The 72,089-nt window shown below is 36.1% G+C and overlaps 2 protein-coding genes across 3 annotated transcripts; one reads left to right on the plus strand and one right to left on the minus strand.

Moving 5' to 3' along the window:
• Window positions 1-11,592: 11,592 nt before the first annotated feature.
• LOC115993817 (legumin B-like) lies at window positions 11,593-41,381 on the minus strand. Its single transcript, XM_031117796.1, has 8 exons — window positions 41,063-41,381; window positions 40,628-40,881; window positions 39,815-40,273; window positions 38,987-39,499; window positions 38,229-38,233; window positions 32,834-32,835; window positions 27,945-27,949; window positions 11,593-11,604 (listed from the first exon to the last, which is right to left on the minus strand). The coding sequence occupies exons 1-4, from the start codon at window positions 41,379-41,381 to the stop codon at window positions 39,107-39,109; spliced, it is 1,425 nt and encodes a 474-aa protein (XP_030973656.1). The 3' UTR covers window positions 11,593-11,604; window positions 27,945-27,949; window positions 32,834-32,835; window positions 38,229-38,233; window positions 38,987-39,106.
• Window positions 41,382-54,305: 12,924 nt separating this feature from the next.
• Window positions 54,306-61,196, plus strand: LOC115949585 (protein tas). 2 transcript variants are annotated; one of them, XM_031066867.1, is made up of 8 exons: window positions 54,306-54,657; window positions 54,770-54,865; window positions 55,006-55,089; window positions 56,233-56,393; window positions 58,211-58,328; window positions 58,746-58,881; window positions 59,715-59,893; window positions 60,650-61,196. In XM_031066867.1, exons 1-8 carry the CDS (start codon window positions 54,439-54,441, stop codon window positions 60,887-60,889), a joined length of 1,233 nt encoding a protein of 410 aa, XP_030922727.1. In that variant the 5' UTR covers window positions 54,306-54,438; the 3' UTR covers window positions 60,890-61,196. The 2 variants fall into 2 exon arrangements, with proteins under 2 accessions (XP_030922727.1, XP_030922726.1); XM_031066866.1 differs by lacking the exon at window positions 60,650-61,196 and adding an exon at window positions 60,461-60,550 and having other exon boundaries at window positions 54,307-54,657.
• The last annotated feature ends 10,893 nt before the right edge of the window (window positions 61,197-72,089 follow it).

The raw sequence follows: 72,089 nt of genomic DNA on the forward strand, positions 1-72,089 counted from the left end.
GTTGAATCCTACTTCTTGGGGTCCAAATCTCAATTGCAGCATTAATATTCATTCTTGATACATGCCTTAATCCCATTGGTTAAACTCAGCCCCAGAAATCCTGGCATTTAATGCAAAACACTACAAAATCCCATCATGTGTCATATATTACCCAAAGAAGCAAGGCAGCCCCTAAAGTAAATCTCCTACTTCTAGCCAAATCTTAGGAAGATTAACCTTGATTCCCTACCTCTGATCAGTCCTGTGTTTTTTGGATTCTTGTTAATTAATGCTTCTCTAAAACTCCATTATAAAAACATAAGTACCTCAGCCCATAAACACACAACTACTCCCTCTGAAACTCTTGATTTGTTTGCCATTTTTGCTTGTGGTTTAGCTCTCCTTAAGCTCACCACTCATTCCCCTTAGACCACACTCACCTAACCTTAGATATTCTTTTCCCCCCTTTACACAATCATTGCACACAATCGCAGCTCATAAATGTCTCCCAATTAGTCATAAACAGCCCACTACTCACTAAAACCTTACCTTCAGTATTAATCCTATCCCATTCACTCAAGATAGCCCATATTACCTCATTCATGCCTTATGAACACACACTCACCAAAATCTTAGTTTAATACTTGCTGCACTGAGCCGGGATCCCTCTCTCCCTTTACACGATGCCAATTAATCCTTTTCTTCTTCCTATGGAACCTTTAATTTTACTTTTTGTTTTACTGTTGAAATGTAAAGTTGTGATTTACAACTATGTTTTATGTTGGCTTTATTCCATGACAAAAAGTATTGTAATTGTTCTAATTTTGTTCCTTGTATTTTGTGGGATTTTATTGTATTGGGTTTAGTATTAGGTTGGTCAAGACTCAAGCTGAAATGAAGAATCAGTGAATTTCGCAAGAAGCTCGCGAGAAGTTAAGCCGCGAAAGGGCATGTGAGGAGCACATGACTAGATGCTGAAGAGTCGTGCCAGGCTGTCGTTTTCGCGAGTGTCTCGCGGGTAAGGCCTTCCTGCGAGACAGTCGCGAAACATTCTGCCTGGAGGATTTTTATGTGTGAATTCCTTACCCTTCACCCATACTATATATACCCTCATTACCCACAAATGTAAGAGAGGCCATTCAGAGAGAAAAACCCTAGATAGGTTTTCTACAACACACACACCCATCTTTTTGAGAGAGAGCTACTCATCCTTGTGAGAATTAATTGTAGCCTCTTCTCCTTCCCTCTCCCATTATCATACCTTGAGAGGAGATTTGTACCCAAACACAATCCACACCTTTTTAGAGTGTAGTGAGTGTTTTTGGTGTTACTGGAAAGCATTGGAAGATGCCAAGGTTGGCGGATGCAACATGGAGCTTGTTACAGGATCCGGAGAGCTAGACAAGACACGGTTCCGAGAAGCCTTGTTGGAGTAGGAGCTTGGAGGGCTTAGGTACATCGGGTAGATTAGGCTTGGAGGGTCTCTTGCTAACCCATGTATCCCAACTGATTGTCTAGTGGATCGATTACCGCTTGGAGGGCGGCGGATAGGTTTTTCGCCGAGTTCTTCGATTTCCTCTTCGATAACACATCGGCGTGTTATCTGTGTTTGCATCTCTCTTCCCTACTCTTGTTCATTTTATTTTACTGCTGTGTTGCTTTAAATATGGATTAGAGTAGCTCTCTTGCTTGTATGCTTGTGTTTACACTATTCCGCACTTAGTATTAAGTTAGTGTAAAATCCACCAAGTCGTAACTTTAAAATTGAGGGTCTAAACAAGCTCTTGTGTTTTCAACACATTTTCGAGCTTTCATGAAGGATATAATGTATTTGTAACAATCAAACTCTTCCCTCACATTGATGTAATGATGGCCGAAAGTACAATAAATTCCCCTGACCGAGACATACAAGGACCCCCAAGAGTTAACACTTTCCTAAATTTATTTAATCATTGACTGCTGGACTATGTAATTTCACCCTTACTGTTGGAGAATTCATTTCCCTTATACTATCAGAACAGGACCACTAACGTATTAATTAAGTATTGTAAAGTATTTTCATTGGGATTTTGTTGCTGTTTTGTCAAGTGCAGCCTTTGTTTCTTGCTTGGATAGGCTTGTCATCACACCGAAAGCCTTTGGGTACCATCTCAAGAGCCCATAGTCGAGTTTCAGCTTGGGTTCCCAGCATTTTATTCAGAGGCATCAATTTCTCCCTTAACATTTTTTTGGCCCCCTGAGTCACATGTGATCAGATTCTTACTATATTTTTTGAAAAGAAAAATATTTGGATCACACGTGCGAGTGCTTTTGTTATTATTGTTATTATTGCTATTATTATTATTGTTGTTGTTGTTGTTGTCATCTTTGCTATATACATATATGTTTGTTTATTTATTTTTATATATATATTTTTGTGTATACATATGTATATATATGTATGTATATATATATATTTCGAAAACTTGTCATTGTTATGTTTCATATATACATATACGAGTATACATTGTTGTTGTTATTATTTGGTCATTTTGTTATTTGTTATTATTATTTTTTTAATCTTTTATTTAATCTTTTTTATTTATATATATATATATATATATACATATATTTTTGAAAAATAATGATCGTTTGTGGTGTTATGTGTGAACCCTTGTAAAACCTCATCTCAAATACCAAGGTGGTTACTGTTACCTGCAATAACTATAGCCCCCTAGCATGTCTTTTCAAGATTGGGTTTCACGTTTCTCAATGCAACCCAAGGAGTTAATTCTGCCCTTTCCCCATTATTTTTTGTTAATGTTGAGAAATAGAGAAATGGAGAAAAGAAAAAATAAAAGAGAGAGAGAGAGAGGGGTTTCACCTTCTTCTTCCTTGTTTCGGCACCACCAAAAGAAAGAAGGAACAAAGAGGAGAGGGAAAAACTCCTCCACATATATATATATATATATTTGGCCATTGTGAGAAAAGAAAGAAGGAACCATTCTGTTCCTCCTCTGTTGTTCCTTTTCTTCTCCCTTTTATTTGTGTTTGAGACGTTTCCATCATCAAGTTGTGTTCATGGCTGAAGAAGAGGAAGCACCCATTGTCGTTGATGTCAAAATCGCAAGAAAATCGCTCCTACTGTTGCAAGACCCGTGATATTACTCTTCTCCCTTGTTTCCTATGGTTCCGATTGACATCGGTGCATCTGATGCTCCTTCTTAATGGAATATTAGGGGTGAAGCCCCCAATCTCGAAACTGCACGTGTACCTGCAGCATCTGGGGTTATGGATTTGCACCTCCAGTGGAAGGAGCTTCTGCCTTCACCAGTGCAATTTTGGTGTCCTAGCGAATTGATCAATGGTTGGTTTGATTGGCTTGATAAGGAAATTGAGAATGATGGATTTTATCAGGCTCTTCACGATGCCAACATTTTTGAAGTGGTACCGATGTCTCGAGGGTAGCATGTATTTAGGGACATTATCGCACTGTGGTATTTGATTTGCCGTTGGAGCCCGGAAACCCACACTTTCTTTTTCTCTTGGAGCAAAACCACTGTCACCTTTGAAGATGTAGAGAGATTATTCTTACTACCAAGCATGGGGAGGTTGAATCCAATGGATTTGGAGTTGGATAGAGAAGAGGCTAAAATTGAAGAGAGACTAAGGCATTTGGGGGTCATGTGGCATTTCCCACTAGTCAAAGGGCCAGGTTTTCTTCGTGGATTCTTGCATTTAAGAAGCCTGTTAGTCGTGCGATTGGGAGGGCTGCACTTTTAGCAATGTGATTGAGTAAATGCATCTTTAGCTGCGATCCTGCTCAGTATATCAAACCCTTCACTTTTCACCTTGCCATAAAGCTTTCCTAAGGTATGTCTGATAGGCCAAGAATGTATTGACCCTTTGTGATGAATTAATTGATTAATTAGCCAAGTTATTTAATTAATCAAATTAACAGGCAATGTACTTGGCAATACAAACAAATCACCAAATAACTAAGTATGCAGCAGAAATTAAATTTACATGGTGATTTGTTTACGTATGGGGAAAACCTACACGGCAAAAACCCTACCGGGTGATTTTAAGGTCATCACTCCCGAGAATCCACTATTATCAAAACAAGCGGTTACAAGTAAAGGAATCCCAGTACCTTATACCAACCTACAGTTGAACCCTTACCCTAATACCCAATTTGACTTGTTCTATAGTGACAATCTCTCATTTTCAATGCACGGCTTCCATTACGTGACTAACCAATTGTACGAATCCCAGTACGCAACTTGATTACTAACTTGAGAAGAATGTTGGATGCAAAGTTCTTCTGTTCATCACATGATGAAGATCATGAAGTTGTTTGGTTACAAAACCCTACGGTGTACAAACACAGTAGCTTCTTCAAGAGAAAGAAGAACTAGGGCAAACTAGGTTTTCGGTCACACCTTTCTTCACACTTGTGGAATTGTGCTCTAGTGCAACTTTTTGTAACCTTTTACGGCCCTCAAAATAATCCTTATATATGTTTAGGGTTGTGAGAAAAGAAAGCCTAAACGTATATTCATGGATTGGATGAAAATCAGCTTGAAAAACTGAACTTCATAAACCTCAATAGATAGCCATCTATCGAGCTAGCTGTCGAGCCACGGGCTTCAGTAGCTTTTAAACCTCTATAAATGCTAGCTGTCGAGTTTTAAAATCCTGCACTTTCTCACTTGATTCTTGGATAGAATTGCATGACTTTAACACTTGAACTTGAAAACTTGTTTCTTGAAGCATTAAACACATCCTAGATCTACCTAATTACAAGTAAAGTGCGTAAATGTTGACATATGTTCCTAACATTAAATCACATATGTACTAACAATCTCCCCCTTTGGCAATCCATAACAAAACCACAACAAACAAATGAACTTATGAGAGAAGTCATAAATCACTCAACTCATACTCACTTGTTGAATACAATAAAATCTATCCTAACACAAACTCTTGAAAAACTTTGCAAGAAGAGAGTTTATGGCAAGTAGACTTTGACAACCTGTATTTCTGAAACACTTTAAACAAAACTCATCACGGCATCTTAGTGTGAAATAGAAATAATAGATTGCATACAATATATAAGAAACATGTGTATTAAGAAAGAAAAGAAACAACACATGTAAAGATAGGTGAAAGAACTGTAATAACAACCTTAAATGCATATATATCAACAAGTACAAGGTTTGCTATCACAACATGATCACAAGATCTAAGGTACATGAACAATGTATCTAAAATAGAAAGAAAAGAAAAAAATACAGAAAGTCCTCACTACATCCCTCAAAATATGAACACTCCCCCTAACAAAAATCTCCTATACTAACCCTCCTCCTAAAACTATGACTATTCTTATATCAAAACTACTCCCCCTTTTTGTCATGAGTGAAAAAGGGTAAGAGTATCAAGTACACATCTTATCAGCACTGGAAGAGCTAGCATCATCATCCTCATCAACATCAGAAGCATCAGCATCACCATCATCACCATCATTGTCCTCATCCTCAGATGCTTGATTCTCAAATGTTTAACTTAAGGGATGGTAGCAAGGTTTTGAATTTTCTGCTTATTACTTCCCCATTGTTGATCCCTTGCCTTAATAGTTCAGGTTTTAGCCTCGTGAAATACAATCCTCATAGAGTGTCACGCCAATTTGGGCTCGACCAAGATGTGCCTATAATTCATAATGTGGAGTATGATATTCGAGAGGCAATGAGGCCTTTACTTCATGGTTTAGCCATGGAATATTGGTGTGAGAGGGAGGTGGATGTGTTAATCCCATGCAGGCGAAGGGAAGGTCGTGTTACCCGGAATATGTGTACCTATTGGTGGAAAGTAATGAACACCTTTGTTGACTTTGTTGCTAGCCGAGAGCACCAAAGGGTGACAATTGGCCCTCCAAGGTATGATATTTATCCTAACCGGTGCTTGGTTTTAAATACTCGGGCTGTTTGTTCATGGGCAGTTAGGCAGAAAATAAGTTTCATTGAATGGAATACTGACCTTGATGGTTGGGTTGTCTATGGCAAAGACGTTCTAGAAGAATGGAGCAAGTAGAATAAGATAGTGGAAGCCCCTGCACCCGAAATAGAGGAGAATAAGACACCAAGTAAAAGGGCTCAAAATGAAACTCTTCCGGCTGGAAGTGTTTCTAGGAGGACAAGGTCTAAGATAGAGCATGATGTTGGCAGCAGTAAGAAAGATAAATCAAAGTCTCCGATGATTATGCTGCATGATTCTCCGGCTAAGGATATAAGTCTTGCCCTCACAACTCTAGTGGTAGAGGCTGTCGGGCCTCTATTAACACCGACTACCGAGATTATTCCTTTCTTGAGCCCAGATTTTGAGGCAAGGATATATAGGAGAAAAACCCTACTCATAGGGTGAAAGTTGTTAGACCTGATGTTGAGAGCTCCTCCGAAGAGGTAAATTCTTAATCTTTAAACTCCTCTTCTTCTCTTCCCCATTTTTTTTTTAATTACTATTACTATTATATATTTTTTTATTCTTATACTGACATATTTTTTTTGTTGTCAGCTACCACATCAGTCTAGTGACAGTGAGAGAACCCAATCTAAAAATCGTGGAGGTGACTTCATGGACACTATCATGGGTTCCGGTAACCTTTTGCTACTCGCCTCCTTATCATCCTATGTTTCTGCTGCTGCTGATGGCATTTCTATCACAAGTAATGTTGCTGATTCCTTAATGGTACACATGGAAATTGTGGAAATTGGTGAGATTAGGGTTGTTGTTGACCCTTTGCCAGAGCCTAGCGGTGTTGTTGATGCTAGTGTATTTGAAAGAAAGACCGATGTACCTCCATTGGTCCTTGAGGAAGTTACTAAAGGTGGCGTAACTGGAGGGGGTGTTACTGATCCCTTGCTGCCACTTGAAGGAGTTGCTTGTGCTGGTGCGACTAGAGAAAGCATTATAAGTGAACCTACCATGCCCACATTTGACCTTGATCCTCCCAAGAGCTGAAAAACCATAGGTACGGCTTCTGCTGCCCATGCTTCAATAATATCTAAAGATTTATGTTTGGCTTGCCTTATAAAGAAAAACTTTCTTTTTGTTTCTTTGACAAATAGATTAACTCCGCCAATCTTGTTTGACAGTTGTAGAAGGAGAGCCATCAAGTGCTATGTTTCAGGGGGTTAATGTTTAAGATTTCATAGAGATTTTCAATCAAGAAAGGGAGAATGACAAATCTGTCGAGGACTTTTATACACTTTCGGGAACCACAGTCAAATTTTAGCAGTTTGATGTTCCCGTTAAGGATTTGCCATTGCTGGAGAAAATATTGTAAAAGTATCCAAATTTTATGTCTAGGTGCACATATGGTAATGTAGTGAGGAAGGTGATGTTCCAATCCTTTGTTGCAGTTTTGCTTGACATAGAATGCACACCCCTCAAGAGTTTCAACTTGCATAAAGTACTTGAGTGGAAGGATGTACTTAGTGAGTTATAATCCATGAAGTTTGATGTTGGGTTCATTCTTAATTGGCTTAAAACTACTGTTGCCTCATGCATCATTCGTGATGGTGAGATGAAGTTGGCTGAGCTTACGATGAAGATTGCAGATTTAGAGAAAGAAATTGCAACAAAGTCAGCAAAACTATCCCTTTTGACAAGTCAAAAGAATTCTATCATGCTGTCCTTACCCACCAGCGGTGGCTCCTCCTTCGTGGAAACCCTTGGTAGCTTATTGGATTAGGCTACTCATGCTTTAGTTTATTTTTCTAGTGGGCAACTTTGTTGGGATGTAATATGTATCTAACGTGTTACTACATGTTTTGAGGCTCTCTAGTTATAAAGACTTCTTTCCTCTTTTTTTATTTTTTTATTTTTTTTCCATGTAATAGGAGGAAAAAGCTCTTCTAGCAGTAGGTGCTATTACTATTCATGTATGCAAAATTATTCAGCTATAGAAAAACTTATTTAGTTGTGATTTGTTCAATTATAAGTATTGTTGTTATTTGTGCAAAAATTTATTCAATTGTAGGTACCAATATCACATGTGAAAGAAGGACTAGTTAACTATGGACATTGTTTTGTAAAAGGTTCATGCCTAAAAGAAATTTTCTACATAAAAGGGGTTGTCTATTGTCACTTTTTTATGTGTGCACATGTTTTTCCTATCTGTTCAAGTGAAGATATTGCACCGTTCATAGCAGAGGACACCTCCAACCGTAGCTGCTGTGCCCTTTTTTTTTTTTTTTTTTTTTTCTTGCAAGAATGATTTTTTAAGCCAAAAGGGAAGAAAAAAAAATGTTTTGTGATAAAATAGTGTTTATTCATCTACTTATATGTATACACATGTATACTAACATACGTATACGCATCATTACCCTTTTCTTTTAGCCATTCATGTGTAAATATTGTACTTTTCATGGCAAAGGACACCTCCAACCGTAACTACTGTGTTCCTTTTTTTTTTTTTTTTTTTTTTTTTTTTTTTGCAAAAACCACTTTTGAGCCAAAGGCAAAAAAATTTTTTTTTTTGGGATTTTGAAAGAAAAAAATAGTGCCCATTCTTCTATGCATGTATATAAACATACATATGTGCATTGTTATCTTTTTCTTCTTGACTGTCCATGTGTAAATATTGTACTATTCATGGCAAAGGACACCTCCAGCTGTAGCTATTGTGTTCTTTTTTTTTTTTGAGAAAAAAAACATTTGTTTCTTTTTTGAAGGAAAGAAAATAGAGTGTTCAGTTACATATACATACGTATATATATGTTTGTGTACTTATATACATATATATATATATATATATGTATGTGTATTCATATGTGTGTATATATATATATATATATATATTTTTTTTTTTTTTCAAGAGAACAACTATGTTTTTTTTTTTTTTTTAAAGGAAAAATTCAGTACTTTTCAAAAATATGCATGATTATGGCAAAAGCAATGCTTACTTCTTTATTTAGTAGTAGTTGTGATCTTCCAAAGGAGTGGCAAAAGACCACACAGTACAAGCATGGTAGATTAAACATAGTACAACTTAAGCCATTTGCCATTAATAGGTTTCGCGAAGACTTCACCATCCGCTGTAGCTAGACGATAGTAACCACTATCATTGGCTTCCCTTACAAGGTATGGACCCTCCCAACTTGGGGCAAATTTAGAGGGGGCAGAGAGGCTCTTTCTCACATGATCTACTGCCTTCAAAACCATTTGCCCATTAACAAAAGTTCTAGCCTTTATGACCTTGTTATAGGCATTGGCCATTTGCTGTTGGTACCGCTAGATACGGCTAGGGGCCAAATTCCTTACTTCCTCTAAGGTTTCAAGGTTGGGGACCTTACATTTTGCACAGGTGGTTGCACTCATTTCAATTTCTTGACCATGAATCACCCTAGGTGTAGGAACAAATAGCTTCATCGGTGATATAGCCTCCGTGCCATACACAAGAGAAAATGGTGAAAAACTAGTAGCAGTCTTTGTTGAACTTCGGTAGGCCCATAGGGTTTCCAACAAATGTTCACTCCATCCTCCCTCATATTCATGGACCATATTGCTGAGAATTCTCAACAATACTCAATTAGTTGCCTCTGCTTGGCCATTGCCTTGGGGATAGTAAGGAGTAGATCTTCTATGCTTGATGCGGTGATGGTCAAGCAGTTTGTGGACATATTTGTTGACAAAGAGAGTACCATTATCGCTGACGATCTTATGAGTAATGCCAAATCTACAAATTATATGCTCACGGATGAAATTTGCAATCGCTGGACCGGTAGCTTTCTTCAATGGGATTGCCTCAACCCATTTTGTGAAGTACTCCATAGCTACTAATATCCAAATATAGCCATAGGATGGTGGATTGATTGGCCCTATCAAGTCTAGCCCCCAAGTGTGAAATGGCCATGGCGTTGTCATGTTTTGGAGACTAGTGGGGTGAGTATGGATCAAGCTCCCATGGACTTGACAAGCGTCATAAGTCTTCACATGCTTGGCTGTGTCTTGCTTCATGGTTGGCCAAAACTATCCAAGGTTAAGCAGCTGCTGGAGAAGTTGCTTCTTGCCTTGATGATCCCCACATTCACCCACATGAACTTCTTGCATGACAGATTATGCTTCGGGGGTCTCCAAGCATCTTAAAGGCTCCCCATTGAACCCTTTTTAGAAAAGGATACCTCCTTCCACAAAGTAGTAAGTCGCCATCCTTTTTAAGTGATATGCCTCATCCCGATTGTCGAGAAAAATACCTTCTATGAGATATTCAAGAAATGGGATTCGCCAATTGTTAGAGGTGAACATAGCATATGATTCTTCTTGGTTGGGGATGTGCTGACATTTTTCACACTGACTTTGGATGTTGGCAGCCTGTTTGTCCATGTCTGGCCAATAATACCCTGACCGCTGGAGATGCCTGTAGAGACTCACTGTACTGTTGGAGTTGCAGGATTTCTCATGGACTTCTCTTAGTTGCTTACTAGACTCTCTCAGACTTAAGCACCTTGCCAAGACTCCTCCCGGGAACTTTCTGTATAACTCCCCCACCACCACAAAGTGTAATCCTTGAAACATTTCAATTGCTCTTTGCTAATGGAGATAATAGCGCTTTCTTGATGGGTGACTGCTAATCTGCTTGGTCTAATGGTTGACCGAAAAACTCCTCTTTCAACACCTGTATGACTAGAATGGGTTTCTTTATGATTGTAACTTTAGTGGTTGTACCTTCAAAACTAACCCTAGCCCCCAAAGTGGCTAAAGCATCAACAACACGGTTGTCGAACCTTTGAGAGTGTTGGATATCAAAGTCTTCAAATGAATTTTCCAACATTTGGGCTATCACTTTATATGGTTCCAATGATGGTTCTTTGAGTGCAAACTCTCCCTTAGCTTGACAAACAACTAGGTCCGAATCTCCAATCACCCTAAGGCATTTGATTCCCATTTCACGTGCTACCACCAAACTTGTGAGGTATGCTTCATACTTAGCCCTGTTGTTGGTACAAGGAAAGTCAAGTTTGAAAGACATGGCTACTGCTTCCCCTGTTTCTTTGATTAGAACTATTCCAGCTCCTCCTTCAGCAGCAGGGGAGGACCCATCAAATCTAAGAATCCACCTCACTCCAGTAAATGTCTAGGGACTTCATCAGTAACATCCCAACTTTCTTCTCTTGGGAACCACGCTAGTAAGTCAGCTATAGCTTGCCCTTTTACAGCTGTAGGGGCGATAGGGATGATTTCAAATTCAGACAACTGCAAGAGCCATTGTGCTAGCCTTCCGGAAAGAACAGGACGCTGCAAGGGTGAGCGTATAGGATGAGATTTCGTCATGAGGTAAACTGTATGAGCTAAAAAATAATGTCGTAGTCATTGTGCATCATATATGAGAGAGAGACAAGCCTTTTCAGCTTTTAAATATCGAGTCTCAGCATCCTTCAACATCCGGCTGACATAGTAAATTGGCTGATCAGCCCCCTTTTGATCTTCTTGGGCTATTAATGCTCCTATTGGCTCACTGTTGATGGGCAAATAGAGCTTATGGGACTTTCCTAATGTGGGTGCACATACGGTTGGTTACTTGGTCATGAATTGCTGCAATTGAGAGAAAGCTTGCTGGCATCTCTGATTCTAGCAGTAAGGCCTTCCCTTCTTCAGCAAGGGGTGAAGGTAGTAGTGAGAGCGGCGAGACCAGGAATGAACCTCCAGATGTATGAAAGCTTACCAAGGAAGCTTTTAAGCTCCTTGACTATAATAAGGGGCTTTATGGTAGCTATATCTTGTGCCTTACTAGGATCAACATCTATCCCTCGTTGGTGAACAAGGAAACCCAAAAACTTTCTAGCAGAAAAACCAAAAGCACATTTAAGGGGATTCATACGAAGCTTGTAAAGGCAGCAGCTTTCAAAGACTCTCCTTAAGACATAAAAATGATTTTCCCTTGCTTTTGACTTCACCATAATGTCATCCACATAGTCTTCAATTTCTGTGCATCATATCATGAAAGATTGCGGTTATGGCCCTTAGGTAAGTGGAACTGGCGTTCTTGAGGCCAAAGGGCATAACGGTATAGTAGAAATTCCCAATGGGGGTTCGGAAGGCAATCTTGGCCGCATCCTTAGGTGACACCCTAATTTGGTTGTAGTCGCTAAAGCCATCCATAAATGAGAACATAGTATGTCCTGCAGCCGAGTCAATTAGCATGTCCATGTTTGGAAGTGGAAATTCATCTTTTGGGCATGCTTTATTGAGATTTCAAAAATCAACACAACATCTTATTTGCCCATTCTTTTTCTTGATAGGCACTATGTTTGATAGCCATTTCGGGTGCTCAATGGGCCTAATGAAACCAGCTGCAAGGAGTTTCTGCACTTCCTTGATGATTTGAGCTTCAATATCCGGATGGAAGGTTCGCATGGGTTGTATTACCGGCTTCACACTTGGTTCAACATTAAGAGCATGTGCCACTAAATTGGGATCTAGGCCAAGCATTTCATTGTATTCCCAAGCGAAGACATTAGCATATTCCTTTAAAAGTGCGATAAGTTGGGTTTCATCCAGCTGTGATAGATTTGCATTAATTGAGGTTGTTCGTGGAACATTAGGGTCATTACTAAGATCGACAACTTCCAACTCCATATCAGCTGGTAAGGACAGATTGGGTGTCGGTAATAACTTTTCACACAATTCAGCAATGTTGTCAAAAGAATGCTCCGCTGGAGTTTCTGTTTCAGCAATGTTGTTAAGAGAATGCTCCACTGGAGCTGTTGTTTCTCGAGTGCACCAGCAAGTTGGTGTTGTATTGGCTTCATTTAGTCCTGTACCTTTTTGTTTGAGACAGCTAGGCCTTGCGTATCGTCATAATCAATAACCAAGACGCCTAGCCGGTAGTTGGACTTGCACATACGTTAGATGTGACCCACTGCTAGATGCTTCCTTACGCTCTCTCTTCTTTTTCTTTTGATCAAGGATCCCCCTCAGATCCATCTCAGGTTCTTCCTCAATAACCTCCCAATCAGGCAGTGGGGTCCCAATAGGCTTTGATGTGGCATCTTCCCTACACTGAGTGAATTCATCATAAAAATTTGCTTCAAAATAATGGGCTTTAGACAAGTCAAACGGAGTATGGTTGGCTGGGATGCGTATGGGCTTGTCGTTGAACCTCCCTTTAACACATTGGTGATATGTGGATGGGACTAACTTGTGTTTATGGAGCCAAGGCCGCCCAAGCAAGGCATGGTATGATACGGTTGAATCGATCACATGAAACCTTGTAAGTGTCACAATAGGTCCTACTCTAAGGACAAATTGTATGCTCCCAATGGTATACTCCTGCATCCTAACAAAACCATCCACTTCTATGGGAGTGCCAGTGACTCGATTAAGAGAGATTTCAGCTGCTTTAAGTGTACTAGTTGGGATGAGATTCAAGGATGCACTAGTATCAACTAATGCCCTCCGTATGTGGACATCGTTGATTTAAGCTGCGACATATAAGGGTCTGCTATGATCAGGGTGTTGCACTTCCATGTCTTCATCAGTAAAGGTGATGGCATTAGTAGTTTCTAAGAAAACTTTGCTGGCATGAGCTTCAGCGGTAAGGCAGTATGTACCGGAGTCAGTGGCAATGAATACTAGTGCTTTGGTTGCTGCCTTCCTTACTTCTTCATTGAATCCAAGTTGATTGAACAAGGCACAAAAGGCTGGGCTCCTTTGAAATGTTGAGACGGTTGCGGGTAGTAGTTCCTTGCTGTTACTCATATCATCCTCAATATTCCCTGCATGAATCACCACTACTACTGTAGCCTTCCCTCTGTAATGTTGTCGCAGCGAGTTTCGCTAGACCTCCTGCTCTTAGGTTAAATCAAGGGTCCCGTCTGCGATTTTTTTATGAAACATCCTCTGAAGAGCCCTACAATCTCTGGTCTTATGATGCACATACTAATGATAGTTACAATAATAAGGGCTTTGCTTATCTTCCTTAGTAGGCTCTCAGCTTGGCTTGATGACACTAAGGACTCTATTTGCTACCCACTTCTCAACTATCACCTTGATTTCTTTGTCAGTACATGGAATGGGAGGCAGCTCTTGTTGTTTTGCACCATCATCCCTCTTGTGTTTCACCCCTGCCGCCGATTCTCCACTAGAGATAGCAAGATCTTGAGGAGGGCTTCTTTTTTCTGCTCTAGGCTTATCAGTGACAGATGGCTTAACTAATAGGGCTATCTTGTGAGCTTTTTGGAGTAGTTGGGCAAATTGATGAATGTCAAGGTTCTCCAAGTTAACTAACAATGATAAGTTTTCCAAATATATACATATATATATATATGTATACACAAATATATATATATATATATAAATATAAATATAAATAAACAAACGTATATGTATATAGCAATGATGACAACAACAACAACAACAATAATAATAGCAATAATAACAATAATAACAAAAGCACTCGCACGTGCAAATATTTTTCTTTTCAAAAAATATTGTAAGAATCTGATCACACGTGACTCAGGGGGCTGAAAAAAATGTTGAGGGAGAAATAGATGCCTCTAAATAAAATGTTGGGAAGCCAAGCCAAAACTCGACTATGGGCTCTTGAGATGGTACCCAAAGGCTTTCGGTGTGATGACAAGCCTATCCAAGCAAGAAACAAAGGCTGCACTTGATAAAACAGCAACAAAGCCCAATGAAAATACTTTACAATACTTAACTAATATGTTAGTGGTCCTGTTCTGATAGTACAAGGGAAATGAATTCTCCAACGATAAGGGTGAAATTACACTTAAGTCCAGAAAGATAAATTCTCCAACAGTAAGGGTGAAATTACATAGTCCAGAAGTCAATGATTAAATAAATTTAGGAAAGTTTTAACTCCTGGGGGTCCTTGTATGTCTCAGTCAGGGGAATTTATTGTACTTTCGGCCATCATTACATCAATGTGAGGGAAGAGTTCAATTGTTACAAATACATTATATCCTTCAATAGTAAAACAAAAAGTAAAATTAAAGGTTCCATGGGAAGAAGAAAAGGATTAATTGGCATGGTGTGAAGGGAGAGAGGGATCTCGGCTCAATACAGTAAGTATTAAACTAAGATTTTGGTGAGTGTGTGTTCATAAGGCATGAATGAGGTAATGTGGGCTATTTTGAATGAGTGGGATAGGATTAATACTGAGGTTAAGGCTTTAGTGAGTAATGGGCTGTTTGTGACTAATTGGGAGACATTTATGAGCTGTGATTGTGTAAAAGGGGGAAAAGAATATTTGAGGTTAGGTGAGTGTGGTCTAAGGGGAATGAGTGGTGAGCTTAAGGAGAGCTAAACCACAAGCAAAAATGGCAAACAAATCAAGTTTCAGAGGGAGTAGCTGTTTGTTTGTGGGCTGAGGTGCTTATGTTTTTATAATGGAGTTTTAGAGAAGCATTAATTAACAAGAATCCAAAAAACGTAGGACTAATCAGAGGCAGGGAATCAAGGCTAATCTTCCTAGGATTTGGCTAGAAGTAGGAGATTTATTTTAGGGGCTGCCTTGCTTCTTTGGGTAATATATGACACATGATGGGATTTTGGAGTGTTTTGCATTAAATGCTAGGATTTTTGGGACTGAGTTTAACCAATGGGATTAAGGCATGTATCAAGAATGAATCCTGTTGTTGCAACTGAGATTTGGACTCCAAGAAGTAGGATTCAACACCCCAAGCTAGGTGCCAAATTCTAAATCCACTTTAGGGGGTTTCGCTGGAGATCCCTTTATGCCCTCAAAACCACATGTTCCCAATTTTTTCCCTTTTGGATTCATGGGCTTGACACATGAATCATGTCTTGAACATTTTTGACATTTATAGCATCAATTTGTTAAGGTTTGGATAACTTGGTTTCAGCTCCCTTTCTGCTAGAGGTAAAATCTTGAGGAAGATGATGGAGTTCCATCACCCTTTAGACTTTAGCTGATATCACAACCCTCGAGCACTGTTCACGTTAAGTAGAAGGTGACAGAAAGCTGATGGGATAGCCCCTAGTTCATCCTCAAAGACTTAGTCTCTTGTAGGGGCCTTCAGCTGTACTTTGGTCAGGGATAAACAAGGGCTGGTTATCCACTTTCAATCCTTTACCTCTTGCTGTGGTCTTTTGGATTGAGCTTGCTCACATGGGCTAGTTCCTTTGGGCTGGGTTGTGTGCATCCTACAAAATGGACATCAACAACACATGCTGCCACGGGTTTTCATTCCTCATGGTCTTTTATTAGTAAATATATTTGGGTTTTTCATAGATACTTGCAATGGGCCTTTGGACAATTATTTGTGATGTTTGAAACAGTAGGACAAGTTTCAAAATACCTTTGTAAATAATATTTACTATGATGAATTTCATATCGTAAATGTGATGCTCCAATTTGATTGATTGTTTGATGTGTGTGGGTGTGTGATGAGTCCCACATCGGGTATTTACTGGGTTGAACTGGGCTTTATTAACAACTGCAAGGAGCCTCAATTGTGACTAGTCCTTTTGAGGTATAGCGCAGATGTGGCTAGCGCTTTTCCTTGGGTCGTTACAGTAAATAATGTTCATGGTTTCTAAGAATCCATCATAATTTAAATGATAAGCTTGTGGGATTGAATATTTACGTTGAAGGTATATATTATGGATGTTGTGATGCAAATGATGACCATGTATTTCATGGGTTTATAATATGAGAACATAATCTTCAAGACAACTCCCTATGAGCTTTTATAAGACGATTGCCATGGTTTTTGCCATAGTAATATTTAAGCAATAATTATACCATGATATTTTTTCTTTGCCAAGCGTTAATAATCTTGGGCTTTTTGATAAAATAGTGCCAACGTAAATTAGGCTTTCGATATTTCCAGCGAGAACTAGGCTTTTGATATTGTCAATGAAAATTGGGCTTTTGATATTGCCAATGGGAATTGGGCTTTTTGACGAATAATTTGCCATGGGTTTGAATCATGGGCTTTTATCATGGAGTTGAATCCCATTGGAAAAATAGTATTGCCATGAATTTGAATTGTGGGTTTTTTTCGAATATTTTCTAAGTATAAAATTTTGGGCTTTAGAAAGGATTAGATTTTATCTCGCTCAATAAATAATTCGGGCTTTATGAGGTCCCATAGTGTTTTGCATTTGTAGCCCAATTTTGTGATAGAAAGGAGAAAAGTTGTGGGCTAGCATAGTGATAGTAAAAAAAAAAATATTTAGGCATGCCCAATAATTTGTTTGTGACATTTGAAAAGAAATAAATAGGTGTTATTTAAATAATATTAGGTGTAAAGAAATGTACCTCAACACCTACTTCAGGGAGTTCTACTGGAGATCTTTTTATGCCCTCCAAACCACATTTCCCTATATTTCCCCTTTAGGAATTCATGGGCTTAGTTCATGAATTAGTTTTAGACATTTTTAGTACTAAAGAAACTAGTTTGTTGAAGTTTGGATTATTTGGTCATGGTTTCCTCTAGCAGTAACTGAAACTTAGGAAGGAAGAATGACATTTATTGCATTTCAGCATTTTGGTGTCAGCCTAACCCCTTAGTACTGTTCACATCAGAATTGGCAGTGGCAGAGAGGTTGATGGGACAGGTGGCTAGCTCCTAATTTGGTTTGGGAGCTTAATTGCTTCTTGAGGTGATCTCCAGCAGAAGGCAGAACTGAATGGAGTTCTCCAGCTAGGTCAGTTTGCACACATGGGCTGTTTTGGCTGAGACTTTATGTTAGGCTTGACCATGAGAGCTGAGTACTTTGGTGAGCCTCTAACTAGGTGGTTCTTTCCACTTGGGCCTATCCTTTTGCTTTCTGATTGTGAGCCTTACAAAATGGACAAAGCTACAATATATTGCCATGGATTTTTATTCCATATGGGCTTTAGTCATTAGTAAAAATGAAATGTATTCATGAGCTTTAATAAATATTTATGATAGGTTTTTGGGTATTAATTTTCATGGGATTTAAATAACAATTTGTATAGTTTCTCATAATTTTTGCCATGGATTATTTTGTAAATGGCATTTTCTTTGGGGCTTTTAAATAGTAACCTCCAATGTTTCTTATGAATAATATTTACCATTGGTTTTAATAAATGCAATATTCATGGGTTTCAAATAAAATATGGTAACAACCACTATTATGGAATAATGTGATATACTCATGGGTTTTCTATAGATAATCATAATGGGCTTGTAGGATAAATAATTACCATGAGTTTCGGAAATAAATATTATGAATGTTGTGATATAAGATAAATAGTGACCATGGGTTCTTATTATATAAATTCCATGGTTTTATAATATGGTCTGAAATAAATAAATGTCATGGTTTTAAGATAAATAATCATAACTTTCCATGGGCTTTTATAAGATAATTGCCATGGGTTTTGAGAATAGATGATTGCCATAGATTCCGGGCTTATAATATATAGTAATGTTTAAGAACTTAAAAACATTTTTCATCATTGGGCTTTTAAGCGAAATACTTATGATATAGTATTTTGCCAAGTATTAATAACCTTGGGCTTTTGATAAAATAGTGCCAAGTAATTAGCTTGGGTTTTTAATAGTGCTAACGTAAATTGGACTTTTGATGTTGTCAATGAGAATTGGGTTTTTGATATTGCCAATGTGAATTGAACTATTTAATATTGCCAATGAGAATTGGACTTTTGATATTGCCAATGAGAATTGAGTTTTAAATATTGCCAATGAGAATTGGACTTTAAATATTGCCAGTGAGAACTAGACTTTTTTGATATTGCTAGTAAGAACTGAGCTTTTGATAAATAAATTGCCATGGGTTTAAATCATGGGCTTTGATCATGGATTTGAATTCCATTGATAAAATTGCCGTGGGTTTAAACCATAGGCTTTGATTATGGATTTGAATTCCATTGATAAAATTGTTTTGCCATGAACTTGAATCATGGGCTTTTTAAATATTGCCAAGCATAAGTATTCTTGGACTTTAAATAGAATGGGATGTGTGCATTAGGCTCGTAGGGTTGGTTTTGGGTTTAGCTAAATAATGATAATAAAATTGGATAAAATATATGTTTTTTGGGCTTTTTTGTGATAGTTTATATCATGACCCAATTTAAAAAATAAGATATGAAATATTTGTGGTCAACATAATAATAGGGCAAAAAGTATTTGTGAAAGCCCAATAACTTATTAGTGGTGTTTGAAAATAAATAGGTGGTACTTAAATAAAATTAGGTGTAAAAAAAAAATGTACCCTAATAGTCACCAAAAAAATTAAATTATACAAAATCTAATGAAGAAATAACTTGGATGTATGTCACAAAAAAAAAAAAAAAAAAAAAAAGCGCAAATACATGAAGTATTATTGTTTTTAAAAGAGGTTAAGGATTATATTTGGGGGGCCAAAATTATTTATGAAGTAATGCTCTGTTCATAACATTTTCATAAAAATCTTATGCGATCAGTTGTTATATATTGATGGATAAAAAAGTGATGTTAGTATTAGGCTCAAATTAAAATTAATAACAACTTACCACAATATTATTTCTCAAGTTAGAAGTTGCAATTTGTAGTGAAATTATTGTGAAAATATTGTGAATGCAACATTACTTTTATTTTTGTTGAACATAAATTCTTGTAATTCTCAAGTCAAAGTGTTCAATATTATTACTAGGTTGGTCAAAATATGTTATTTTAGTATATAATATATATAAAAAATTTTGGCAAGTGTGGGTGGTGGGTGGTCAGGTGACCACCCTAAAATATATGTGGAGCCGCCACTAGGGATTGGTCAATTTCAATTTCAAAAATTTCTAATCAATCGAGATGCACTTATGATTACAAAATTTATTGTAATGAGAAATTTGAAGATGGTTTCCTATTAATTTTTTAGGCCTTGGCATTTCATGAACTTCATATATATATATATATATATATATATATATATATATATTTTTTTTTTGTGGGAGGACGAGAATCCGAGGACAGGGTTAAAAGAGAGAGGTCCAATATTAGAAAAATAGATCTTGGAAGATACTGACAGCGTCCCCTCAGGAAAAATATAAATAACACATCGTAAGCCTAGGGAAACTATAATACCCGAGGACCCCAAGGATACTCTTATGTCTTCGGAAGATCCAAGGACCAGTTCTGAAGACCATCGGGCATAAATTGAGGAAGAATGCAGATAAGGCACCCAACACCTTCACATTCAATGCTCTGAACTCACTTAGATGGCCGTATTAATAAGGAAATGACCCTTGAACAATGTCATCACAGCACACAACCTGGTGTAGAAGCCTTCCACTGAAGTCCTGATGGAACAAGTATTAAGGGAAACAAACCTAAACCCTCAAAGTGGAAGGTTGAGATACAACCTAGGAGGCTATATAAGGCGGAAAGACCTTTGTAAAAAGGGGATGAAAGATTAGGGAAGAAAGAAGAACATAAGAGTGTAATTGTAAGCCAAGAACAAGTGTAATCAACACCTTGGATCAAACCCGAAGAACATAATATAAGTCTCCCGAGGCTATTTTGACCAACTTTTATCTTATACTCTTATGCTTAGTGTTGACCCTTTCAGTTTTAGTTAATCAAACATATTTAAATAAAGGTATCAAAGGTTGATTAGCATCCCACCTCTATAAATTAACTGTGTGAGGAAAAAAGCAAGTTTGACTTATTTTTGCTCTCCAAAATTGGCGCCGTTTGTAGGAATCTCACCTAGATACCCTTAGGTAAAAGCCATCTTGTTATGGCCAACTCTAGAAGAAGTGGTTCCTTGGAGTCTGTTGGGTCCCAGTGAAGGGACCAATTTGTGAATCTTGAACGAAGAAAGGACCGTGATATGGCCCACACCCGCAATGAAAGAGCTCCATCTGTGCATTCCGAGTATACCAAACAGCACCATGCCAATCATAACTCGCATGATGAGGAGGTATATAACCTTAAGAGGAAAGTGAATTGGTTACGCCGATGCCTCTATCGTAAGACACGGATAAAGGAGGAGAGGACTCCCACCCCAAGCTAGAGTTTTAGCTCTGAGGAGGATATAAGTTACCGATGAAGAAGCATAACTCCATTTAGTGAATCTTTCACATCATCATCCCGATACACTTCTGGTGAGAAGCACTATCATAAGAGGTCTAGGACCCCAACGCGAAGAAGCATGGTAAATGATACCATGGGAAAGGCTTTCCTTCAAATATCACGCTCACCCTTCACTAGACGCATTGAGCAGGCTGAGCTCCCTCGCTGCTTCAGTCAGCCCACTTTTACAATATATAATGGCAAGACGGATCCTATTAAGCATGTGAGCCACTTTAATCAGAGGATGGCCATCCATTCTAAGAACAAGGCATTGATGTATAAAGTCTTTCCCTCGAGTCTCGGCCCTGTTACCATGAGGTGGTTTGATGGTTTAGAGGAGGGATCCATAGGCTCTTTTAAGGAGCTAATAAGGGCATTTGGAGCAAGGTTTGTGACATGTAGTTGAGTCCCGAGACCTTTAGACTCTTTGCTCTCAATGTCTATGAGAGAGGGAGAGACCCTCAAGAACTATTCCGATAGATACTGGGAGTTTTACAATGAAACTGATGGGAATTTTGAAGATGTAGCTATCAGAACCTTTAAGGTGGGTCTCCCTACACACTCAGACCTTTGGAAGCCCCTTACCATGAAATCTCCTCGGAGCATGCACCAGTTAATGGACCGAATTGAAGAGCACAAAAAGGTTGAGGAAAATCAAAATTAAAGTAAGGCGAAGGCTAAAGTTTTTACACCAGATCGAAGAGATAACCAGGCTAACCGGTACACTCCATCCCATTCGAGGAGAGAGTTTTTTGTTCAAGCAAACCGCAACCCCACTGGACCTTAAATGGTGAATTCGGTGTTTAAGGAGTTGATCTACCAAGTGCTGGAAAAGATTAATAATGAGCCATATTTTAAATGGCCCAACAGAATGGGAGGAGACTCCACCAAAAGGAATCAAAATATATATTGTCAGTACCATCAGGACCGAGGTCATACTACGGAGGATTGCAGGACATTACAGCTCTTCCTTGATCAGTTGGTCAAAGTTGGGAAGCTGAAGCAATTTTTGCACTAGCCTGCCACTCAAGGAGAACAGCCCACGACAGGGTCCTAGAGGAGCAACGTTCCTCAATCTTCCCTTGGAACAATCAATGTCATTTTTGTGGCACCAAGAAAAGATCCCAGCTTTGTTAGCGGGGTGATGATGATATCTCCATAGTCAAAGGTGAATGAGAAAGGTGGGCTACTTAAAAAATTCAAGTTGCAGGACTAGCCAATCCTAGGGTTCTCCGAGGCTGATAAGGAGGGAACGATTCAGCCCTATGACGATGCACTCATAGTAACCTTGCGAATCGTGGGATTCGATGTCAAATAGGGTAATGATTGATCAGGAAAGTGGGGCCGAGATCATGTATCCGGACTTGTACAAAGGCTTAGGACTCAAGCCCGAAGACCTTAGTAAATATGACACCACCTTGGTTGGATTTGATGGAAAGACCATTGTTCCTAGGGGCATGATTAAGTTACCTGTTCAAACAGGAAAGTAGGTGGTGAACATGGACTTCATTGTGGTGGAGGCTTATTCATCCTATACGGCTATCCTAGCAAGGCCATGGCTCCATGCCATGGGGGCTGTATATTCAACTCTACATGTAAAGTTAAAGTATCCTACCAAGGAAGGTGTTGGTGAGTTGTTAGGAAGCCGGCAGTAGCCAGGTAGTGTATGGTGGCAGAAATCAGGCACCAAGCATCTGAAATTGGTTCCTCGAAGTTAACTCCTACCTGATAGCAATCAGTGCCCGCCCTACCAGCCCCTCGGATTCCTCAGTATCATGTGAAGGATTGGATAAGATTTTCATCCGAGAAGACGAGGAGAGGTACTTCCAATTTGGGATCGAGCTCCCACTAGACGTGAAAGAGGAATTAGTGAACTTTTTGAGGAGAAACCTAGATGTTTTCACTTGGAATGCATACGAAGCCCCTAGAGTTGATCTAGAACTCATATGCCATAATCTGAATGTAAACCCAAGAGTAATCCCAAGGAAACAACAACCTCGGCGGTCTTTCAAGGAACACGCCGATGCGGTTAAGAAGGAGGTCCGCAAGCTTAAGTAGGTTGGGACTATCAAAGAGGTGTTTTACCCAGAGTGGTTGGCTAACATAGTAGTTGTCAAGAAAAAATCCGGGAAATGGAGAGTGTGTATTGATTTCACAGATCTTAACAAAGCATGCCCCAAAGACGCATTCCCTATTTTGAGGATAGACCAACTTGTTGATGCAACATTTGGCCACCCTAGAACGAGCTTCCTTGACGCTTTCCAAGGTTATCATCAGATCCCGTTGGCACTATCAGATCAAGAGAAAAACTACCTTCCTTACCCTAACAGGGAATTACCATTATCGGGTAATGCCCTTCGACTTGAAGAATGCTGGATCTGCATACCAAAGAATGGTGACGAGGATGTTTGAAGATCAGTTGGGTAAAAATGTAGAGGCCTACATCAATGATATGGTGGTGAAAAGTAAGAAGGTGTCGGAGAATGTGACTAATCTAGATGAAGTTTTTACAGTCCTAAGGAAGCATAGGCTTCACTTGAACGCTTCCAAATGTTTCTTCGGTGTAGGATCTCCATATTTTCTTGACCTTAGGTAAGTATGTCTTGTACTCATTCAAAAAAAAAAAAAAAAATTTGCATGCATGAACTATGTTTGGACCTAATCCTTCCACCAAGGGGTATGTAGGCAATCTCCCCCGAGATTCTGTCCACATTTTGATCCACTACATGTCAGTCCACATTTTGATCTACATTCACCACGGTTAAATATTGATTGCAAATTTTGGTGTCTTTTTTCATACATTGAAATTTGCTTTTCAAGCTTAATCAATGAAGGGCATTCTGTTGACACCCCATTTTGAAACCTTCATTAACTTCACATGGAGGGTAAAAGGGTAATTTCACCTTGGAAATAAGCACCTTAATTGTGGTCATTAATCCTTAATTTCATTTCATCAAAATGACCTTGATGTTATAAAGATCAAATCGATTGATCATAAGCCCTAATCGGACCATTAGATTGAAAGTTATCATCAAATCAAGTTTTAATGGCCGAGATGCGCTATCACAAATTGAGTCTGACTATATGTGATTATGAAAAAATATTTCCAATTGGTTATAAATATAATCAATATGAGATTAATGACGTGTCATAATTTGATTGGCTAGGACTACATTTTATGATAAGGTTGCACACTTAATTAATCTGTGAATGAGATTAATTTTCCTAGAAACTAGACATTCGGAGTTTCAATTTGAGCACAAGGATGAGACAATTCTGATCAGAATTGAGTAAGATATGATTTTTTGAATTTAGCTCTTCAGGTTGTTACAATAGCTACGAGAAAACTGAATTTTACTTGCTCATCACTCCCACCAATCTCTACATTTAAGGTCTAGGTTCATGATTCTTTTGATCCTTTGTCAACCCTCATTAAAATGGCCTTCTATTCATATTTTCTTCACTACTACTATATAAAACCCCTTCTCGTCCATTTCAAGACACAAAAAACCCCATATTTTCTCCTCCCTTGAGTTCTATTGAAGTAGAGTAGTCTTGTCATATCTTGGTCTTCCTAAGACTTAAAGTATTAAGTGAGACTCACTCTCCCTCTCCTAGCTTCTTTTCTACTCCACCCTTAGGACCTCTATCAAGAGTCTCCTCCTCCACCGTGTGGATCTTGCATGTAGGTATAATCCCTTTCTCTAACTTGTTTTTCATATTATTATGATGAGATTAGGATTAGAGCATGCTAGTGTTTATTTAAATTCCTTGAATATGTTTAAATGTTTATATGCATTCTTCACATGTTCTTGGTTGTTCCACATCAAAAATATGGAAACATGTTTGTTTCATAATTATCTCAAATCCTTGAATCTAGGATATTACCATCCATACACATTCACTAGAATTTATTTTCCAATCCAAATGCAAAGCTTAATAAATTGAATTAGGGTTTATCACATGCACACACATTAAATTCAACATGCAAATTGATTGATAACATATTGGATGATATGATATGAATGTTGGCTACCATAATCTAGAAGACCGGTTTCATCGGGAAAGATAGGTGTTTATCCATGTAATTTTCAATTTCTAGATTGTAACTAGGAAACAAAACCATGTACTTTATCTTAGATTGTATCTATGACCAAAACCATGTAATTTCTTTTGATCAATGTAAATTCATTTGCAAATTAATAAAATAAGGAATTTTTCAATTTTGGTTTTCTTATTTATTCCAATAATTAAATAAGTGGCAACTCCATTGTAAAACCCTTAATCTAAAGGGGAAAATATAATCAGTTGAACCTCCATTTTGAGAGGCAATAACACGACTCCACCCATTCACATGGGTTTGGCCCAACACAAAACACCAAAAACGGGCCGAGGGCGTAGTCTATCTCAGTGGTGACTCCACTAGAGATATTAAGGGCTAAGCTTTAATTAGGTTATAGTGGCCAACCATGTCATTGTTTGTTTATTACTCTTTTGTATATAATATGTCTAATATGTCATTCTATTGCATGTCATGCATCATTTGCTTGAATGAAATTTATTTTATTTATGTGTAAGCCCAAAATCCCGGTAGTATTAGCCATGGATTGTGGTCTTCCTAAGACTCATATACCTAGCGGTGAACTTACCACCCACCGCGACAAGGATCATCATGGTTATACCATGGTGCTATATAAGGACAAACTGTATCGTTCGGACCAACGCTCACAAGTTGGGAGGTACGATGTCCTAGCTTTTGGGGACCTTTAACCTACCTTCTACCCATGTTGTAATGACCCATAAAACCTATCTTTAGGTCGGTCCATGTAAATTGCATTTCATTACGCATGTGTTTGGTTGTTGTTTGAACCATGATGACTCAAGTCCAACACTTGAGCCCATCATGATTGTTTGAACCTTGTATGTTGTGAATGAACTCAAGCTCAAAAGCCTATGATTGAACTCTACTTGAAATGGAAGCCCAAATTGTTTCTTGAATGAGTGTAAGCCCAACACTTGAGCCCATCAAAGGTGTATATGCATGATCAACATCGAAGGCCAAAAGCTCAAAAGATGCATGCCTTCCAAGTGTAAGCTCAAGTCATTTCAAGCAAATACCAAAAGATCATAATCAAGGTTCAAGCCTTCCAAGTGTAAGGTCAAGCCATTTCAAGCAAATACCAAAAGATCATAGTCAAGGTTCAAGCCTACCAAGTCTCAAGAATCCTCAATGGACCAAGAAGAAGCAAGCAGCCCAACTGTGCCTTACTCCACATTAGGTTTGCAATATCATGGTTAAGCTTAAAGTTTGTTTGTTCCATATTTCTATGATTCTTTGATTCTAAAATTTTATGTATCATTTGATGTACTTTCTTCATGTATATATATTTAAAAAAAAAAAAAAATTCTTTGACCTAGGGGCATTGAACTTCCTAGTGACTTCTCAAAAAGACCCAATTTTTTTCTTTCAAGGATTCGAGATTAAAATATATATAAATAAATAAATAAATAAATATATATATATATATATATATATATATATATATCCTTTTCAAAATGGCACATGAGGATCCATTGGACAAAACTTTTTCTAAATCTTGATGTTTAAAGGCTTGAGCAATCAACTTGTACCAAGGAACGATTAATTTCATTTGATCCATGTAAAGACTTTTGCTACTTGACTTAGAATATGAGAAGAAGGTTGTAAAAGGAAATCAAAAAGAATCCATCCATTGGAAAATCCCAAGAATCCATGCATTCGATCCAATTTTCAAAAGTCTTTTGTTTCACGACATTAGAGCATTCATACTTTTTCTTTTAAGATGAATTTATTTAAAGAGCTTGAGTCACTGTGCCTACAAGCTAGCATTAGTAAGGATTGGAGGCTATCTTTGGTTAAACCAAAATATTTCATATTACCTAGAATGTTCATTATCCATTGTTAGCTCATTTGAGCCTTCAAACATGTAGCCTTTTTTGCATGAACCCACTAAAATCTAAACTTAGGGTGGGAAAAATCAAGTTATGCATACTTAAATCTCATGTTGAGGAGGACTCAACTTTGTAGCTTTGAAGCTAATTGATAAAGCTCTCCTAGAAGACATTGAAAGAAAAGTAGAGAATTCATTAAGCTAACGATAAGAGATTATCAAAGAAAAATGAGGTTTCACTCAATCAAGGAAAGAGAAATGAAATTCCATCAATGTGAGAGGGAAAAAAAAAAGCGTGCATCAAGTTTGAAGAGCCTAAAATTCATCATGCCAAGAGGAATACAATATTCTTCTAAAAGAGAGATCATCAAAAAAAGGAAAAGATTCATCAAGCATAGAAATGTGCAAGTGCATCGAGGTAAGAAAGAAGTCTAGAGAGTGCATCAAAATGACTTAAGCTAAGAAAAATAAGGAAGGCAAAAGATCCCCAAAAGTTCATTCAATCAAGAGATGAAAGACAGAGAAAAAAAAAATGCCCTCTAGGCTGAAAACCCAAATGGGCAATTTAGGCAAAAGCTAGGGCTAAATATATATATATATATATATATATATATATTTATATATATAAAAGAGAGAAGGAAAAAGAAAAGAAGAGAAAGCCCGCTAAGTTGAAAACCTAAAAGGATGGCCTGGACAAAATTTACGGCCAAAGAAAAGAAAAATCCCACCAAGTTCAAAAATTGAAGATGCAACCTAAAAAGAAGAGGATTTTACAAGATGAAAGTCTAGAGATATAATTCAAGAGAAATCAACATGAAAAAATGTTGATACAAGTGACAATGAAGACTAGTGAGAAGATGACAAGGAAGAAATGGGAAAACTCCTCAAATACGTGATTTCTAGGTAATGCATACTTTAAGGGGAATATTATAGGGGTTTTGAGCATTTTTATCCTTCATTTCATAACTTGAACCCGCCCTACATTACAATCCATGAATAAGACCTCCTTGAAGTCTAGCTAATTGTAGGCACTTCTTAAACTCTAATAGTATTTTCTCTTGAATTAAAAAGGAAAAATGCTTAAGATTTTCAAGCCCCACTAGCTGATATCTCCAAAAAAAATTCAAATACTCAAATCGTCAAATGACTCAAAAGAACTATCAAACTTAGAGCACTCCTCTTGTTAGCACCCAACAATGTGATTCCTAAATATTATCACATTTCATTTCTTGATTGCCTTTGGAGACTTAATTAGACAATGTTCAAAAGAAATAAGCAAATTTGATTACATGAGTTTAATGATCTTGATCCTTCCTAATCAAAGAGATTTGTTTGAATCTTAAACACTTAAATTTTTCAAAATGGTTGTTCAAAGGATCACCACTTATTCATTTCAAAAGAATGAAGAATTTTTCAAAAAAGAAAAAAAAAAAGAAAGAGAATTCTCATTTCCAAAAAAAAAGAAAAGAAAAAATCTTTCTCTTCAAAAATCCAGTCCTCTTGAACTACCTCTTGACTTGATCCTTTATGGGAGAGGTACGTAGGCAGCCTTTCAAAGGCCTGGTCCCAATCACCCAAACAATCATGGGGAACAAATTCAAAACAATGTGACAAAATTATTTGGGGGCACGTTAGGCTAAGCTCATTTGTTCTGTATCAAGCATGCTCAAACTTGGGGCATTGGCTTATTTATATTGTGTGCAAATATGTCATTCTCGCATGAAAGCATGTTTTCTTTTGAGGCATCAATCCATTTTTTTTTTTTTTGCAAGCATGTCCACATTAGGGGCATTGGCCAAAAATATTTTCATGATAACTGGTTTCTAAGAAGCTAGAGAAAGAAAGCCATTTTGCAGGAACCAATGATGGTGGACCATGATCTTCTTTCATATTCCCCAATGGTTGCAACATCAAATGACCTTATCTTCAATCTAAGCATGGAATATGCCCCAAACTAGGGGCATTGGCTAAGTACTTCGAATTCATTTCAATGAAAAATTCCATTGCTAATTGAAATTATTTTTTTACACAAACTAAGCAAGGACTTATCGAGCAATCTGCACCAACTTCAAGCCAAAGTTATTCTCATTCAAAGGACAGGATTTTCAAAAAAAATAAAATAAAATAAAATAAAACTCATCATGAATAAATCTTCATCATTTTTACTCTATCTTCATCTTCATCTTCTTCACTTTTTGATAATGAACAAATATTCATATTTCAAAAAAAAGAAAAAAGAAAAAAAAAAGACAATTTTCTATAAAAAAAAAAAAAAAAAGATTTCAATTTTTCTAAAAAAAAAAGATTTCCATATCTTTCAAAAAAAAAAAAAAAAAAAAAAAAAAAGAGAAGAAAAGAAAAGAGAAAATTTTCAAAAAGCCTTGGGACTAAGGCATTGGGTTCTTAGTTTGCTCTCAAAAATAAATAAATAAATCAAGGTTTTCAATTCTTTCCAAATTTTCAAAAAGCCTTGGGACTAGGGGCATTGGGTTCTTAGTTTTCTTTCAAAAAAAAAAAAAATCAATCAATCAAAATTTTCAATTCTTTCAAAAAAAAATTCAAGATTTTCAAATCTTTCAAAATTTTTTTTTTTTTTCAAAAGTCACAGGAAAAATCTTCATTAAATTCTTCTTCAGGAACCAAGAACAGAAAGTTATGATCCTCTTCCATATTCTCCAGTGGTACAACATCAAGTCAACTATCCACCCTCAGCATTAATTGAAGCATGGAATATGTCCCAAACTAGGGGGATTCGCTAGGTATGCTAAATTCTTTTCAATGAATGACTCTGTTACTAATTGAAAATATTTATTTTGTAGATGTCCAAGATCCAAAACTTTTGGTCCTCTGAAAACATGAGACAAAGCCCATAAATCCTTGGTCCTCTACAAAAATGTCCAAGATCCATAACCTTCGGTCCTTTGAAAACATGAGCCGAAACCCAAAAATCCTTAGTCCTCTGAAAACACGTCCAAGATCCAGAAACTTTGGTCCTTTGAAAACATGAGCCAAAGCCCAAAATTCCTTAGTCCTCTGAAAACATGTCCAAGATCCAAAACCCAGAAATCCTTGGTCCTCTATAAACATGTCCAAGATTCAGAACCTTTGGTCCTTTGAAAACATGTGCCAAAGCCCAAAAATCCTTGGTCCTTTGAAAACGCGAGCCAAGATCCAGAACCTTTGGTCATCTGAAAACATGAGCCAAAGTCAAAAACTCCTTGGTCCTCTGAAAACTTGTCCAAGATCTATAACCTTTGGTCCTCTAAAAACATGAGCCAAAGCCCATAATTCCTTGGTCCTCTGAAAACATGTCCAAGATCCAGAACCTTTGGTCCTCTGAAAACATGAGCCAAAGCCCATAAATCGTTAGTCCTCTGCAAACATGTCCAAGATCCAGAACCTTTGGTCCTCTGAAAACATGAGCCAAAACCCAAAATCCTTGATCCTTTGAAAACATGAGCCAAGATCCAGAACTTTTGGTCCTCTGAAAACATGAGCCAAAGCCCAAAAATCCTTGGTCCTCTGAAAACATGAGCCAAGATCCAAAACCTTTAGTCCTCTGAAAACATGATCCAAATCCCAAAAATCCTTGGTCCTCTAGAAACATGTTTAAGATTCAGAACCTTTGGTCCTCTGAAAACATAAGCCAAAGCCCAAAAATCCTTGTCCTCTGAAAACATGAGCCAAGATTCAGAACTTTTGGTCCTCTAAAAACATGAGCCAAAGCCCAAAATTCCTTTGTCCTCTAAAAACATGAGCCAAGATTCAGAACTTTTGGTTCTCTAAAAACATGAGCCAAAGCCCAAAAACCCTTGGTCCTCTGAAAACATGAGCCAAGATCCAGAACCTTTGATCCTCTGGAAACATGAGCCAAAGCCCAAAAATCCTCGATCCTTTTAAAACATGTTCAAGACCCAGAACCTTTGGTCCTCTAAAACACACGACTAGAATCTCCATATTTTCTTGACCTTAGGTAAGCATGTCTTGTACTCATTCAAAAAAAATTGCATGCATGAACTACGTTTGGACCTGATCCTTCCACCAAGGTGTACGTAGGCAATCTCCCTCGAGTTTCGGTCCACATTTGATGCACTGCATGTCGATCCATATTTTGATTTGCATTCATCATACATTCACCACGGTTAAATACTGATTGCAAATTTTGGTATCTTTTTTCATACATTGACATTTGCTTTTCAAGCTCTGTCAATGAGGGGCATTTTGTTAACACCCCATTTTGCAAGCCGCATTTAAACTCAGATAAAAGGATAATTTCACCTTGGGGCATCTTAATTGTGGCCATTATATATTTAATTTCATTTCATCAAAATGACCTTGATGTTGTAACGATCAAATCAACTAGTCATAAGCCCTAATCGGATCATCAGATTGAAAGTCATCATCAAATCAAGTTTTAATGAATTTGAGATTAATGGCTTGTTATAATTTGATTGGTTAGGACTATATTTTATGGTAAGATTGCACACACTTAATTAATTAGATAGTCAAACATTAATTATTCAATGAGTAATTTGTGCAATTATCTTTTTAATCAGGGTAAATTTGGAACTAATTAAGTCTGAAATAGGAGTTATTGGAGCCTATTAATGTTAATTGGAAACTAATTTGGGACTTATTAATGTTGATTGTGCTGAAATTATTTTCTAACAAATGACCTCTACTCACCATTTCATTGATATCTCTCATAATATTTTGAATCTATGAATGAGGTTAATTTTCCGAAAATTAGACATCTGGGGCTTCACTTTGAGCACAAGAACGAAATAATTCCGATCAGAATTGAGTAAGATATGATTTTTTGAATTTGACTCTGCAGGCTGTTACAGTAGCTATGGGAAAACCAAATTTTGCTTGTTCATCACTCCCACCAATCTCTACATTTAATGCATCAGATTTCCCTAAAGGCTAAAATAAGGTCTAGGTTCATGATTCTTTTTTATCCTTTGTCAATCCTCATTAAATGACCTTCCATTCATATTTTCTCCACCCCTCTCCTCTATTCCAAGATACGAAAAAAAAAAACACCTTTTATGAACCTCTATCAAGAGTCTCCTCTTCCATCATATGAATCTTGCATGCATGTATAATCCCTTTCCCCAACTTGTTTTTCATATTATTATGATGAGATTAGGATTAGAGCATGCTAGTGTTTATTTAAATTTCTTGAATATATTTGAATGTTCTTAAATGTTCATATGCGTAATGCTTTTGGTTGTTCATCACATGTTCATGCATAACACTAACTTTGATCTTAAATCTACATAAAAAATATGAAAAAAAACATGTTTGTTTCATAATTCTCTCAAATTCTTCAATCTAGGATATCACCATCCACACATATTCACTAAAATCTTTTTTTCAATCCAAATGCAAAGCTTAATAAATTGAATTAGGGTTTATCATATGCACACACATTAAGTTCAACATGCAAATTGATTGATAACATATTGGATGATATGATATGAATGATGGCCACCATAATCTAAAAGACCGGTTTCACTGGGCGAGATGGATGCCTAACACCTTCTCATCTTGTAACATAGTCTCCAAACTTAGATGAAGGGTTGATAGATCAATATTTATCCATGTAATTTTCAATTTCTAGATTGTAACTAGGAAACAAAGCCATGTACTTTATCTTAGATTGTATCTAGGACCAAAGCCAAGTAATTTCTAATGATCAATGTAAATTCATTTGCAAATCAATAAAATGAGGAATTTTTCAATTTTGGTTTTCTTATTTATTCCAATAATTAAATAAGTGGCGACCCCATTGTAAAACCCTTTATTTAAAAGGGAAAATATAATCAGTCGAACTTTCATTTTGAGTGGCAATAACACGACTCCACCTATTCACGTGGGTTTGGCCCAACACTAAACACCAAAAACGGGCCGGGGGTGCGGTCTCTCATAGACTTCCAAGGATCATATTGGTAGAAAACCTTGTAACTCCTGCCTATGACAAACAAATGCCGATAGGGGTGAACTTTACATGATTAGGCCCTAGTTGGATGAACCCAATAGTCTTATTTCTCAAGGATGGAACTTTGCCCAAAGATAGAATTGAGGCAAAGAAAACTCACAAAAAAGCGCCAAGGTACTGGCTTTCAAAAGAGCAGAAATTGTATAAACGCTCATATTTAGGACCGTATTTGCTATGTGTCCACCCTGAGGCAGTTGAAACATTGCTGGAAGAGCTTCATGAGGGAGTTTGTGGTAGTCATATAGGGTGTAGGTCCTTGTCACACAAAACTCTAACACAAGGTTACTAATGGCCGAGCATGCAGAAATCCTCCCAAGAGTTTGTTAAAAAGTGTGATCAATGCCAAAGGTATGCCCTGAACATCCATAACCAGGCGGAGTGCTCAATCCCCTGACTAGCCCATGACCCTTTGTGCAATGGGGATTGGATGTCGTTGGTCCGTTCCCCAATGCTATAGGAAATCGAAAGTACCTTCTTGTCGCAACTGACTACTTCACCAAATGTGTAGAAGTCGAGCCTCTTACCAACATCTGAGATCAAGATGTGAAGAGGTTTGTTTGGCGAAACATCGTTACGAGATTCAGGATCTTGAACACTCTCATATCAGGTAACGAGCTTCAATTCGATAGCAAGACATTTTGGAGATATTGTTATGATTTGGGCATAAAGAATAGATATTCCACCCCAGCATACCCTCAGGGCAACGGCTAAGCAGAGACTACGAATAAAATTATCGTGGATGGATTGAAGAAGAGGTTGGAAGAAGCTAAGGGTAAATGGGTGGACGAGCTACCCCATGTGTTATGGGCATATCACATGATGTCGAGAAGATCCACAGGAGAAACCCCTTTCTTCATGATGTATGGGTTCGAGGCAGTCATCCCCTTGGAAACGGGTTTTCCAACAATGAGAACTGATCAGTTTGACAATAGCAAAAATAAGAAAATTCTTTCCAACAGTATGGATTTGGCCGAAGAGTAAAGGGAAGTCACCACTGTCAGGTTGGCACAATATCAGCAAAAATTAAGGTAGGGGTATGAGAAAGGTGTAAAAGTAAGAACATTTGTACTAGGGGACCTCGTCTTAAGTAGTGTAGTTGGCAATATGAAGAATCTTGCCTGGGGAAAACTCGAACTCAATTGGGAAGGACCTTATTGAGTGACCTCAGTAACTGGAGTGGGGGCTTATCATCTAGAAGACTTAGAGGAAATCTCAATCTCACATCCATAGTGTAAATAATTTACGAAAGTATTTCTACTAATGTGAGGGTTCATGTATGGTCATATTCATATATATTACTTTGATGTATTTATAGAACTTTTCTCCTACTCCTTGTGTTGATCAAAATCATAGTTGTGGATTCAAAGCAAATGCTCTAAGGGTTAAATAGAACCTCGGCCAGGTTCAATTCCTCAAATCACTTGCCTTGGGTAAATTAATGCCTAATCTCTCTATGGGTTAAACAAAATCTCGGCCAGGTTTGATTCCTCAGATCCTCAGATCACCTGCCTTTGGTAAATTAATGTCTAATCTCTCTAAGGGTTAAACAGAACTTCGGCCAAGTTCAATTCCTCGGATCACCTGTCTTGGGTAAATTAATGCATAATCACTCTAAGGGTTAAACAGAACCTCGGCCAAGTTTGATTCCTCGGATCACCTACCTTGGGTAAATTGCCTAATTTCTCTGAGAATAAAATAAGACCTCGGATCTCACACCTCGAGTAAGTTAACATTTTCAAAAAAAATCTAAGTGTAAGTAGGACCTTTTTTCTTATTAGGTTCGGTGGGCCATCAAGTGGAGGTGCAGAGAAATGGCATGAGAAAGTTATTAGTATGAACTTAGAAGCAAGGAAGTGCAAATCAAATCATTAAAAAAAAAAAAAGAAGAAGCTAGAGTTGTTGAAAGGAAAAACACATATACTCAATGACAAAATGAAGATCTTCATTGATATATGAAAAGTACAAAAGAAAGAGAAGCAAAGAACAAACAATATAACGACAGAAGAGCCATAAATGGACAAATCCCTTTCATAAGAGAAGGGTACAGTAAGCTGCCTATTTCAAAATCTAAAGTCTAGTCCTTACTTTGGCAGCTCTTTCCCTTATTCTTTTGGCTCCTTATCCTTCTCAGCCTCTTGGGAATCTTGCCCTTCAGTGGAGGGGTGTGGCTGGAACCCATCTTTTTCAGAGCTGGACCCTCCTTCTCGGAAAAAGTTGGGGGAACTGTAGGAGCCTTGTCATTTGGGGTTGGATCAGAAGACTCAGTAGAAGCCAATGGGATTGAAGGGGCAGTGCTGCCCTTGGCAGGGGTAGCAACCTTGACTTTGATAGCTAGGGGGTAGAATACCTTCTTTGGGTCCCTCAGTTCCAAGGCTTGATCCACTCCGGCAGCGTTCAGGGCCTCAATCCAAGTCCTGAGGTAGAAGCCCCAACACACGGTTGTGATCTGAGACTTGAAGTGTGCCTCATTCTCTTTTTGCCCTAAGTTGTAAGCCGTTTACTCAACTTTAGCAATGTCCTCAGCTTTCTGCCCCAACTTCTTGGTCAACTCCCTAATTTTTACTCAGGCGAGGGCAAGTTGATCTTCAGCCTCCTTTACATGATGAAGTTGCTCTCGAGCCTGCCTTTCAGAACTCTCTATGGAGGCCTCTGCACTTTTCTGAGCTTTATCACACTCGGTCAGCTTGAAAAGAGTCTCCTTCAATTTTTTGTCAGTTTGGGCCTGGGCCTTTTGAGTAGCATATTGTTTAGACTCTTCCTCTTTCTTCTCATAAAGAGTATGGCCCACCCACTCCTTGGCAACATAGGCTGCCTACGTTGTCTATTTAAAAAGAAAAAAGAAAAAAAGGAGGGGCTAGTAGTTAGGCCTCCAAGAAGATGTCAAAAGGGTATACCTATACATATTAGAGTAAGAAAAATGGGATGTGTACATACTAGGGCCAAGTCCCTCTTTAGAGATAGGAACATGTCATGCTTCTTTAAATTGCCGAGCTCAACCATGTCCCGAGGTAGCAGGAGTGCTTGCTCCACAGAATTGGTAACGTAATCTGCCCTCCTGTTGTCAAAATCTCAGATGGAGGAATCTAAGGCATCCAAGACCAGAGGAAGGTTCCAGTGTAGAACCCAAGGATGGTGTTCGAGAGCAGTCTCAGCGACTTCTCCACCCTTCCTTTGTTGTGACCGAGTGGCCTTAGGATCCCTAGTTTTCTCTGGAGGGGTCTCTTTTTGGATCTCACCCTTCTTAGCAATGCCCTTCCCTACCTTCTTATCTCATTTGCTCTTCTTGTCAGCTGGATTGGTCTGAGGAGGAGTAGGAGTTGGAGGCCTTGGCACCACAGGGACCTTAGGAGTGGCATCACCAGCGTGAGACTCCAACAGGGATAACAGGTCTGGTAGTCTTTTCTCGGTCACCATCCTTTCTGGAACTTCAGTGTCTCTCTAGTCAGTACTAATAGTGATAGCAACTAGAGTGGATGTTGTCTCTGTGTCCTCGGTCACGTTGGGACGGTAGAAAACTTCAAAGTCTTCCTCACGGACCAAGCTTTCAAAACCTTCTTCCTTAGCCTCTTCAGATTGAACCTCAGCCTCATCAAACGGCAAGAGTTGCTTTTTGGATGAATCCTTAAATGGCCACATCAACCCTAATGAGACGAGGGTCTTTAGCCTTGATTAGGTGCTTCTTGATTTGGAAACATGTGGAGATGGGCTTGAAGCCGAGGATGTCATGCGTAGCTCAGAATTGGCCATCGCGATGGAGAAATATCTCAAATCTCAGGATTTGGTTGAGTTCGTCGAAGTTCACCAAACTTTGTCTCTTTGTGATGGCCTTTTTATCTGAAGAAAAGATAATAGAGACAAGGGTAAGGAAAGGAACAAAGAAAAAGAGGGGGAAAAAATCCTCTCCTAGCACAAAATTGGCCGTCACGATGGAGAAATATCTCGGATCTCAGGATTTGTTTGAGTTCGTCGAAGTTCACCAAACTTCGTCTCTTAGCGATGGCCTTTTTATCTGAAGAAAAGATAATAGAGACAAGAGTAAGGAAAGGAATAAAGAAAAAGAGGGGGGAAAAATCCTCTTCTAGCAACTGAAAGTTTAAAATCTTTAGGGTATTCCTAAGCCACCACGCCTGGTTTACCATCCTTGGTCAGGCAGTGCAGTCCATCATGCCACTCTCCTGAAACGATAAGAAAGTCCTTGTCCATGCTCTTATTGGTCTTGGGGAGGCAGAAAATTAGCCTAATGGCGAGGACCCTAGTTTTTAGGTAATACCCCGCCTTCTTATTATTCTGGTAACTATATACCCAATTTACATCATGATGTGTGAGGTTTACACCTATTTTCTCGTCTATCGCATCTCACTATCTAATATCCTAAACATGTTAGGGGCACACTGAGTGGGACAGAGTCTGAAAAGATACAAAAAATCCCTAGTTACCCTACCCATAGGAATTCTCATTCCTCCCTCTATAAACACTACCATTGGAATTACTACAACCTCGGAAGGCCTTTTCTCATGCCACTCTCCTAAGTGGCAATGTTTTATGGTGACATCACTAGGAATCCTATACCCTTTTTCTAAACTCTTCCTTGTGCTTGGGGGTGTCATCTAAGCTAAAGAACCTACCCATTTTTAAGAAAAATAAGAAAGAAAAGAGATCTTGATTCTAATAAAAAGAAGAATCATGAGACACTTACAAAGAAACAAAAGAGAAAGGGCTCCTCGAATGAGTTATTTGGAAGGGGACTGATTTTTTCTCTGCTAAAGGTAAAAATGGGGAAAAGTCATCCCATCCCCTCCTTTTATAAGGGCCAAGAAAGAGGCGGCAATTTTCCCCCTCCTTTAAAGTGAATTACGGGGACCATAGGATCACAATCTCACCGTAGAATGTGGGGAATAGGGAGTCGTCCTTTGCATTTATTGCTGCGTCGTAGATTCCAAAGTGTTAGGAGCGTGTCTCAAATCAGTTGAAAAGACACCCTACATGGGAACACATTTGGAACTTGCCAAATGCCTCTTTGTAATTACTAAAACCACCCTTCCCTAGAAAGAACGGGAAGTGAGGTTTTGGGGAGCTATTATGGGAGGATGAGAATCCGAGGACAGAGTCAAAAGAGAGAGGTCCAATATCAGAAAAATAGACCTCGAAAGGCATTGACAATGCCTCGTTAGGAAAAATATAAATAGCACATCACAAGCCTAGTGAAACTATAATACCCGAGGATACTCTTATGTCCTCAAAAAATCCAAGGACCAGTTCTGAAGACCATCAGGCATAAACTGAGGAAGAGGAGGAAGATTCGTTGGCAAGCAAAGAAGGGAAGAGTGCAGATAAAACACTCATCACCTCTGCATTCAATGCTCTGAACCCATTTAGCTGGCTGTATTAATGAGGAGATGACCTCTGAACAATGTCATCATAGCTCACAACCTAGTGTAGAAACCTTCCAGTGAAGTCTTGATGGGACAAGTATCAATGGAAACAAACCTAAACCCTCTAAGTGGAAGGCTAAGATAAAACCTAGGAGGCTATATAAGGCGGAAAGATCTCTGTAAAAAGGGGATGAAAGATTAGGGAAGAAAGAAGAACATAAGAGTGTAATTGTAAGCCAAGAATAAGTGTAACCAACACCTTGGATCAAACCTGAGGAACATAATATAAGTCTCTCGAGGCTATTTTTGACCAACTTTCATCTTATACTCTTATGCTTAGTGTTGACCCTTTCAGTTTTAGTTAATCAAACACATTTAAATAGGGGTATCAAAGGTTGATTAGCATCTCACCTCTATAAATTAATTGTGTGAGGAAAAAAGTAAGTTTGACTTATTTTTTCCCGCCACATGTATATATATATATATATATATATAATTTGTGTCAACTCAATCTCGTATGTTAAAGAGCTGTGTTAGATTAAATATATCATTTTTATCAACGGATATTGAAATGATATGCAAGCATTTATTGAGTAAGCTTGGTGGAAGAAACTCCATGGTCGAAAAGATTATATTAACTCAGACAACTACTACATAGTAGGGCACCACCATACTTGTTATTTTCTAAGCCTTAAAAGGACTTTATTCCTTAGCAACACAAACAACTACTTCTGCTTCGATTACAGTTACATCGGAAGCTTAATCCCTCCTCCTTTGTGACTGAGACTCTGATGGGCTAAACACACCAGCCTCATTCCTATTATTCTTCAACTGAAAAGCATCATTCTCATCAATGTTGAATGCGTTCTGTAACACATCTACTGGCAATGCCTGGATAACCGAGAGGCGTCCAGCAAGTTGGCTAGTGATGGCATTGTCGTTGGTCTTGATTGAGACCCACTCGAATCCCTCATTCTCAGCCCTCTTAAGAACAACATAGTTTTGTGGCACAACCAAAGCCTGACCCTCCCGAAGTTCCCCATCATATACATTGTCTCCATTGTCGCCCACGACCTGAACCTTAGCATTGCCCCTAAGCCCATATATCACGCTGTTGCTGTTCAAGTTGTAGTATGGTCCCACAAGTGCATTCTGCACAAAATTTTCCATAAATTAATATGCTTTCATGGAACAATACATGCATGCAAATCAAATATTATTGTAACTATTGAATCACCAAAATAATAATTATTATTATTTAATACAATCAAAAGGTTGTGGTTGAAGTGACACTCTTTAGTAATATTAATGGAAATATTGATGATTCAAATTCTCCATTTTTTATTGTAACTATTGAATTTTACCAAAACAATTTATTTAATACCAATTTTATAAATGAAATAAATAAATGGTGAAAGAAAGATGTAATTAAATTGTTTTTTTCTTTCTGTTAAATCTAATAATTACCTTGTAAAGGAATCCTCTCACAACAGTAAGTTGGAGGCGCTCTAGGACAGGGAAGACATAGCTGTTAAGGGTGGTGGCACGACCGGCACGTGGGTTGTAAAAGTCAGCAAGTTGTGGGTCATCAGTGTTACGCTTGAGCCTTTGTGTACAGAAGGTTTCCTCAATGCCATTCTCTCTTCTTCCTTCTTGTTGTCTGTCTTCTCGTTCTTCATCATCTTCCCTTCCTGGGGCTATAAGCTGAAGATCATCCTGTACATTCACGATATTGCCCCTCTGATCTTCTCTTCGGGATTGTATTTTATCGACCAAATCCTCTCTAATATTTAAAGACTCAACCAAACACCTCCTGTCAAAGCCACCAAAGACATTGTTGCCATTGTTATCTTGCTCGCCCCTGTGGCTTTGACCCCGGCTCCTCTGCTCACTTTGTTCTTGTGGGTTCCCAGCAAGGTAGAAGTCCTAAAATCATAAATTAATTCATACAAATACAAAATAACTAAAATCCTCAAGCAAAGAACATACATATGATATTTCAATTCCATATTATTTCAGTATATCAACTTCTATCTATTTCAGTATTAGTATTCTCTTCATTTAAAATAGTCCATTTTTCATGGTATATATTAAATATTACTCTAGTGTTTATTTAAATATTGTGATATTCTCAATTTGATTAAAAAAAAAAAAAAAATTCTTAATAGTGAAATAGACTTTCTCCATTTTAGTTTTCATTGTTTTCCTTTTATCTCAAAGAATTTATATTGGTGTTGATTAAATGATGGGGCGATCAACTTAGTAATGCTTGTTACGGACCCTAGGGTTCTGATCGAGCTGGTTCTCCTCATTCAAGGTGTCGTAGAATCCGACCAAAACAAGCTGGTTTTCGCCGTCATTATAAATCCATTGAGCCACTCCTTCTGGCACAGCAAGGATATCACCCTCCCTGATAGGTCGAAGCTTCTGGTGGCTGTCTTCGATTCTTTGTTGTGTTCTACGGTTTCCAAACTGCAACGGCGATTGGTACGTGTTAGGACAACCTGGGATAACAGCCCCCTGAATACCCTTACCTGTATTCACAATAACAAAAATGAATTGTCATGATCTAAATCACTAACCGAGTGTGTGTGTGTATATATATATATATATATATAACAATGGTACAGAAAAAACAAATTTCAGTTATATTTTTCCAGGTATGAGAGATTTTTTACATTGTGATTGCTAGTACATATATATATATATACATGCCTTGGGCAACATAGAAGAGGCGAGGTGCATTGGAGTATGAAGGCAACAATAGGCCTCTACGTTTGATAGTGTGGCGGAGTAGAGCTACTCCGGCACACTGGAACTGATCATCATTTTGATCCCAATATTCAGTGAAACCAGCCTCGGACTCAATCCTCTCAGAGGGTTCTTGGGCATTTAAGTTGTCAAGGCGGCACACGGTCTGAAACCGGTGCTGGTGAGGGAGACGGGTTCGCCGTGTGACTTGCTCTATCTGAGCAAAGCAGCCATGGAGAACGAGGAAGCAAATGCTAAGAGAGAGCAAATAGAAGTAAGCCATAGTGGAACTCAACAATGTATTATAACTCGGTTATGGTGAAGATGTGGGATTTGGGTGGGGTACCGTGGTATTTATAGTGGAAACAAGTGAATTTGCTTTTGGCACGCGGCGAATGGTCGGTTTGTTCTATCATTTATGTTGTGCAATGTGCAATTAATGTGCATGTCCTTTTATCCTTTGCAAGGCTGCAAATACCTATTTTGCTAACACATAATATTTTTAGCAAGGGTATGTGGCAGTCACTCTCTCTGGAAAACACTGTATGGTACGCTTGTTCTTGGAAGAGTGAGTTGATGTATACGATGAGTTGGTAGGCATAGATCAGATGGTATTGAAAAATGTTTCTATGTTTGCGTGGCTGCAAGACTTTACGTTGTTGACACATATTTCATAGTTTGTTTGGTTATAATAGGTGGCAACGGTACCTGAGAATATTCCGTCTGAAAACCCTTTCTAGCCCATTGTTTTGGTTTGGTAGAATTTTTTTACTCTCTAGATCTGTCGAGAAACATCTTCAATAATGATAGGTAATTGATAGATGTTTTCGGAATGAGATGATTGCTGTTTTTTCTCCATAACCTGTAGAGAGCATGTGTTAGGGTTTTAGGTCCGGTAGTCACAAGATTAACAAATTCTTAACCAATTAATTGTACTAATTCTGAATTGAATAATGTCATACAAGCATGAATCACATAAAGACACCAAAATAATGACCCAAAAAAACCAATGAAACAAATTGTTTTACAGTAAAAATCTAGGGTAATTTAACTGTCAATCCTCAAGACAACAAATCCAATAGAATTAAATAAAAGTTTATAAAAATATTTTAACTATATATCTAATGTTACCTCATGTACTATTTACTAATTTGACTACATGTAGCTCTGAAATCTACATACTCTACTATTCTAATTTGTTGCACATAAACTCTCAGTTTGTAACTCCAAGATCCACTCTTAAAGATTTGTCCCAATAACTTGTCTGTAAACTAAATGCAGCAAATTCGCTTAATCATTGGATCTTTAGTATGCACGTAGATCTCCAATTTAAAATTCTCTCTCTCTTTTTCTGTCCACCCCACAGTCCCACTCATCAAACCTAGCACCTACCAATTGGCTTCAATCATCCTTAAAACTTTTTTTTTTTTTAAATAATTCGATAGTTGAGAGTGTGAGATTTGAATCTTGGATGTCCTTTGGAAACAAAGTGTCAACCATTTGAATTACAAGACTTTAAGAAATTAGATGAAGTCTTAGGTCCACAATTTTTTAAAATTTTATTTTTTTGATTGAATAAATTATATAAAATTAAAAAATGAAAAACAAAACTCTGGCCCCCAAAATTATGAGCACCTCTTGAAAATAGTTTAGATATTTTAAATTTAAATATGGATGAGATTGAAATGTTGAAAGAAAATTTTCTTTTCTTTTCTTTTTCACAAGCTACTGAATTAAGTTGTTCTTTTCTCATATATATATATATATATATAGAGAGAGAGAGAGAGAGAGAGAGGCCAAAAACGAATTGACCCCTTATGATGAATTAGCCAAGTTTATTAATTAATTAAATTAACATGCAAACGCATGGTAGTACAAATAAATCACCAATAAACTAAAGTATGCAGTGAAAAATAAATTGACACGGTGATTTGTTTACGAATGAGGAAAACCTACACGGCAAAAACCCCACCAGGTGATTTTAAGGTTACCAATCTCGATAATCCACTATTATCACATCAAGCGGTTACAAGTAAATGAATCTCGGTACCTTATACCAACCTATAGTTGAACCCTTATCTCAATACTCTATTGGACTTGTTCTGTAGTGACAATCTTTCCTTGTAATGCACGACTCTCAGTACGTGACTAACCAATTGCGTGGATCCCAGTACGTGACTTCAATCACCAACTAGAGAAGGTTGTTGGCTGCAAAGTTCTTCAGTTTATCACACGATGAAGATCAAGAAGCTCCTTGGTAACAAAACCCTACGGTATACAAACATAACAACTTCTTCACAAGAAAGATGAATTAGGGTAAATTCTGTCTCTAGTCACAATTTTCTTAAACAAACTTTGCTTAATACTTGTGCAACTTGTGTCACCTTTGACGACCCTTAAAATAATCCTTTTATATGTCTAGGGTTATGAGAAAAGAAAGCCCAAACATACAGTCATGGATTAGAGTCAAAACAAAACTAAAACTCTGTTTTTCATAAACCTCAACAGATGCTTATCTGTCGAGCTACTGTCGAGTCACAGGCTGGAACAACTTTTCAAGGCTCCATAGATAGCTAGCTGTCAAGCTTTAATGACAGGCACTTTTCAGACTTGAAAAGACTTGAATCTTGGACAGACTTGCATGGCTTTAACACTTGAACTTGAAACAAGGTTTCTTAAAGTATTAAACACATCCTAGAGCTACCCAATTACAAGTAAAGTGTGTTTTGTCAAAAGATTAGCCAATTACATAAAATAGTGACATATGTTCCTAACAAGTGAATCACACATGTCCTAACAATCTCTCCATTTGGCAATCCGTGACAAAACCACAACAAACAAATGAGATATGAGAGAAGTCATAAATCACTCAACTCATATTTACTTGTTGAGTACAATAAAATTTATCCTAACACAAACTCTTGAAAAACTTTGGAAGAAGAGAGTTTATGGCAAGAAGACTTTGACAACCTGTATTTCTGAAACACTTTAAACAAAACTCATCAAGGCATCTTTGTGTGAAACAGAAATAATAGATTGCATACAAGTTATAAGAATCATGTGAATAAAGAAAGAAAAGAAACAAAACATGTAAAGATAGGTGAAAGAAAAACATACATTAATATAAAAGGAATATAAGTACAATGTATATCAAAATGGTCATAAGACCAATATACAAGATGTGATGTATCTCAAATAAAAAGAAAAGAAAAGAAAAATACATCAAAGCCTTACTACATCCCTCAATGTGCATGCTCCCCCTATCAAAAATCTCATATACTAACTCTTCCCCTAAGTATGACTACTCTCATAACCAAAACTACTTCCCTTTTTTGTCACAAGTGACAAAGGATAAGAGTGTCAAGAAGGCATCTCGTCATTGCTAGATGAGCTAGCATCTTCATCATCCTCATCATCAAAAACAGTAACATCGTCATCATCAGCATCATTAGCACTACTTGAGCCATCACTCTCATTCGCAGAGGCCACAAGAGTGGAAGGCACAATGTAACCACCCATCTCAACCTGGCGTCGAGGAATATGTCAAACACAGGTGTTCGTTTGACACAACTCATCACCGAGAGTGTTGAGGCTAGCATCCATGCGCTAAAACTACGTCGTGATGTCATCGAGTGTCATACGGCCCATAAAAAAGGAGAGATCCGATATGGATGGAGCAGAAGGAATGGGAGGAGTTGCTAGACCGGACCGCCTCGAACGAAACTACGCCTCACTTCATTTAACGGTAGCGACATCAATGACACACATCATGTGAAAGTGGTCAGAAGCAGGAAAGAGAACAGAAAAATGGCGTATGATCTTCGTGATAACGGAAGGAAAGATAAGCTTATCACAGGATGTCGTATCCTTATAAACATCTATGATGGAAAGAATGAAATGTGAGAGAAAATCTATAGTAAGATGCTCTAACAAAGAAAGCAAAAATCGAACACAAGGCACGATAATAGAGTTATAATGAGAAAGAGGATGTAGCAGAAAGTCATAACCATATTCATAAATCTAGGACCTTTAGCAAAGGTCGAACATCGAGTAAATTGACGATAGCCCCAATCAGTGGGACGCTCACAAAAAGCAGATATCATCTCGTCTTTGGACATAGTCCTCAGATGCTCACAACCGGGGTAGTCAGGAAACTCCACCCTCGGGACGCGGAGCATATCGAAGACAATTTTCGGTGTGACAACAATGCGTGTACCTCAAACACGAGTAATGAAATGAGGTACTAAATAATCAAATTCATGCATGTTGGAGTAAAACTCCTAGATCAGCATAGATGGACAAGTGACCGAGACGTCACACAGTAACTCCCAACCTCGACTGTGAATGACAGTGGGTAGGTTAGTGTCGAAGAAGTCTGACTAAATAACTTGGCATTCTGAATGAATGCCTCGTCTAGAAAAGTTCTCTGAGAAGTCCTTTCAGGCTTGCTCATCACATAATCGAATAGAAGAAAGGGTGGGATCAGAAGAAGAAGATGCCCCAGAATGAAAAGGGTTCCGGGACAGAGCAGACTTAAGTTTCGATGCCATGACAACACTAAACTAGAGAGTGAAGGGGAAGAAAGAAACACTTAGAAAAGTCCCAAAAAAAAGTTCAAATATATAAAAATATATTGAATGTAAAGGACGTATGCATGAAAATGTATGAGCATGTGATGTGCAAAGATAATTGCATCATGGGCTCAGCCTAATCCAATCCTACCAGCACACAATCAGATAATATATAAAACACACATCTAAATGCATGAAAATATAGTTATAATTCACATAAGATGCAATGCATGAAGTTTTTAAGATCAAATCTTCAAAACCCATCCCAAAAATTTTACAAACACCTCTTTGATTTTGATAAACCCTAAAATTTTCAAAAGTCCCAAAAATTTAGGTTAGAAATCATGAAATGCATGAAAATGAGTGATTTAGACACATACCATGTGAAGAATAACTTGATCTAGGCCGAAAACACCTTAGGAAGAGGTTAAGAGTGAGTGAGAGAGATTTGGGAGATAAACAGACACGAACAGATCAAGAGAGATCGAGGAGAATGAAGATTGAATCACGCTGACTCTATATATAGGTGTTCAGTAATTCTTGACAGATAGTAGGTGTCAAGAGGTGTCGAGTTTTAAAAAGTTTCGACAGATCCAACTATCGAGCAAGTGTCCACAGCAAAACAAGCTCGATGGATCAAGGAGGTATCGAGGAGTTATCGAGGAGATAGGAACACTCTCGATTGATCCACCTAGCTATCGGGAGGTGTCGAGATTGCAATAAAAAATAAAATAAAATAAAATTTAAAAAAAAAAAAAAAAAAAACTGAAGAGCTCGATAGATAAGCCAGGTGTCGAGGAGGTGTCGAGATTGCTTAAAAACAGTTTTTCAAGAAGAGAAAAATACATATATGAATGCAATCACGCATGCAACTCAACCAATGATCCAAACAGTATTTTGACCACTCAAAATCATCTCTCAACCAAAAAAACATTAGCACATAGATCCCAAAAACACACACACACTAAACAAGTTTAACCAATTTTATATTTTAAAAACAAGTCAAGATAGTTTAATGAGCATACATTAACACATGTAAACCTTGTGATGGTCAAATCACATTGTACCTACACATGTATCAAGAGTAGCAAAGAATATTGCATGTTGTGTGTGAAAAATATCGCAAGATTGTATAAGTATATACATGTTATGGCGATTTGAGATATGAGAAAATCACTTTAACTCACACACAATCATAACTGTTTGATAGGGACTATCACCTTCAAAGTACATCCTATAACTCTCACATCTCCCAGAATACACGCTTGCAATCATATATAAAGCATTTTGATCTAAAATATTTCTTCGTCATCATGGATCCATCATGGATCCTCTTGACCCATTGAATCGTGACCATGCCAATCGACTTCATCATCAGGGATCCGTCACGCATCCATCTGACCCATCAGATTGTTCTTATGCCAATCAACTCCGTTATCAGGGATCTGTCAAGGGATGTCACGCATCCTCCTGACCCATCGGAACATGAGCATGCCAATCGACTCTATCATTAGGGATCCATCATGCATCCTCTTAACCCATCGGATCGTGACCATGCTGATCGACTTTGTTATTAGGGATCCGTCGAGGGATGTCATGCATCCTCTTGACCCATCGGTTTGGAAGACCGACGGGCTAGGACCTCCCCTCCCCCGACGATAGATTACTCCAAACTCCACATAGGATTTGCTGCTCCCCACTCATATGCCTCTACATGGAAATAACTTGCACATCATGCCCAAAGACCCTACTATGCAATCAAATCTTCCATTTATGGGAAGAGAAGCCCTAAGATCTCGAGACCTTTAACTCTATGTTCTCTCCATAAGGAAACCCCCTACATCAAGGGATTCAGGTCAACTCTCCACTACTATATAAGCACCAAATCCTAAACTTCTTAAGGTACGTGAATTCTCCCCAGCTCTTGCACTCTTGAGTTCTTGGAGATTTTTCTGTCACTGACTTAACTTTCGAAGGGTCTTTGGCCGGCTCCCTACCAGTGCTCTTTGTAGGTTCTTTCAATCTTTTTGTTCTTCAAGTACACCCATTGGTGCGTGTGTGAATAATCAACTCACTGACGATTTTATGCATCATTAGATAATTTATCTCCAAATTTGCAGGGTTAATTATGAACACTATAAAAGCAAAGTAAACCCCAATATTATTTTTAAAAGTCGAGTAGAAGTATGAGCTCTTTTTATGTTATTTTCTTTTCCTCTACTTTGTAAAAAAAAATTATGGTTTTTCATGTATTTTTTAAAAAGTAATTTTCGTACATGAACCACCAAACTCTCTTTAGCCGTTTTTTACAAGATAAAAAAGCTTGCAATAATTGAAATTATTCTTTTAAATGTAATCATCTTTCTCTTATATTTCTCTATTGTTTAGTCATATATATATTTTTTTTGTTTCAATAATTTCTAAGCATTGAATCTTTAATATTTTTTGGTCTTTCTGAAGTTTTAATATCTGAATTTTTTAATATTTTTTGGTCTTTCTGAAGTTTTAATATCTGAATTTTTGAGTTATTTTTTTACAGTATTTGAAATTTTTGAAAATTTTTTTGTAAGCCATTACATGTTCAAGCAATGGCTTCTTCATCAAATTGTAACACAAATTGAAGTCAAATAATAGCAAATCATGCAATGGTATAATTTCTTAAATTTTTTATAAAATTATTTTAGTCTAGCTCACAAATAGATAGGTTCCATGGGTTAGCAACTAATATACTATATTTTACAACTAATTGTTAAAAGTCACATGAATTTAGCTTTTTTTTCTTTTTTTCTTTTTTTTCCTTTTTGTGATAATTATGATTAGAAAAAAAATATATAGTAATTTTAGTTAATTAAGTGAATAAACTTAAAAAGTTACTTTATTTTTATATAACATTAATTAATTCATTATATATAAAATAATTTTTTTTTTTTATGATTGCAATTAAACATATGCGGTTGTCCATTCCAAGGAAAATTAAATAAATTTAAACGAAAAGTGTCACTAAATGTTATGTTTCTACATTTTGCTATTTTTATTTTCTAAATATAAGATGTGAAAACTCACATAATTTTTCTAAAATATTTTTACCTACCATGTTAGTAATAAACTTATTATATTTTTATTTATATAATTTTAAAATTATTAATTAAATTATTTATGATGTCATCAGTTTGACCATGAGGTCCGACCAGAAAACAAGTAACTAATCCCTTTTTTGATTCTTTCACCGTACCAATTTTTAAAACCATACTTAAAACATAGAAATTGTAGCAATAAATTAATATCAATTATTTTTGCTATCTATTGCAACGAAAATCTTGAAGTGATAGCTTGTTATAACAAAAATATTATTGCAATAACTTGATAACTATTATTTTGCAATCTATTATAATGACAAACATGAAGCAATAAACAACTATAAAGAAAATATCATTGCAATAATTTGTCTAGAATTTTTTTTTCAATTATTAGCAATCTATAGCAATAAGAGTCATGATGTAACAATCTATTCTCATTATTCTACAATTATTTTTGTCAAATAGATTGTAATTAGGCATTATTTTACAATTATTTTGTAATTTATTGCAATCTCATGACAATTGGCTATTGTTTCATGGCTCTTATTACAATAAATTGCAAATAATTGTCAAAAATAACTTCGGTCAAGTTATTTTAGTGATAATATCATTGTAATTATTTATCAATTATATTTGTCATTGTAATAGATTGAAAAATAATGCTATCAAGTTATTAAAACGATATCTTTGTTGTAATAGGCTATCTCTTTAAGATTTTCATTATAATATATTACAAAAATAATTTTATATCAATTTACTACTACGATTTCTTTTTTTTAAGTTATTACAAAAAAATTCTCTTAATGCAATGAGGTAGTAAGGTCTTTATGGCAATTAAAAATTATAAGTCATTGCAACTAATCATTATTGATGCAATAACTTATCACTTTTAAGTTACTATTACAATAACACTAATTTTTGTTGCATTAGCACTTAATATAATAGAACTATTTTTGTGTAGTATTTTACGAGTGAGTCGAAATCTATAACTTGAAATTTGTTTTCTAACAAATTTTGCATTTTGTTACTTTAAATATTTTATTTTGATTATATGTTCATAATATATTAGGTCAACAGATAGTATATATTTATTAGTACATTAATTTCATAGGGATGGTTCTAAATCAATTATAAAGGTACGCATGTCAAAATTATGGGGGTTCCAAATTATACTTCTTCTTCTTTATTGGTGCTAGTGGAAGTGAAAAAAAAAAAAAAAAAAAAAAAAAAAAAAAAAGACAATTTGTCACTTCGTTGTTGAAGGATTGTGAACAATAATTGTAGAACCACAACTTATTCCACACTTTATCACAATTCTCTTATGTGTTTATCACAATTCTCTTATGTGGCTGGCTATAAGTGATGTTTCATGCAAAATAACATGTAATTAGTTACAGTCTATAACATAGGATAGTTGTGACAAAATGTGGGAAATAAGTTGTGATCTTAGAATTATTGGATCGTAAAAGCCAACATTATTGACTTGAGTAACTTGACTTGTAAACAAGGCATAAAGCCTCACCACCAATAAAAATAGTTTTTTTTTTTTTTTAAAGGCAAAACCTCTTTCTTTTGTTTTTTAATTTTTTAGTTTTTTTTTTTTGTTGAAAAAAATCACTATCCTTTAAACCTATAACTTTCAAAGTGCCAGAAAGGTTAAAGTCATTGGGTTTCACTTCACCAAAACAAGTCTAGTACATGCTAGTGTTAATGCACAAAAAATAGTATCATTGTGATTGTAACTTAAAAGTGATAAATTATTACATCAATAATAATTAGTTGCAATAAAGGACTTAATACCTTATTGCATTAGGAAAATTGATTGCAATAACTTAAAACAAAAAAATTAGAGTAATAAAATGAGGATTAGAATCGGGTGGTGCAATTACCACATCCCCACTCACAACATTTTTTTACCACTCACTTATTCTCTTTCACATTTTTTTTTCGATTTTTTTATTCAATTGTTGAGATTAAAATTTTCTTTTTACAATTCTCAGTCTTAGCAATTGAGAGCTATTGCATCAGATTCTAAATCCATAAAATGATACTAATTATTTTTGCAATATATTACGACGAAAATCTTGAAGTGATGGCTTGTTACAACAAAGATGTCATTGCAATAACTTGATAGAAATTTTTGCAATCTACTATAATGAAAAATATAAAGCAATAAGCAATTACCAAAAAAATATGTAGTTGCAATAACTTAACCTGAATTATTTTTGTCAATTATTTGCAATCTATTGCAATAAAAGCTGTGAAGTAATAGCCTTTTGTATTTATTCAGCAACTATTTTTGTCAATAGATTGCAGAAACTTAATCTGAATTATTTTTGTATGCTTGTTTGATTAATCTCTTCAACTTTAGTGGATTTAGGGCTTCCTCTTAAAGCAGCGTACACTTAATGTGATGGGTGTCTGTTACTTTGGAACCACTATTATGTAATGGTGTATGCCAGCTATGTGCACCCTTTGTTTTTTCAAATTTCTCCTAACATGTTCATATGTCTTGGATTTTTCTCAAATTTTGCTCAAAGCTAGCATCTGGCAAACATCATCAGCGTATGCTACATTGAGTAAAAATCCTAATTTAATATATTTTCTTTATCTCAACTTGTATAGTTTTATTAATTTTTCATTATCATTCTAATTAGATTAATTAATTTAATTTAACAAAAACCAAATATTGTAGATACCCAATTTTGCAACTCTCATTTGATCTAACCTGAATTGCATTGCATATCATCACCATCTTAAGTCTTTAGAGCAAGATTTTAATTTTGACCGTTGATCTTCAAATACTTTTAATGAAACAAATCTTGAGGTTATGATAAACAAACCGATAGTTTATGAGCATTAATTAGGCCACCGGATTAAAAGACATCAAAGAAACAAGTTTTAACAAAAATGTGCAATTGCATAAATCAGATTCCAACCATAGATGATTATAATCTCTTAATTCCGATTGGCCTATTTTTAGTCCAATTTAAATTAAATGATGTGTAATGTTCTTATTGACTGAGGGTAGGGTTTATGGTGAGGTTGCGTGCACCAAATTTAATCTAAGACAAAGCATTTATTGAATTCCAATAGAATAGGCAAAAATTGATTGATTAATTAATTAATTAATTAGACTTTTTTGGAATTAATTTGTTAACCTTGAGGACCAAGAAAATTAAAAAAGGAAGTCATAATTTGGAGGAGATCAGATATGAATTGAAAATGAAAACAAACGAAACAAAACAAGAAAGACCAGAGGATCTAGGTTTTCTTCCCTTTTCAGTTCGGCTTGCTCCCCACACAAGTTGAACTTGATTCCTATGTTTTTTGCTCTGAAAAATTAAATTTCTTGAGTACCACATTGCCTAAAGACACAACCCTAACTCCCCCACTCTTAGTATAAATGTAACCATTCACCATCAGTTCAAAAAGACACTGAATCCCTCTAAAATTGCAGATATTTCAGATTTTTTTTCTCCCTCTTGAGGTGCTACCTAGCTTCATGGCAACTCCAAGAATATTTTTCAGGATGGTCATTAAAAATTTTAAATTATACAAAATTTAATAAAAAAAGAACTCATATATTGACCAAATAGTCACAAAGTCTTACAATTTCCTCCTATAAATTTTCTTATTTTGAAATCTTTGCATGATAATCTCATTATTAATATTGCAAGTTACATCTCTTTGAAAATTTTCGATAGATAAAAATTTTCTTGGACTTTTTATTTTTGTTTGTAAGGACCTAAAATATTGTTAAGGAGACCAAAGTTTAAGGACAAAATTTGATTATAAACTTAGTTGTAGCCTTTGGCTACAACTCTCACTAAAAAAATTAACATAAGTACATATTTTGAAAATCTAACCATTGAATTGCATATTTTTTATGTTCTTAAAACACATGTTAAATTTCATGTCAATCAGATGTTATTTATTATTTGATCCGTAAACTTAATTTTTATGTATAATTTTAAACTACAAAAACTTGAAATTTAAAAATTTAGTTGATGACATAACTATTGATTTTTTTATCTTTTTGAAATTTTGCAAGTATGGAGGATATAAAAAGAAAATCTAATCCAATGGTGAATTTGACAAAATTCACATCCAATAAAAAATATATTGAGTGGAGTTGTAGGCTTAATCTATAACCAAGTTTGATGCCAAGTTTTGTCCAAAGTTTAATTATGTTGGACCTTAAAAAATTTAGGGTGGTTACAAATATTTTTTAAGGAAAAAAAAATCCATAAAATCTTTAAATTTTATATATAATTTTTTTTTTCTAGGTCAGGGTGGTCTTGTGACCATCCTAGACTCAACGTGGAGCTGCCAATGCCTAGCTTGAAGAACTTTGGAGTGTTGTACACACTAGTAAGGTTCCTAAACCTCCTCTTTAATTTTATGTCTTAGGTATCTAGATTCATCCATGTTTAGTTTCTAGGTTTTTTACATGTTCTTGCTTGATTAGCATGTTAGATTTAGGTTGTTCTTAGTTTTTGCATGATAAGGATTTTTTCTATTGCATCAACAAGTTCACATGCTCTTAGAATTAGGGTTTGTCACACATCACACATATATTCATCATCTCTTTCAATAACCAATGTATGCATGTCTAGAAAAGGATTTCACCATGCTCTTGGATATTTTTTCTTTGTAATCACATGTTTTGGATGATATAAACTCTTGAATAATTTGATATGACCATTAGCCACCACAAGTGGCGACTCCGTTGTAAGAATGATGTACTTTTCAATTATCCTAGTTCTCTAAAAAGAAAAAAGAATTCCTAGTATTGCATGAATCACCACTTAAAGTTTCGGCTAAAATGTAAATTGCACTCTCTAAGTTTAATTAAAATTTATTTCAAGTTTATAACTTTACTTTTGTTCAATTGAGTCTATTAAGTTTCAAATTTATTTAATTCAAGCATTTTTTTTCCAATTCCATTGAAAATTTGCTGTTAAGTATGCAATTAACTAATGAAAAAAATTAAAAATGTTTTTTTTAATTATAAATCTATAAACTGAAATGAATTTCACTCAAACTTAGAGTTGCAATTTACATTTTAACCAATGTTTTAATATATTTTCTCATCTTTCTATATCTTTACATTGTCTTACAATTTCTTTTATTTTACAACAAAACAACTTTTTTTTTCTAGATTAGGGGTCTGTTTGAGATCCGCTTATTTTGTTGAAACTAAATTTTTTTTTGCTGAAAGTACTGTAGATAAAGGTAAAAATTAGCTGAAAATGAAATAATACAGTAAAATCCATAAATAGTACCAAAAAGTGCAGTGATGCCTATAAATAGTAGCAAAATTAAGTTTTTTTTTTTAAAACACAAAATTAAGTTAAATAGTAAAATAAACTGATTTTTTTAATTTGAATCTAAACGCAGGTTGGAAATAAAAACTGAATATGATATATTATATTAATATTACCATGTTGGGCTGAAAGTATATCCAAAAGGACGGTTTTTAAGGCCAGAAATAGCCTAAACGAAAATTGTCCGAGGCCCAGAATGTGATAATTATTTATGCAAAATAAACAGCCCAGCCTTCCCATTTGGTCACAATCCTCACAGTCACAGACACCCAGAGAGAGAGTCTCCAATTCTCAAATAAACAAACAGTGCTCAAAATTCAAACGGTTCCTTATTCTTTCCGATAAGGCCATTGTTATTTCCAATGGCCTCGTCGACTTCAGTCCCAGCTGCTTCCCTCTGCCCCACTCGCGGCCTCTCTCTCCATACCCTCACGCGCCGCCCCCTCAGAACTACATCGCTCACCACCAGGAGGAGCTCTCTCAAGACTCGCATTTGCGCCAAACTCGCCGACAAGACCGAGTTGAAGTACAACAAAGTCGGGGACTCCGACCTCGTTATTAGCGAAATCACTTATGGAACTGTAAGAAAATTCTCACAAACGTTTTAAATTTTAGTTCTTGTCAATTAGTTGTTGTGAGAAATTGCATATTAGTAAAGTGTGTTTTTTTGGTGGGCTATATTTGTTTTTTCAGATGACATTTGGAGAGCAAAATACAGAGAAAGAAGCTCATGAAATTCTTAGCTATGCAACTGAGCGTGGCATTAATGCTTTAGACACTGCCGAGGCTGTAAGTTCTTTTTCTTTCTTTTTTTCACAACAACAACTCACATTTTGTTGGGCTAGGCTTCATTTCATTTTGAAAATAATAGTAGTAAGCAAAAATGGTATTTGTATTTGGTAGTGAGGTTCTAAATATTGTTTTTGCAGTACCCAATTCCAATAAGGAAGGAGACCCAAGGAAAAACTGATCTCTATATTGGTAGCTGGCTAAAGTCTCAACCTCGTGACAAGGTATTCCATTTAAAAGGGGAAAAAAAATCTATTTAATTCTGAGATAGAGTTTGTGATTTTTTTTTTTTTAATTTGTTTAAAAAATTGTAAATTATACCAATTGAGGTTGGGTAGAAATCTTTTTTAAATGGAATATTTTGTTAGAATAGTCATGGTGTGAGAGAGCACGAACTTATCTGTTGCATTTATACAAACATAAGGGGGAGAGTGTCATTTCTTGAAAGGGTTGGGTGTGTGTCATAATTTTCCCAAAAAAATAAATCGTAATGAAAGCGTTATAAGTGATGAACTTCTACTCAATATCTTTAGAGTCTTGTAAGTTTTTGAAATTCAAAAGTAATATATTTTGCTTAATCTTAATATGTACTGTTTATTTAAATTCCTGACATACCTTTTAGCTAGGGGGAAGGAATAAAATTTAAGTTCATATGTCGTCCTTTAGTAGAGCCTGATTTTTTTTTTAAAGTGATAATAACTTTATTGGAATGGAAGGCGATAGTTTATGCATACGGAGTGTGTACACAAATATTCCCATGAGCATGATTGTTAAATTTGGTACATTCCACCATCACCATGAAAGGAAATCAAAGAAAATTGATCAGGATATGCACATTACACTTTGAAGCAGTTCTCTGATTATTGTTTCACCGTTTTCATTATAAACAATATCATGTTGATTAAAAAGGAGTCTCCTAGAATTGGTTCATACTGTATAAAGTAGGGTCCTTCATTGAGCTTTGGTTACCTCCCCCAAACCCCCCGCGTGTTTTTTAAATCTCATTTATTATATCCCAAGTAATACAACCTGTGAATTACTCATATCCTTCTGAAAAGAAAAAGAAAATAAAATGAGGGGATAGTAGTAAAAACAGGCTGGCATGTCCCTTTCAATTTACTCACTGAATGTAAGGTGTATTTGTTATTAATTTTATCTTTTTTATCTTTGTTTTTTTTAAATACACTCATATTTGTTATTAAATACTTTATTCTCAAATTCATATCTCAGTTACTGAAGGACTTCATGTTATGTTCATATAAAAGTTCTAGACATTGTTTGGTGGAGTGACATAGTAGTGTTAATCATGAAAGCAAGAATTAAGCTCTATCAATTTCAATACTTTAGCTCTTACATTTCATGGATAGGTTATTTTGGCGACAAAAGTTTCTGGTTATTCAGAACGATCAAGTTATTTACGTGACAATGCGAAGGTTTTACGGGTTGATGCTGCAAATATCAAAGAAAGTGTAGAGAAAAGCCTTCAACGCCTCGGCACTGATTACATTGATTTGTTGCAAATTCATTGGTAAGTTAAGTTTCCCTTGGAACATAGAAGTGTGAACAACAATATTTTTGTTATGATTTTTTTTTTTTTAATTTTTTAATTTTTTTTATTATTATTATTTGTATAAGTGGGGGAAGGAAAGATTCAAACTAATAGCCTTCGCTTCATAAGTGAGTAACCTAACCGATTGTGCAAAAACTTCGGGTTCGTGATTTTTCGAGTTATGTATGTAATCTGTACATGCTTTAATATATAACTGCAAGTTATTCAGGAATCTTTGCATTTTCAGAACTTTTTTTTAGTTTTTAGTTTTTTGAGCAATGTTTTATATCAAACACCATCTATTCAATCAAATTTTCCAATCAGTTCACTGTATTAGATTAGATGGTGTAAATGGAAACTTTGTTCTACCTTGCAGCATCTTCAATAAGTCTATATTATGATTTCTCAAATCTCAAATCCAATAGATGTGTTACCAAATTTTCTCTTTCCTTCAGAGCATGTATGAAAAAAAATATCATTTAAAGTTGATACAGATGGAGACTTGAGGGAAATATATGGTCTGTTTCAGCTTCAGTCCATTTAATGTTCCTTTGATGAATATTTTTAATTTTTGACATGGCAAAGAACAATTGGTTTAGCCCAAATTATTGGTATCACACATTTTAATTGACATAGCTGCTCACATGGATGGCTGGGAAATAGTTTGTGAAGGTGTATCATTCCATTGCTTCTTTTCTTCCCTTCAACTCTGAGCCTCATTTTGGACAAGTTATAGCATTTTTTTTTATGGGAAAATAAAAATACACTTTACCTCACTATACATATGTTTAATTGACTTTACCTGTATAAATTTTATGTGTTACACTCCACCTCCTCATGCATTGGACTAAAGTGAAATTGTTAGCCTTTCCTTTGCCATTTATGAAATTATATACGTGTGCTGCACATGTGACAGAATTTGGGAATCTTAAGACCTTAAATGTTCAATTAGACACTCTTCAGAACAAAAAGCACACCCAAACTAGTAAAGTAAAAAATAAGATATTGATTGAAAATGTGAGGAATATGCTGGTTTGTGTGTGTTTTTTTATCCTGAAGAGGAATTGAGTGAGCATTTAAAGCCTTAGGGTTTCCAAATTGTGTCACGCTTGTTGCACAGTTATTTAATTTTGTAAATGTTAATGTAAAGGTTAATGTTTTCACTTTACTCTAATGCACGAGGTTGTAAAGTGTAAGATTGGAAAAATTCAGAATGTAATTTTGTCTGTTCTTTTTCCTTAAAACTTACTTTGTGCAATTAATTTTAGAAAGTATTTTTTTTTAATCCAAATAAGATATTTATTAATATTCAAGGGTTTTTTTTTTTTTTTCCACTTTTTTGTTGTTTAAAAAAGTATCCATAATGCCAATTATTAATTATTTAATTACTGAATGAGTGTGTATAATATTATCTAAAATACATTATAAATTCAAATTCAAAGTATATCCAAACAACATAAATGTCACTTCTTAGGAATTCTATTTATTGTGTCTTTATTGAACTCTCAAGAATCAATAAATCTAGAGATTTAAATTTCTCAACAACTGATAAATCCCTTTTAGGGAAATAAATAGTAGATATACATTATGATAGATGACTTGGAAAGTTTCTTTGTGCTTAGATTTTGAATCATCTCTTTGTTAGGACCTGGACCTGTTCCTTATATTAATGCCTTCTCCTTCGGTGGATTAAATGTGGAGCAGTAATATTATGCCTAATGTTTGCTTTTCAGAAAAAAAATTTAAAATGGTTTAGGTTGTGGTTTCTAAATTTAAAGCATTCTGTTTTAATCCAGGCCTGATCGTTATGTGCCATTGTTTGGTGAGTTCTTTTATGATCCTTCAAAATGGAGGCCAAGTGTGCCATTTGTGGAGCAACTGAAGGCTTTTCAAGAGCTTATTGATGAAGGAAAGGTAACAACTTTAATCAAGATAACTTGTCACTCAGGCTTTATAGTTATGTTTACTGTCCTGCTAAATGAGATGGTTGGCTATATACCAAACAACTATAATTCTCTGCATATATTGTGTAGTAGCATTGGATAAATAGTATGTTTTCATTATACTGCTCTTCCCTTTGCTTGTTATGATTAGTGTACTAATAGTACGATTATTGTTTATGATTAGTTTTCTAATGTGCATGCTTATTGAAGAACAATGAACTTTAAAAAGCTCAGAATATAAATATATATTTATATATATATATATATATATATTTTCAAATAAATGGAGTATCCCCCTTCTTGAATAATTCTCCTGCTGCTTATGTGCTTGTGTAGGTTACTGCAATTATCTATCTGATGTGATATGGTATGCTTTGAACCTATTTAGGTACGCTACATTGGTGTTTCTAATGAGACTTCATATGGAGTAATGGAGTTCATTTATGCAGCAAAAGTTGAGGGACTTCCGAAGATTGTCAGTATCCAGAACAGCTACAGTCTGCTAGTTAGATGTCGTTTTGAAAGTCAGCATCTTTTCTTACACTATTTTTACAAAACTAAATTACACTTTTGACCCTTAAAAGTTTGGGGTTGTTTCATCTTGGCCTCTTAAATTTGATTTCATTTTTGTCCACCAAGCTTGATTCCATTTTTGAAAGGGTCATTTCATCCATGTCTGACTAATATGGCTGTTAGAGAGAAAGGAAAAGAAAAACAACATTGTTTATTGGCACTTAAAAGCCATATCAATCATGGAGATGGATGGAGGGATGAAAGGACCATTTAGAAAATGGAATCAAACTTGGTGGACCAAAAGGAAAAATCTCAAACTTAAGGAACCAAAATGAAAAAAAAAAAAAATCCAAAATTTAAGGGTCAAAAAAGCTTTAACAGTTACTCTTAGTTGATATATATCTTTAAATTGTTATACCAAGAATAAAAATATGTACTTGTTATGCCTTGAAGACAAAGCCATCAGGCCACATTACTAAAGTAGTCATTCTAGAAGTGTGTTAGATATCATATTCTAATCCAGATTGCATTAATTCCTCTATTTCTCCTAGAGTACTCTTCATTAGTCTTGCATTCATGTCCATAATGGCGTAAATTAAGGGACTAACATGAGCTCAAACTGTTGATTGAAAGGGTTAAAATTCTTAAGTCTTAACCAAACTGTAAGCCAGTTTTCAGATGAGGTAAAAAAAAGGAAATATCTCAATCTGTGGGAATTTTTAGCACAGATATATTCAGTTGTGAAATATATTGGGAATTTTTAGCACAGATATAATTTCACTCCAGATTTGCTTATGTCAGCCTCTTAACTGTGGAGTTTGTTTGTCCACTTGATTTTCTGTAGTTGATCTTGTCGAAGTTTGCCACCCAAACAATTGTAACATTGGTTTACTGGCTTATTCTCCGCTGGGTGGTGGATCGCTTTCGGGGAAATATATAGATACCAATTCAGAAGCAGCAAGAAAAGGAAGACTAAACCTCTTCCCCGGCTACATGGAAAGATATAACAAATCTGTTGCCAGGGTATGTTAATCATTCTTTTGTTACATGTGGTAGAGATGGATATCGCATAGAACATGGTAATAACACTCTGATTTTCATATTCAGACCAAACAACAAGCACAGAAAATGAAATTTACTTGTTATTTGTAGAAAATTATTCATATTTTTATCAGAAAGTGTGAACTAAATTTATGCAGTTATATCTCTTCAATATGTCACCTAATGTTGCATTTACATGGCAGCACTTTAGTTTAATTTTATTTTGTATTTTTTCAAATGAAAATTGATGACAAGTGTTGGACCATGGGTTGTGCTACTCCACCTCAAAACTAATTGGTGATGAGGAAGACACGCTCAACTCTTTTATGGCATTCAACATCACAGCCCGCGGGCCTGTTTTTAGAGCGGTGGTAGAGAGCTGAATTGTGTTCTCCTCCAACAAAAGGAAAATTTCTCAATTACAAGTTGTCATAAGTTCTTGCTGTCTTTTGCATGATTAGTTACATTAACTTTCAAATTTAGATCCTTTAAAAAATTTATTGTCACAGCCAGTTGAATGCTGGTCTTGATATTACATGTGAATTCCAGGAAGCAACAATAAAATATCTTGAGTTGGCCAAGAAGCATGGCCTTACTCCAGTTCTCAATTATAAGTTGTCATAAGTTCTTGCTGTCTTTTGCATGATTAGTTACGTTAACTTTCAAATTTAGATCCTTAAAAAAACTTATTGTCACAGCCAATTGAATGCTGGTCTTGATATTACATGTGAATTCCAGGAAGCAACAATAAAATATCTTGAGTTGGCCAAGAAGCATGGCCTTACTCCAGTTCAGCTTGCACTAGGTTTTGTGCGAGACCGGCCATTTATGACAAGTTCAATCATTGGTGCAACCTCTGTCGAACAACTAAAGGAAGATGTAGATGCTTTTCTGACAACCGAACGGCCTTTGCCACTAGAAGTGATGGCAGATATTGAAAACATTTTCAAGAGATACAAAGATCCTACCATCCTTTGAGGGTTACATCATAGAAGTACATCTATCCATATTATTTTGTAACCACACCCACCACACCACCCACCCCCCCCCCCCCCCCCCCCTTTCTCCCTAGATCATGAAAGAACACCCCACCTTTTACATGGGGGATGTTTGATCGTGTACAAAGCAACTTCACGTCACCCTAAGAAAGCTTTATCTAAGGTCTTATGAGAAATTTTGTTATCAATTATCATTATCTGTATATATAATTCAGTTTATATGTATTGACTACAAATTGTAGAATGCTCTCACCTAATCATAATTTATAAGCCTGCATTTTTCTGTATTTATGGACTCATCGACATGATTTGAAAACTTTGTTCTTGATTTTCTTCTTCAAATGTCTAAACTTGACTGATCAAGACTAGTGTAGATATTAATTAAGACTTAAGAGCGGAGTGGGGAAACTTAATGTTAAGATTAGCACAAAATACTGCTCTTGAAATATTTTATGTACAAAATCTAACATTTCCTACCAAGTAGGCAGGCCATCTATGGTTCACGTTTGCCAAATGTACCTATGAAAAATATTTTAAACTTCTAGTTCTGGAAGACTGGAACATTTCTAAATATAAAAACTAAGGAAACAGTAAAGATAATTGAAAAGCTTGAATGCTTGGCTAATCTTGAAAGTATCCTATTGTTGCTCATAGTTTTTAGGATATTTTGTTTGTACTTTCTTTCTGGCTACTTCTAAGTTATAATTTGTTTTTTTTTTTTTTTTTTTTTATATATATATATATATAATAAAAAAACATTTAAGTAATTTCAGGAGGATCAAATTCTTGGGAAAAAGGGGTAAAATGTCATCTCATCTTTTCTATTTTTGCTAATGCGGATGTTCAAGTTTCTTTGACCCCAACTATTTCTTTGAGTGTATGTAGTTTCTTCTTACTCACACACACTAGATAAGGAATAGTCCTATAGGAATAGGCTAATTAGGTTTTTGAACCTAGGATCTTATGAGGTCTTAAAAGCCACTAGATCAAAAGTTGCTAAAATTTATTTATACTTAAAAAGAGAATAGGAAAAGTATATGAATAAACAAACCCAAAATAGGGCCGTAGAGAATGATTCTTTAAAATAGATTTATTAATTGGTAAAGGATGCTTTACATTAGCCAATACTCGGCATATAAATAGCACTACATTCTCTAGTAACAACTTCCATGATGCAATACTCTCCCTAGTTCCAAGATTAAGCAGTCAAAAGCTTACATTAAATTATTGACTCAAATTAGTAGTCAAAAGATTACATTAAACTATGAACTCAAATTAGTAGTTCCAAGATTAAGCAGTCAAAAGATTACGTAAAACTATTGACTCAAATTAGGACTTTTTTTTTTTTGAGAAGATTTTTTTAGGACTTATTGATTGACTTAAATTCTACATAAACTACAACATAACTACGTAATAATATGACCAAGTATCATGTAATTGAAACGTGATATATATTGTCCTAAAAATCTTTCTTTGGTTTGAAACAATTTCATTTTTGATGCCGACACTACTAAGCCATGTTCTTTGACGATTCGGACAATTTTTTCTAAGTGGTGTTTAAGTGGTGTTTGAGATTGAGATTGAAAAGATTAAAACACCATTAATATAAACCATTGACTTTCAGACAGGGGCGGAACCAGAGGGGGGGGGGGGGGGGGGCATGACTCCTCTCAAAACAGCCCTTCCTATTTTTCTATAAAGCAAACCATACCCCTAACATGAAATAAATAAAAATAAATAAAAAATAATGTCTAAAAACGCAGCAAATTTTCACAATATTTTCACAAATATCTTATTTTTAGTTGAAATAGATCTCATAATAGATATATTTTATTTTTATTTTGACCAATGATATACTGATATTTTAATTTATTGTAAAAATTTTGTGAGATTTTGTAGTATTACTTAAACAACTCCTCCCAATTTAAACGATGAGTTTGACACAAAATAAATGCCACTGCCAGCAAACCTATTTAGACATTTGACCAATTTCAATCCTTTTTCTTTTTACTTATCCAAATTTCTTTCCTTTCATTTCAGTCTAACCACATGGAACTCAAACTTTACACAAAATAATAATAATAATAATAATAATAATATCTTGTATGGCACTAAAGCAGTAAAGCATCCATTATTTATTTCTCCTTCATTTCTTGCATTTTCATAGTTTCAAATTTTGATTTTTATCATAAATCCATATTTTAAATAATTAGAAGAATAGAGAAAGAAAAGTTGAAATTTATTTTCTCAATTTATTTTGAGGAATCAAATTAAATGTCGAAACTTAATGTATATAGATTAATCTCTTACTTTGATGATTGATCACCAGGAATGTTTTACAATTGTTTATTTATTTTACAATTATTTAAATTTTAATAGATTTTGTATGGCAATTATTGTTGTTTACAATTTTATTATTAATATCAATTAATAATTTTGGGCTCTTTTTTTTATTTTTTAATCTTACCCCCTCTAAACTGAAATCCTAGCTCCGCCACTGCTTTCAGAAACTTGAATATGGATTAAAAATGTCATTCTTAATGTTCTAAAATTCACTTGGAGCATTTATAAAGCTGAAGGAAATCACATTCCACTCATACTGTCCCAATGGAACTGTGAAAGCAGTTTTATGTCCTTTCTGCGATTTGCATTTGCCAAAAATCACATTTCATGTCTAATTTTTAGAATATTGATGCAGTATATGATCGGCTTAAAAGATTCTTCTTATTATGAATCAATATTTCTTCAGTTATCTTAGAAGGTTATTTTTAAGTCTACAATTCTTTGAGGGAGGAAGATCAATCCTATATGCGTCATATGATCACCTAATGACCTAATTGATGATGCTAAGATTCTCTCTGTAAACACAAATTTTTCCAATTGTAGAAAATTAAACAATTGAAAAGAAATATGGTTTGCAAATATAAATTTGTATTGATGTATAATGAGTACAATCTCTATTTCAATTCTTTTACAAAAGAATACCCTCTGATTCTATCTTCATTGAACTTGACTCGAACAAGAAATCTTCTTGACTTTTGTTGAAAGATGGATTAAACGGTCTCCACAACAAATCTCTAGCTTCAAACTTATTAGAGATTTATTGTTCTTCAAGTCTTTGAATATGAAGGCTTTTAGGTTGAAGTTCTTTGGGGCTTTAGAGGCTTGATCCGTTGAGCTTCAAGGATTTGAGGTTTGTTGAAGTTTATGAAGGCTTTTTCAGCTTTATTCCAATAGAACTTCAAAGAACTTATTTGAATGTTCTTCGTGTGTTCTTGAGACATAATTTCTCCAGAGTTTTGACGTCTTGAAAACTTCGTGTTGAAAATGAGAGGGGATGTCCTCTATTTATAGTGATTTCAGAGGATAAGCTCCACTATGAATTGATATGCTTGAAAGTATGTAGCAGACTTTTGATTGGTCCAAATTCTTCTTAGGGATAATTATCTCTATTTATCTTTGATAAAGATCATATTTTGATAAAGATAATAATCTACAAAGATAAATAATATCTCTATTTAACTTATTTAATAAAGATAATTATCTACCAATTTTGAATAGAAAATTTATCTTTATTTTATTTATTTATTTATTTTAATAAAGATAATTACCTATAAATTTTGAATAGGAAATTTATCTTTATCTTGTGGGCCAAATGACACATGGCAAATTTTGATATGCCAATGTAATGCCAATTTGGATGACACATGTCATCATTTGATTTAATTAATTTAATGACATTAATTCAGAATTTGCCATTAAATTTTGATGTGGCATTTTATAATTGGCTTAAAATTTTGCCTCCTACAAATGCCCCCTCGAGAGTTGATTATGTCCACAATTTTGAGCATAGAAAGTGATCAAGTCTCGACAAATTTCATGCTTTGATGCAATTAATTTCAGCAACTTTCATATATACATACCTTTTTTTTTTTTTTTTAATTTATATATCACAATGATCCCACTGTTGGTTCACTGCCCAAGTAGAGATTGTCTAATGTAATAGTAGAGTTCTAATGCATGCAAGAATCCACCCATGCAAGACTCCACCATGCAAGAAGCCACGTTTCTTTTTCCTAGTCCAAGCTGAAGAAGAATTCCCTTCCCATGAGAAGATAACCTCAAGAGGGAATTGGTTTCCTAGCCAAATAACCTGATACTGAAACTCCATTTTTTAGATAAGCCCCAACTTGCTTGTTTAATTGCAAGGATGATTCTTTGCACTTTCTTAAGCGTAATAGACAGGAGTTAGTGTCCGTTGCGACATAAACTTTTTTAGAATTTAATTCCCAGCTGAACAGAGAGACTCGCACTGCTTTATCCATTCCATCAGGTACAAGAATTCTTCTTTATTTTGACTTCTTTTCCTGGCCAATCTAGTCTTAACTGGATGAGTTTTAGTTGCAATTAAACTCTCTCTGACTGGCAGTATAAAAGGGCAGCTCCAGCCACACATAACTCATAATTTTCCCCGCATAGAGCATAAGTTCTTGAATCTCAAGAACAATTCTTGAAAAAGGCATAACATTTTTTTTTCTTTCTTCTTTCTCAGTCAGGTAGCAAACCTCGTGTGTGTATATATATATATATATATTTTTAAACCGTTCTCATTACTCTTTTTCTTCTTGTAGTACCCTGCCTTGCATCAAGTTTATCTCTTTAATTAGAAGAACAATCATCACCACCATTTGAGTAGATTGCGTCAAATCTATAACATAGATTGCACCAAGTTTTATCAATCTATACGAATATTGGTTGAGTATCTTCCTTCTGCTCTCTTCTTCTCTTTTTTTTTTTAATTTTTTTTTTAATTTTTAATATGGATCTAATTTATTCTTTGCTACTTTTTTTTTATGCAGCCACCGTCCATCTTGGAATACTTTAGCCTCAAATTTTGGAAGAGTTCCATCACCGAAATCTTTGGAGGTACATTCTTGTACAAAGCTTTCTTACTTGTGAATTTCTTTTCTTGCAAGTGTTTTGTATTGTTCCACCTCCATTTAGAATAGGTAATATGATGACTTAGTGGCACTACGAAGAACTTGCAAGAGTTTATTTTGTTCCTCAAGCCAAGTAGCTACCAAGACAACGACCTCAACGACAATCCTGAAGACAAAGACAATCTTGACAACGAAGTCTATTTGTGATACAAAGACTTCCTTGAAGACGAAGACAATCTTGACAACGACGTCGATCTGTGATACGATGACTTCCTTGAAGAGGAAGACAATCTTGACAACGAAGTCTATCTTGGATACGAAGACTTCCTTGAAGACGAAGCGAAAACAATTTTGACATCGAAGTCTATCTTGGATACGAAAACTTCCTTGAAGACGAAGACTTTCTTGACAACGAAGTCTATCTGTGATATGAAGACTTCCTTAAAGACGAAGGCAATCTTGACAACGAAGATTGCATTGAAGAAGAAGGCTACTTTGACGATGAAAATTGTCTATGCAAGGATGTGTGTCCATTGATATCTTGCAGTGGAGCAATACTTGCATATGAGGATATAATAACTTTTTTTTTTTTTTTTTTATTGCATGTCCATGCCCCTTTCTTTTTCTTTTCTTTTTTAAACTTCTTTGCACCGTAGTTTATATTCTTTTGTACATTTTTTTTTTTGGTAGGTTCGCCCTATCATCATGGTGCTCTTCAAAGACTTCTCTTCATTCGGCAAGAAGTATCTTGTTGTTACTAAAGAATCGAATGACACTAAGGAAGTAGACATATCAATGCTCGTTGAAAGGCTGATTATTGGTCGATTTGCAGAAAGGTGGCCTGAACTTAAAGACTCAAGAGACATTGTTAAGTGGACCTATGATGTCTCTCAGAATTCTGATTCCCCCTCTATATTGGGAATGGCTTGAAGACGATCTATACAAGACCTTGAAGACGAAGATTGCCTCGAAGAAAAAGACTATCTTGAAAATGAAGACAGTCTTGAGGACAAAGACTTGCCTTGAAGATGAAGACAATCTTGAAGATGAAGACTGCCTTGAATATGAAGATTGTCGATGCAAGGCCTTGAAGATGAAGATTGCCTTGAAGACAAAGACAATCTTGAAGATGGAGTTTGTCCATGCAAGGATGTACATTGGTATCTTTGCAATGGAGCAATTGTCGATGCAACAATCTAAGGACGCGCTTTGGCATCTTTGTAATGGATGTGCATTGGCTTCTTGCTATGATACTTTTTAAAGGTATAAAATGATGAGTACCAGACTTTAGAGATATGGGATGACACCATTCAAAGTTTAAATATGTGAGAAGGTGACACCAAAACTTCGAGGATTTAAGGTGATCCAACTCAACAGAGAGGCAACTCAGTCCAAACTTTAGAGATGCAAAGAGGTGCCACCGAGTTTTTAAAGATGCAAGGAGATACCACCAAGTCTTTGAAGATGAGAGGCAGCACTATGCAAACTTTAGAGATGTAAGGCAACACAACTTAGAAGGAAAGCAATGAAATTCAAAAGAGAGGCAATGCAATGCCAACTTTGAAAATGCAAGACGACATGACTTTGAAGGGTTGCAATCCAGACTTCAAAAATGCAAGGAGATACCACCAAGCCTTTGAAGATGTTAGGAGATATGTACCACCAAGAATTTATACGTGAAAGGTAGAACTACTTAGACTTTAAAGACGAGAGAGAAAGCACATTTTAGAGATGCCAAGAGACATTCTCACAATGATGTTTGCTTTCATGGTGACTTTGCATTTCTTTTGGTTGCAATGTCTTACAACGATGTTAGCCTTCATACGGTAGCATTGTCTTCTTGTAGTGACTATCTCATAGTGATGTTCGCTCAAAACTATGATTGCATTTAGTGTGACATACCAAGTTTTGCCTGTGTTGCACTAGAGAGAGATCGAGTTATCACGTGGTTCAAGAAAGAACTCAATAAATGATACCAAGCTGCCTACATACCCGAAAGGGGATCAAGTCAACACGTAGTTTAGAAGGAGATTTTTTTTTGAAGATGTGACTGAACTCAGAAAATGATACCAAGCTACCTACGTACCCAAAAGGGGATCAAGTCAACACGTAGTTCAGAAGGGGGTTTTTTTTTTTGAAGATGTGACTGAACTCAGTAAATGATACCAAGCTACCTACGTACCCAAAAGGGGGATCAAGTCAACACATAGTTCAGGAGGAGATTTTTTTTGAAGATGTGACTGAACTCAGTAAATGATACCAAGCTGCCTACGTAAAAGGGGATCAAGTCAACACGTAGTTCAGGAGGAGATTTTTTTTGAAGATGTGACTGAACTCAGTAAATGATACCAAGCTGCCTACGTACCCGAAAGGGGATCAAGTCAACACGTAGTTCAGAAGGAGATTTTTTTTTTTTTTTGAAGATGTGATTGAACTCAGTAAATGATACCAAACTGCCTACGTACCTGAAAGGGGATCAAGTCAACACGTAGTTCAGAAGGAGAATTTTTTTTTTTTTTTTTTTTTTTTTTGTGCTCTAACTTTTGCCTAGGCCGCCTTTTTAAAGGTTTTCAACCTAGCGAGCTTTTATTACCCTAATTTTTGCCTAGGCCGCCTTATAAAAAGGTTTTCAACCTAGCGGGCCCTTTTTTTTTTTAGGACACTTTCAAGAGTAATGGGAAAACATCATGTACCATTTGAGTGTTGAGGTAGGCAGTTTAGGCTCTTACCAAGGAGTGTTTTAAAGTTCAATCATAGTAATGCTTCAAGAATTTGCCGTTGATGGGGCTAATTCTCAAACCATCTTCAGTTGTATTAGTGTTGATTTCCTTCAATTCCTCAACTGTAGCTTGTATGCCTTCTTCAAATATGGGTGGAGCACCCTTAACATCATCTTCGACTTCTTGGTTTGTGGTCACCATTGTACGCCTTTTTATAGTCAAGGCTTCTCTAGTATTCACTTCCCAAATGGTTCTACATTTCATACGAGATGGAATGGAGTTTCGAATCTCATTCAAATCTTGATCAACAATAAGTGTGTCGTTAGCACCTCTAGGAAGGAAATTTTTCCTCTCATTCTGCTTTCGTCTTGCCTTTAATCTTTTGAGAGTCGAGAAGGGATTGAATGACTGAGCCTTGTGAGAACTGAACCTCGAGTGCCAACTTAAGAAGGGGTTGAGTGACTGAGTCTTGTGAAAATAAAGCCTTAAGTGTCAACAACAGAGTTATCTTCTTGAGCCCCTAACCTATCAAAGACTGAGATATGTGAAGTGGGTCGCCCAATGCGATAAAAAACAAATGATTTCTTTGATAGATTCGAAGATTGTTCTTCTTCCTCATAATTTGCTGAAATTACAGAAACGCCTAGCTTTTCGAATGGGAATATGAACAGGAGTTGGTGGGGTGTATCCAATTCTAGACTTAGAACTTGTTACACTAAAACCTTTAGCCTTTGACACTTTATGTTCTTCTTTTCCAGAGGCTTCAAAGATGAGCTTACCCAAACCACTTGGCTTTTCATGGTCATAACCAGCTTTAGCCATGAGTTTATGTGCATTAGGGTCAAAACCCTTTTTGGTTCGTTTGGTGGGCAAAGTCCCATGTTCAACAATCGGTCCTTGGGATGGTCTTGTGAACCCTTTCAATGGTTGGCTTTAGATTCTTGATTTTGTGATTTTAGCAACTGGGAGAGTTAATCCCTATAGATCTTCCAATACTGACTCTCCATCTCCTGAAAAGGGTGATTGGCCCTCTTTTCTTTTGGTGACTGGGACATAGTGTAACATAGGAGCTACCTTAGTTGCTTTAGAAACTTGATGCTTCTTCTTTTCTATGGAAGTCTTTGTTTGCTTGGTTTCCTTCTCCTCAATTGGCTTGGCTTCCTTCTCCTCAACTGGAGAGTCAATCCTTGAAGTTTTGTAGTGGAGGTTTACGTCTTTGCTAGATGGTGAAACAAGGACTTGTGCTTCTTCTAGCATATCATCTTCCAAGTAAAATTTTGTATCAGCAAAATGTGATTCAGCTACAGTAAAGGGCTTGTGATCAGCTACTATCTTCTTAACTTGTCCATCTGGAAATATTTAAAGCATTGATGATACGTAGATGGCACAACACCATGCTCATGCAACCATGGTCTTCCAATAAGCACCTTATAAGTGGTCTTGGCATCAATGACATGAAAGAGCGCACTTGATTCCATTTCACCAATGAGCATATGAAGTCTAATCTTTCCAATAGCTCTTTGTCCACCTTGAATCAAGCCTTGAATCATCAATTTACTGGGAAGTAGTTCATCCAAGGAGATTCCAAGTTCTTTCAATATTTTGAGTGGAAGGATATTGATTGCAAATCCACCATCAATAAGGATACGATTGACTTCTTGTTCTCGAATGTAGCCAGTCACAAATAAGGGACGATTATGAATCTTGGATCCCAACAAACGATCATCATCAGTGAAAATGATTGAAGACCAATATGCTCTATACACAATAGCTCGCTCTATTTCTTCCTCACTATCTGAAGAGTCTTCTTCACCACTTACTTGATAACATGTAAGAGATGAAAAGATATAATCCTCGGGAACTAGCACTGGGGAGAAAGCTATTTTCACCTCAATAGGCTCAAATGAGCCAAATTGAATGGTGAAATAAGTAGAAGTGGTTGTTGAGGCTACCATGGCTAGATTGGCAATTGCAACTTCATCATCAAATGTGATATTTCCTTTATGGGCTAGCTCCATGATTTTATCTTCAACACAAAGCATTGTTCTATGGGGTGGCCTATGAGGCGATGATACTTGCAATACTTGGGATCATTTGTTTGGTCAGCCTCTTCAGGACGTTTCATCTCTGGTAGCTCAATCAACTTCAACTCAAGTAGATGATCCAACATGTTGGAGATATTGGAATCAGGGAATGGATATTGCTTTTCTTGCATTTCTTGTAAGGTTGGTCTTCTTCTTCTTTCTTGTGTGAGAGCATATGTTTGCTCTTTTATCTTGGGTTTAACTAGAACTTTGAGAGGAGCAGTAGTTACAATCAAAGACTGTTGTTTTCCGGTTTAGGAGGGAATTTGCCCCCTTTGCAAGTATCTTGTCTTTCTCTCCCATTGTAGGTTTCTTGAACAGGTGGGCTTTGGTGACCATTGGAAGCAATACTAAGCTCCATGTCATGAGCACGTGTTGCTAATTCTTCAAATGTTTTTGGCTTTATTCCTTGAAGAATGTAGCTTATAGCCCAATTCATTCCTTGAATGCACATCTCAATTGCAGAAGCTTCAGATAATTGATCATTGCAGTTGAGACTAAGATTTCTCCACCGTTGAATGTAATCAATGACAGGCTCTTCTTTCCACTGCTTTGAATTGATGAGTTCTATCATGCTAACAGTACGCCGAGTACTATAAAAACGGTTTAGGAATTCTCGCTCCATTTGATTCCAACTATCAATGGAGCCGGGCGCTAGATCGATATACCAATTAAACGCATTTCCCTTCAAAGAGCGAACAAATTGCTTGACCATGAGATCCCCATAAGTTCCAACATTGTTACAAGTTTCCACAAAGTGAGCTACATGTTGCCTTGGATTGCTTTTACCCTCAAACTGTTGGAACTTTGGTGGCTGATAGTTTTGAGGCATCCTCAAGAGATCTATCCTTTGAGTGTATGGTTTAGCATAGGCAATGGATGCTTGACTTCCACCCCCAACTTGGTCTTTGATAGCCTCCTTGATTAACTCCTTAAGCAGGTCAGGAGAGATAGACCCCTCTGTAGAGAAATTGAGATCCTTTGTTGAATTTTCAGGTCTGTCATTATGGGTTTGTTTCGGCCTAGAGCTTTCATCTTCACAATTCAGTCTAGATGTATTCCCCATCTTATCCATTAGGAGAGTTATTTTTGCGTCTCTCATTGCTTCCCTTTCTTTCATAGACTTCATTAATTCTTCTAAAGTCTAGGCTATAGTCGAGACTTGTGTTAGTCATCATGACTAGCATGGCAAATGAGCTAACAGAGCGAGGAGAATCCCTAAGCTTGGAAGCAGGAATATCATCTGAAAAAGAGAATTCAGAGCCATCAAGTGATTTGTTTTCTTCTTCAGCTATCGGAACTTCTTGGATTGATTCCGAAGTTTGAGACAAAGCTGGCTGAGATAACATTTCTTTGACAAGATCAGCTACGTCTTGCTTGCCCCCTGCATAGATGAAGTTGTTCGCGACTTCTGAACTTTAGAAGTGTTGAGAACA

The sequence above is a fragment of the Quercus lobata genome, chromosome 6 (assembly GCF_001633185.2).
Source record: "Quercus lobata isolate SW786 chromosome 6, ValleyOak3.0 Primary Assembly, whole genome shotgun sequence".
NCBI lineage: Eukaryota > Viridiplantae > Streptophyta > Magnoliopsida > Fagales > Fagaceae > Quercus > Quercus lobata.

Excerpts from the sequence above, each read along its gene's own strand:
- LOC115993817 (XM_031117796.1), bottom strand. The coding sequence starts at position 41,381 with ATGGCTTACTTCTATTTGCTCTCTCTTAGCATTTGCTTCCTCGTTCTC. Across the intron at positions 40,882-41,062 it reads CCTCTTCTATGTTGCCCAAG|GTAAGGGTATTCAGGGGGCT; the intron begins GCATGTATATAT and ends TTGTGAATACAG. Across the intron at positions 39,500-39,814 it reads TGAGAGGATTCCTTTACAAG|AATGCACTTGTGGGACCATA; the intron begins GTAATTATTAGA and ends AATTTTGTGCAG.
- LOC115949585 (XM_031066867.1), top strand. The coding sequence starts at position 54,439 with ATGGCCTCGTCGACTTCAGTCCCAGCTGCTTCCCTCTGCCCCACTCGC. Across the intron at positions 58,882-59,714 it reads AGTTAGATGTCGTTTTGAAA|TTGATCTTGTCGAAGTTTGC; the intron begins GTCAGCATCTTT and ends GATTTTCTGTAG. Across the intron at positions 59,894-60,649 it reads ATAACAAATCTGTTGCCAGG|GAAGCAACAATAAAATATCT; the intron begins GTATGTTAATCA and ends TGTGAATTCCAG.